General features: G+C 38.8%; 5 protein-coding genes across 5 annotated transcripts; 1 reads left to right on the top strand and 4 right to left on the bottom strand.

The window, feature by feature from the left end:
- Positions 1-7,035: 7,035 nt before the first annotated feature.
- Positions 7,036-8,181, top strand: LOC121528790 (neurexophilin-1-like). Its single transcript, XM_041816387.1, has 2 exons — positions 7,036-7,095; positions 7,480-8,181. Exons 1-2 carry the CDS (start codon positions 7,036-7,038, stop codon positions 8,179-8,181), a joined length of 762 nt encoding a protein of 253 aa, XP_041672321.1.
- A 5,164-nt stretch (positions 8,182-13,345) lies between these two features.
- LOC121528504 (speckle type BTB/POZ protein) lies at positions 13,346-38,213 on the bottom strand. The gene is made up of 10 exons (XM_041815992.1): positions 38,135-38,213; positions 24,562-24,768; positions 24,354-24,475; positions 20,799-20,950; positions 20,584-20,711; positions 20,319-20,496; positions 20,098-20,153; positions 19,338-19,460; positions 18,694-18,836; positions 13,346-15,001 (listed from the first exon to the last, which is right to left on the bottom strand). Exons 2-10 carry the CDS (start codon positions 24,637-24,639, stop codon positions 14,857-14,859), a joined length of 1,125 nt encoding a protein of 374 aa, XP_041671926.1. The 5' UTR covers positions 24,640-24,768; positions 38,135-38,213; the 3' UTR covers positions 13,346-14,856.
- Positions 38,214-40,615: 2,402 nt separating this feature from the next.
- Positions 40,616-51,349, bottom strand: cenpt (centromere protein T). The gene is made up of 13 exons (XM_041814880.1): positions 51,019-51,349; positions 50,415-50,541; positions 50,184-50,328; positions 50,000-50,099; positions 49,700-49,836; positions 49,468-49,525; positions 49,189-49,325; positions 44,333-45,730; positions 43,639-43,923; positions 43,460-43,559; positions 43,094-43,261; positions 42,837-42,941; positions 40,616-41,094 (listed from the first exon to the last, which is right to left on the bottom strand). The coding sequence occupies exons 1-13, from the start codon at positions 51,102-51,104 to the stop codon at positions 40,965-40,967; spliced, it is 2,976 nt and encodes a 991-aa protein (XP_041670814.1). The 5' UTR covers positions 51,105-51,349; the 3' UTR covers positions 40,616-40,964.
- Positions 51,350-55,695: 4,346 nt separating this feature from the next.
- On the bottom strand, positions 55,696-58,805 carry LOC121528721 (cytochrome c oxidase subunit NDUFA4). Its single transcript, XM_041816285.1, has 4 exons — positions 58,612-58,805; positions 56,405-56,493; positions 56,213-56,273; positions 55,696-56,020 (listed from the first exon to the last, which is right to left on the bottom strand). The coding sequence occupies exons 1-4, from the start codon at positions 58,660-58,662 to the stop codon at positions 55,964-55,966; spliced, it is 258 nt and encodes an 85-aa protein (XP_041672219.1). The 5' UTR covers positions 58,663-58,805; the 3' UTR covers positions 55,696-55,963.
- A 1,444-nt stretch (positions 58,806-60,249) lies between these two features.
- LOC121528854 (protein FAM117A-like) lies at positions 60,250-70,931 on the bottom strand. Its single transcript, XM_041816485.1, has 8 exons — positions 70,289-70,931; positions 69,212-69,357; positions 68,504-68,599; positions 68,015-68,134; positions 66,228-66,356; positions 65,904-66,090; positions 63,594-63,765; positions 60,250-61,941 (listed from the first exon to the last, which is right to left on the bottom strand). Exons 1-8 carry the CDS (start codon positions 70,410-70,412, stop codon positions 61,629-61,631), a joined length of 1,287 nt encoding a protein of 428 aa, XP_041672419.1. The 5' UTR covers positions 70,413-70,931; the 3' UTR covers positions 60,250-61,628.
- Between the last annotated feature and the right edge of the window lie 374 nt (positions 70,932-71,305).

Below are 71,305 nucleotides of genomic sequence, written 5' to 3'. Positions count from 1 at the left end.
AGGCTTGATTCTGGGGTCTCTGCTTTCCTCTTCTATTTTCTGCCTTTATAACAGGTCATTACCGGTTTATATCATTTCCTCTCAGTGCTGAGGACATTCATCTCTACTTAGCTTAAATCTAGTGGAACTGAGGGTGATTGGACTTTTCAGTTTGATCCAAATGCAAAAGGTATGAAACCTCCCCTGGACCATGGTCTGAACCAAACAGCCAGATCTTGATCAGACCAAAAGTGGTGGTCTCGGCCCAGACCAAGCTAAATCATGATCCGGTTCATGCCAAGTGTGAAAGCGTTATTTTGAAAGTTTCATATCTTCGAATTGATGACAGGAATCCAACAAAAATGTCTGTTTTCATTTGTAATGACAGTAAAGATTTTGGAACTATTTTAGTGTGTACCAGGCTTTAGTTTAATTTTTGATCACAAAGTGTACTCAGGTTTACAACAGTAAAGGTTAACCACATTATCTCATTAACTGACATGCCTGATGTAAACATAATCGATTAGCCGGTCTTTCAAAACTGAATTACACTTAATAGCTTTATGACATGTTGTCACCACCTTTAACGCACGCTCATCACAACTTTCCTTTGAGCTCCCTTTCAGAAGAGCCAAATCAAACAGGTGTGGCCCACACTTTGTAATGGTAGCTAATGCCTACTAACTCCCTGTAATCAGCATTATTGTGGCAGATTAAGACTTTATAATAACCATCTTAGCATGAACCTCTTTGAACTGAATAATCCATTGAACTTGAAGGCATTACTTTCTCTAAGTGTCGGCATGTCACTTTGAACCTGACTACATCATCTATTTTACAGTCTATGCAAGGTCTCACACTGTGGATAAGTAGAGTATTTCCTTAAGCAATGGCGTGTTTAATTATGAATAATCTATAGTTTCAGATCAGGTTTCACGTATATAGAAGAACCTCAAAATCATGAAAAGCTCTCCACACACTGGTTTCAGTCACTGTGGGTCCTCACTGTTTGGTGATTACTCTCAGGTTAGAAGAAAGAAACCACCAGTGTACTCAGTAACAGACATCAAACAGGTAGACCAAGGTAAAGCAGTTGATGACAGAAACATTGTGAGAGCTGTAAAGAAAGACCCTAAAACAAATGTTAGTTACATCAGCAACAACATCATCAACAAAAGAACTGAAGCTACACCAGAAGATGCTAACCACTCAGTAGCAAGAAGAATAGGAAGGCCAGGCTGGAATTCGTTGAAAACAAAGTTCAATGGACTGCTGAGCCAAAGATGAACCTTTATCAAAGTGATGGAAAGGCTGAGGTTGGAGAAAGAAAGGATCTGCTCATGATCCAAACATACAAGCTCATCTGTGAAACACAGTGGAGGTAGTTATGGCTTGGGCTTTTTCTGGGACGGGCTCATTAATCTTCATTGATGATGTGACACGTGATGGCAAAATGAATTAAGAAGTCTACAGAAACATTTTGTCTGCCAATTTAAAGAAAGATGAAACCAAACTGATTCGGAGATCCTTCATTCTGCAGCAAGAAAATGAGCCAAAACACACTGCTAAAACAACAAAGGAGTTCATCCAGGGCAAGAAGTGAAAGGTTTTAGATCCCATGGACACGAGTTCAAGAGGATACGCAAAAAGTTTTTTGTTGTATTGGTGTTTTATCCTCATGAAAAATGCGTTTTGGGAGGCCATAAATACTACTTTTTGAAACCAGGTCCCAGAGTGAACAAATCTGTATACGCCGACCGTTTCGTTTCGTTGGACAGCCAACCGCATCTTTCTTGAAACGATTTTGTCATACATAGCATAGTCCACTTAACCTGCATGCCCGGGTCAAGCCAAAACAACAATGGCCAATTACAGGGCTGTGTTCGTGCTTTATACACATGCTCCATAATCTTCTTTTCTCTTTTGGTGCATTTCCGTGGCAGCATTACAGTGCCACTTACAAGGCTTGGCGTTTTTTAGGTGGTTACGTGCTTGTGTAGAAATTTCCTGAAACTAACTCGTGTTTACGGAAAACTTTTTCAAAATGAAATGGAAATATATATCGAATCCATTTCTGTGTGAACAAGACCTTAAGTCCAGCTCAGACTACACAAAATCAGCCAGATATTAACCTGACTGCAACTCCGTAGCTCATCTTCAAAACTCGGGCCCAATTTAGAGCATCGGGAACAACAAATTGTCTTGTAGTGTGACATAATTAACAAAGTGTCCATGATGCCCCACGACCATGATTTGAACAAGACTAGCATATCAGAATTTTTCTTACATTGTCATCTAGTTTGACACCCTGACTCGACGATAACGACTTGAATCCTGATATCTAACAACAGGAGAGCATTTGCTCCTTATCTTTGCATCATCATTTACAATAATCCCTTTTTTAGTGTTTAGTTAGAGCAACCAAACACAAAAGCACAAGTTCAGTAGGGGTTCTGTTTAGCCCTACGTTGTTAAAATATAATTTATTGGTGTCTCTAATTACAAAATGAAACCACACAAAAAAGACATGATGGCCATTAGTGTTAACAGTAGCAGTGGGTTCAGCACTCATCCCTGGTGGCTGCCAGAGTAGAGAGGTTGGAAGCCAGTAGGACCTACCCTCTCCTGAGTTTTCCTCCATCTTCAATTTCATTTAATCTCAGGACCCTTGAGGGGCCCGGAGCTATAAGGGGGAGCCCTGAAGGAAATCAGTGCTCACAGGGTGAATTTAATACATATTTATGATCCAATACTTTTGGAGGGGGGGGGGGTTATTAGTTGAATTAAGAGCATGCACAGGGTAATTATTGCTGGTTGAGAGAGTCAGTCACAATTTCAAGCCCTTTATCTATTCTAAACCAAAATGTATCAAAAATATTTCCAGGGCAGTGCCTTGTGAATTATTAATGTTGTTTAACATTTGTATTTATTTATAATAATAATTCTAATACCAACACTTGATGTGATATTCTATTTTATGAGATGCACTGGTATGTTCAGTGAGCAAACAATGCTACTGCCATCACAGATACACCGAAATGACACTGTAGGTAGATGCCCAGTTACGTAGGAGAGGTGGGTGTTAAGTCAGTGTATTTCCTCTGTCTGCTGCACCTGTGCTTGATAATGCTGTGGCACACATATGACCAATATATGTCACTGACATGCCAATGATAGTTTATGTGACAGCTGAGACTCACAGCAGCTCAAAAAGGTAAGGGAAATTTATTTATAGAGCATCGTTCACACATACATCAATTCAAAGTGATTTGCCAAGGTACAAGTAGAACATTTCAATATTAAAAGTATTAAAAGACTTAATAAATGAACTCATCATTTAAAAACTGCACTTTGTATTTTCTCAGGTTATATTTGTCCAATTTTAACATTTGTTTGATCATAAACATTTATGTGTGACAAGTAAGTAAATAAATAGGAAGGGGGCAAATACTATTTCACAGCACAGCAGTAGTATCAGTATTTTAGCTGCTTCCTCTATTTAAGCAGAGTGTTAGTTTTTCAAACACACTGAAGTTGCTAGTTTTTGTACCTGGTGCAGGAAATATTTGTACACAAAGGGCCTGATTGATAGTGTGTTTGGTGTGTATTAACACATGTTTATGTGTTAATGTGTGAAGATGGGTTGGTGGGGTGCCAGTAAAATTTCATAAGCCAGAGGGGGGCTTGCAGAATAAGTCTGTCTGAACTCTTGCACTAAAGGTAGCATACATACTTTTTAATAGAAAGTGTAAACATGGCTGCCCATAAGGGGGGATAAAGGGGAGAGCTTTCTGGGGCCCAGCCAAATTGACAGCTCATGGGGTCAGAAAAATCATGGTTCATTGTAAAGTTAAGCTGTGACAACCATGTTTTATTTCTAACCTGAAAAATCACCACTCTTATCAAAGCAAGAAAAAATGAACTGTATTTATTTATTCTTGCACAACCTCACCAACTTCCAGGGTGCATGGAGGATGAAGAAAATCTTGAGGGAAACACAAATCTCCTGCAACATTTGTAGTTTAGAGAACAACTTTATTACACCGGCTTATAGCCTTCATCAGGGTCATTGTGCTGGAGATCTCCGTTTCCTTCAACAATGTGGAGGGCATATTGACGAAACCATTTGGAACGTATTGTCAGACTTAAAAAAGTAAAGTAGAGAAAACTGAGACAACTTTGATGGAAAATATTTAGATAATTGTGAAACAGAGGCAAAAAAGTGGCGCAAATGGGTTAAAAGTGGCAAAAAGGTGAAACGCAGTACAAATGGGATAAAAGTATGAAAAAAGTGGCAAAAATGGGCGAAAGGCCCATAAGTGGACCAAAGGTAGAAAAATGAGGGTGGGAAATTCAAGTGGCAAAAAAGTGTTAATTGGTGGAAATGGGTTAAAAAGTGGCACAAATAAATAATTTCATCAGAACCCAATAATAGTTTTATACACTTTTCATCTCCAAAATGAGGTAACTGTTAGCATTAACACACATGTTACTGATCCAACACACATGCATTGACATCAGCAACAACTTACAACTGTGGAGGGGGCCCTTTCCCTGGGGTTTTCAGGGTCACAGCCAACTCTGTGGGCAGGCCTGAGTGCAGATATTACCAGACAGCCAAAATGTGCTGTTATTACATTGAAGGTAAGCTTTGTTCTACTGCAGGCAGTCTGGAGAAAAATGAACACAACACACCTGCTGAAAAATTTCAAACATTTCAAACACAAAAGCTTGCTGCATGAGGGGAATTTCATAAAGTTTTATTCTTCTTCCTTCTTGGCAGTGCGGGAAATGATTAAAGCAAAAACCCTTATACAACCTAGAAAAGCACTCGGAGAGTGCAGACCTCCGCCATTAGCCCTATCTCCCAATAGTAAAGAATCCTTTAAAAAATTCCTGGATCCAGAAGGTGATCTGGATCACTCCCAAAATCAAATCAGTTCTTACTTATGCCATTTCTGACATTTCCTAAAAATTTCATTAAAATCTGTCCAAAATTTTTTGAGTTATGTTGCTACCTACCTACCTTACAAACCCTGCCGATTAAATAACCTCCTTGGCAGAGGTAATAAATGAGCGTGACAGGGCAGACTGCAGGTGCATATGGGTCATGTGCATGAAGCCTCTCAGTGTTTCCTTGTCGTGTTTATGCATGCTTTTAACATTTGTTTTGTCTGCTGTTGGCAGAGAGATTATGGGCAGTCCTACTCCAACAAAAGGATTTATGAGTGTTTAATTACATACAGGAAACCACACAAAACAAAAGTCTGAGGTTGGACCATCTGATCTTGCTCCACCCTCTCTACCTTACCTTGAATCAACACTAATCTTAATGTGAGCTGCAAACCACAGATGATTCTTTGTTGATGATTCTTGTTTTGCAGAGTGGTTGATGGTCATTAGTGTAACAGCAGCAGTGGGATAAGCACACAATCCCTGGTGGACACCAGTGCAGTAGATGTGACAACCCTATCCTAGATGAAACAGCTCCCCCTACTTTTAAACAGGAAGTCGACATAACATTCCAATCACAGGTTGGCCCCATTCTTGAGCACACCTTTTCTCCATCTTACTGGTTTTATAAAAACCAACTGTTTTGAGCTCAAGAGATCCTGTTTGAAGATGGGACAAAGTTCCAGAAAGACAACCGCCACTGCAGCCTTCTGAAGGTCCGGGCTTTACAGCAGAGTGACTAGACAGAAACCTCTCCTCAGTGCAATACACATAAAACTCCACTTAGCTTTCACTTGGGGTTTTTTTGCATACTACCAGTGGGCTTCCATGTGTTTTATGCTGAGGAGAGGAGTAGAGTGGTAGATTACCTCAAATATTTATAAGAATATTATATTCCAAAGAAATCCTTCATTTTTTGATGTGTGCTGGTTTAAAAATTTATTTTTTATTTTATTTTTTATTTGACTTTATTTAACCAGAAAAACCTCATTGAGATTAAAAATCTAATTTACAAATGTGATTTTAGGCATATGTTTTTAATCTTTATGCATGCATGTATCAATGGTTGCAGGAATTTGTATGAAATAACTGTTGCGATTATTCTGAACACTGAGATCCCTAACCTAAATCATAATTATTTATTAATTTAACAAGCCTTTTTTTTTTTTAATCGTTTATGGTTCATTTAGAAAAAATGTATGCTGCTCATTCAAAAAAGGGGAAAAAAATCACTCCAAACATAAAATATTGAATTAATTAAGGATATGCTAAGAAAGCATTTGTTGTAATTGTCACCTTGTGTATTTTAATTTTTTGATTTTTAATTTTTTTTTATTTTTTAAATTTAAAATGTAATTTTAGAATATTTTGGATTATTTTATTTTCTGTAATCTTTTATTTTCTCATTTCTTTTTTTTCTCAGTTATAATTTTCTTAAATGCACATTTTCATTTCAGTGTAATAGAGTGACAAAGAGATACTACTAGTGGTCTTCAAACGAGGTAATAGTGTTACCTCCCTCATACATCTCATTTTCATTTATCAGTTAATCTAGTACCTTAATATGGGAATCTTAGAAGCAAAACCTTTTGTAATTAGGCTTGCTGATCATACAACTAAGAAGTGTGTTGTTAATTAATTTTTGCTGCTCTGAGAGCTCAGCTGACAGTCTGCTATGTGGCCACAAGATGGCATCATCCCATTATTTAAAAACCAGCCAGCCTCATAAACAGTAAAAGGAAGCACTTTCTAATTCATAAAAGTGTAAACTAAATAATTTAATATCACAGAAAATAATGTAAGATGTTTCAACTGAGGGGGTAGAAGCCTGCAGTGTGTTAATGGTCACACTGTGTAACTTTAATAAGGGGGTGTGCTTGATTGGGTGGACTGTTGAGGGGAGGGTGAAAGGGAGAGTGAACAGCTCAACTGTTAAAAATCTGGAGTTCTGAGAAAAGCTCACAGTGAGTGTGCTGTGTGAGGAGGTTGCAGAAGGTCTCCTGCAGCAGGGAAACGTGGACACAGAGACTGATAAAGTTAACTCAGCCATAATGAACATCAGGAGGTGAGAGTGGATGGGTCTTCCTCAGGAGTTTATGCACAATGGAGACATTCAGCAGGAAGACTTTGGTTTGGATACTTCTGAGAGGAACATTTTGTTTGGTAAGTTTAAGAAAACTGGACTCACTATTTAAGGATGCATGCCACATTTCATACCACATTTGTAGATTCAGTTACCAGATTTAAGGTGCTGACACTTTGTGCCTTTTATTTATCAGACAGAGAAAAATCCCACTTTTTTATCTTCACATTTTTATTTTTATATATTTTTGTCAGTGCTCTGCAATTTAATACAGGCAGTTTAAATGCCATTCTTTCACCATGTAACTGGAGATTTGTTAAAGAATACACCACAAGGTTTTGCCTGTGAAACATATTAAATATACACTGTAAATCTCAGCCATTATATATTGCTTGCATGGATCTTCACTTACAGCATTTTGGCTGAACTGAATATTTATATTTCCATCCCATGTTTTTCATCAGTTGGTTCTTGGTGAACGTCGTGGCAGCTTCAGCAGAGAAGAACACCTGTCTTCACAGGAAAACTGGGCACCCCAAACAAGGAGTTTGGGTGAGAACCAAAAACTACCCATAATGCCCTTTTCAAAGCAGGGACTTCTGGAAATCTTAGGAGGAAACCCTCGGTCTCCCTCCAACCCATCCTCAAAGTTCAAGCTCCGTCCTGTTATGAAAGTCCACGGATCTACTAAGTTCTCCAGGACGTTCAGTTGGGGCGACTTTTACTCCAACATCAAAACTGTCAAACTGAATTTGCTGATCATGGGGAAAATCGTGGACCACGGGAATGGCTCTCTAGGAGTCTACTTCCGCCACAACTCCACAGGTGTTGGCAACGTGTCAGTCAGTCTCGTCCCGCCCATGAAAGAGCTGGAGTTTGATTTGGAGCGCCAAAGCGTGGTCAACCCAAAAGACTCCAAGACGTTCAACTGCAGGGTGGAGTATGAGAAAACTGAACGCAGCAAAAAGGTGATGCTGTGCAACTACGACCCATCAAAAACGTGTGCTCAGGAGCAGACGCAGAGCCATGTCACCTGGATGTGCTCCAAACCTTTCCAAGTCATCTGCATCTACGTGTCTTTCTACAGCACGGACTACAGGCTGGTTCAGAAAGTCTGTCCGGACTACAGCTACCAGAATCCAGAAGCATACCTGCCCAAAGGTTAACCTGAGGTCAAGACAAGCAGGGTAGTGGAGGGTAATGTTTAAATAAATCCAGCAACATCAGCTGAAATGACATCTAATAGACTGATGGAAGCTTTTAAAGGGATTAAATGTTTAGCTTTTGTCAAGAAGAAAAGGTTCATTCAAGTCTCAGAACCTAGTCAAAAATTAAAAAGAATATGTGAAAGTGACATTCCTTTCTGGTTGTAGTCACTGAGAGTTTACAACCCTGAAAAAATGAAGGCTTAAGATTACAATAAACTCATTGCCAAATGCTCTGAGGAAGGATTCTGATGATGTTAACAGACTAAATAAGGCTTTTATGAAAAGAAAAATTGGCATCACAACACAAAACTTTTTTTGTTCTTTTCTGCAACTCTTGAGCAGCTTGTCGGCTGCTGAAAGGTAATGTTAACTTTTTGTTTCAGCAGTTAAAACATGAAGTGAGTCATTTTCATCTGCTTTATCTAGATTGTAGCTCATATGTTTGCTCGCAATGGCTTCTGAAACATGCTGAGATGTTTTTTTGGGTTGTAATATTAAAGATATATGTTCACTTTCATTTTTCTCGTATGTTACTCTCCCGCTTTTTTCCCAGTAAAAAGGAACTCTTTAATGCATCTTAAGTTTTTAAAGTCTCACTTTACCGTTGAGCCCTAGTTCCACATTTGTCCATTAGGTCCATTTGTGTTAAAATAACCAATCTGGCTCTGCAGCAGTATAACTACCAGAGTCTCATCACTGGTGATTCCCTGACCTTCAGGCTTCAAGTCCTGAGACTCTGCATGTTCATGAGAACTTTACATTCTGTAATCATTTCTGCCACTAGAATCTTTGAGATAAATGTCTGTTGAAGTTTCAAGTACTTTCATGGAAATTTAGGGTATATGTTTGTATATTTTGCAGAGTTTCATCAAAAATCCAGGGAAATTTGCTTTTAATTCTTTTGGCATTGTCCTAGGAATTTGTTTTGATGTTTGGGGAAACTGGAACTTTTCTGGCATTTTTGTGGGAATCTGGGAAATTTTGATGTTTGGGGAAATTGTAAATTTTCAGGCATTTTCATTAAATTTGGTAAATTTATTTGTCAATTTTGGAGGATTGGGAATTTTTAAGTATTACATTGAAATTTGGAGACTTTTATTGGAAGTTTTATGGGGAAAATTTGCTTTGAATTTTAAAGAATTGTCATGGTATTTAAAGGAATTTGTTTGGATGTTTCCATCATTTTATTGGAATTTTGGGGCATGCATTAATAGATTTTAGGGAATTTGCTAAGACATTTTAGGGAGAATTTTCTTTGAAATTTGGGAAATGTTCTTGACAAGTTTAAGGAATTTAAATGGAATTTTGGGGTTTTTTTTATTGTAATGTTTAGGATTATAATATGTCATCTTATGGGGTGAAATTTGCTCAGTAGGTGGAGTTGGTTGTCCCACGATTGGAGTGTTGTCAGATCAATTTCAGCTCCTGTATTTGTGTGTCGACGTGTCCCTGGACCAAGTTGCTCCCACTGCCTCACTGGTGGTGTATACATGGGTAAGGATTTGTGCGCATAGGATTAGCTAATATTGATGGCCAATTCTCCATAGCAGCCAATGCCATCAGTGAGCGAAGGGTGTGAATGGGTAGGCTTAACAGTGCTTTGAGTAGTCAGCTGACAAGAAGAGTGCTTTATAAGCTCAAGTCCATTTACTACAAGAAAGCTTCACTGTAATATTTGGAAAATATTTAAAGAAATGTTGGGGTACTTTAAGAGGTACTTCAGAAATATGATCAAGAATTTTTAATTTTTCACAACTTTAGGGTAATTTCTTTTTAAATTTTGAGGAATTTTTCTTCTTTGGAAAGGAAAATTTACAAGAAATTCTGACTGATCCCAAATAAGAGGTGGAAAATAAAATGATTTCCAAACAAACTTTCAGGTCTCAGGGGTAATTAACATACTCTAGCCTGTTGTCCTTCATCTTTTGGTATGGGTCACCCAGCATTAGGAGTTGCAAACATTTGCAGTGATTTAGGACACAAATACAAAGCAGGTAAAATAAAAAAAAAAACCCGACTGATTGCAGTCCTGCTTTGATTTCAGAGGAAAAAGTTGCTTCAGTCTGACAACTGATTCATCCTGCCATTTGAGTAACTCGTTTTATGTCATTTTTGTTGAATGTATCATCAGCTGAATTATTGTGTTTTACTGTCGACTGCAATAAACCGTCTCCCCAAAGGGATGAGCTCTGAACTCGGCTGAAGGCTGAGCATGACAAAGAGACTTTATATTAAGCCCTATAAAGTACCTGTTATTTAAAAGGTTTCAAGAGATAATAAACACAAGGATTATCAGAGAAATCAGTTATTTTTACTTGATGTTAAGTTTGTGTCTTATGTGTTTTGAGTTTGGCTTTCAGTACAATAAAAACAGCTTTACAGGCAAACTTTCTCAACGCAAAAGTGACAAGTGACACTCAGTAAATACGATTTTCCATTCACTATTCACACAAAGCCTTTTTGAAATTCAGAAGTCATCCTCAGTCAGGATGGAGGCTTAATGCTGTTACGATGTGTAACCCAGGATGTGAGATCTCTGAGCAGGTGGAGGTAAGCAGAAGAGCATCTCTGAATGCACAACACGTTAAACCTTGAAGCAGATGGGCTGCAGCAGCAGAAGAACACACTGGGTACCACTTTTGTCAGCTAAGGACAGGAAACTAAGGCTACAATTTACAACAGCTCACCAAAAGTGGACAATAAAAGAATGGAAAGTTGTTGCATGAGCAGATCAGTCTTTATTTCTGTATTTGAGTCAGAATTTAGCACAAACATTGTGAAAGGCTGCCAGACCACTAACAGCCTTGTTCAATAACCTTTACTCCCTATCTGATGCTCGCTTTGAACTTCAATCTTGAGCATGTCTACATGCTTAAATGCATTAGTGGCTGACATGATTGGCTTATTAGGTATGTGCATTAATTAAGAGTTGAGTAGGTGTCCCTAATAAAGTGATTGGTGATTGGATATCAGAAAGAGAAAAACTAGAGTGGCACCGGGCCATGTTTCAGCATAAAGCAAGATAATGATAAATAAATGAGCTAGAGTCAGCGGCTAATGTAGCCTGTAACCATTTCTTTGCTCAGACAGATAGATTCATGTTGTAAAGTTACATGTAAGCTTGTGGAATGCAAATTTATAATTTTCATTCCAAATTTTCCTGAAAGCTCAAAGAAATTTTCTAGGGTTTGGTTGCAGTTTGCCTGTCAGGCAAAGGGGGGGTAGGGAAAGGGATAAATATTTGGGGTCAGCACGGGGGGGGGGGGGATTGTCTGTTTGCATTCACACATGCAGCTTACCCAGAAAAATTCAGGAACATTTTGAGAGAGGTCTGGCTGTAGACAGCAGATCCCCTCTTGCAAACCACTACAGCAGCCACCTCTGTCAGAATGGTAGGGAAGTAATTTCCAGTACAAAGTCTTAATTAAAAAAAATATTCAACTTCATTCATAAATAAATACTACCAGTTAAACATTTCATAAATGAAAACAGATAAAGGTCTGATGTTTGATTATGCATAGACCCCTTCAAGAAGTAGTTAGGCGAACAGTGACTTTTTTTAAGCTTCAGCTACATAGTTAATGTTACTTCGAGTGAGACGTAGATGCAGGTCAATTTAGGTACAACACATTGTGCTCAAGCTAACGTTGCTAAAGTGAACCCCCACTTGCTTTACCACTTCTAAAAAAGCTCTTACTTAAGCAACCGTAGCATGCTCAAAGCTAACACAGCTTCATCTGTTTTAGCTTTAGCTATGTTAGTTTTGCTACGTCACCTACATAGCTAACATAACTTCATTAACTCTAGATTTAGCTACATAAACTAGATCGCTAACATAGCTTCATGAACTTTAGATGTAGCTATGTAGCTACATTACCTGCATAGCTAACATGGCAGAAAGCATCATAAAGAGTAGATGTTTGCGGAACAACTTTATTAAACAAACGCATTTTAGCTTGTGGTCTTCTTCTGGTTCATCAAGAAATGGATTTCAAACATATTCTGCAGATGTGGACATAAATATTTGCTACAAGAATGTAAATATGGCTCTGTATTTATCATTTTCCTGTCTAGATGGACAGATAACCGCTTATGGTACAAATAAAAAATATGAGACCTCAAATTTTAAAATTCTTCGTGCTTGACACGTGCAGCCTCTCTGAGATGCAGCCCTAACACTGGCTGCCAGTCTGAAACAGCGGTTACTGCACAGGAACTGTGATGTCACACTGTCAGCGCGGACCAAAACATGGCGACATCCTAATGAGTTTATAAACTAAAAATTTATTCAAAATGCAGATATCTTGTGAGTTTTTTTAGTTCAATATAAATACAAGAGATACAAAAACCTATCCAATAAGATGAACTAGTCTGATCATGCAGGTTTCCTTTTTAAGAAGTTCTATGATGTCAATAGGACTAGCTATAATAGTAATATAGTCATTTTTAACTTCTGAATAAATCCTCTGTAGCTTTATGTCAGGGTGTCAAAATTACTGCTGTGAGCCAAATGCAGTCAGTGATCCATTTTTAATAACCCCACAGTGAATTAAACAACTCAGATTAAATACATCCCGTATTTGAAGATACATTTTGTGCCTGCCTGAATGTTTCTTTGATAGTTGGCATTGCTGCTGTGCAAACAAACATTTCGACATTTTGAGAATTTGATGTGCTTTTTTCCAAGACTAAGTTGAGATGACAATGCAAACAGTGAACTTATTAACCAAAATGAAATATTTAGATTTCTAATGCCCCAATGAATAAAAATAAAGGATTATAGCAGCAAATAGCAGCAGGAATCGCGTTGTTCTCATCCCCACCAGGGCCCCTTGAATTGACCACCCTAAACATCGTTCTCAATGACTGTTTGCCTCATCAGCCATTAAAAGAAAATAGTGATGTAGGTGGTTTATTCTTTCAGCATATTCAATTACTAAGAATATCTTAACCCACATAGGATTGCTTTTTCTTACTTTAATAAACTAAAGGTAAGGTCTTTCAAAGTGGCTCAGTCATTCTTGTAGTTTTCAGTATGTTGCCCTCAGTGTAAGATGTTCAGACACTCCTGCTTTATGTGGCAGCTTGAAATAAAACACAAACTTCACACAAAAATACCCAGACAAACTTTGCATTGCATTCAATACAAAATAGTTGTGGTTTATTCTTTTGGGAACAAAAAATGGCAACAACTAAGTGTCACTTCTCATAACCAGCGATATCTACAGGAAAGAAACGACGACGGTTCCTTCTATGGATTACCATTTTCCACCAAATGATAACTTCAAATGTTTGTCGTGTGGTTTTGCCTCGGTGAGCCTTTTATTCACATTCTGTCTATTCTGAACATTAAAACGTGTTCATTTCAATTTCATTTCCCCTCAGTCTTCATGTCTGCAAAGAAAACATCTGTTCACTTTTTTTCAATGTTACAGTTGAAAATGCTTTTGTTTACTTACACAGCTTCAAAAACATTTGTGTCTGTACAAATTTCTATGAAAAAAATAGAAATGACACTTCTGAGGAAAAAAACAAATAAGAAATCCATCATAAAAGAACATTATCATGCCTGATTGGATCTGAATGCTATTTGGACTCTTGTTTCCCTCTGTTTATTGTCTCCTGGTTGGTTTGTCCGATGCTTTGGATTTTAGTTTTCTCTCAAGGGGGCTACAAAGACAGATCCACACACAAATTACTAATTCCCCAAGAATGACATCCAGTTGTGCGTAGCTATTTTCTGAATCCTCTCTACACGGTTCTTCCCCCTCAAGTGTCTGAAAAATAAAAAACGGATGCAGATGAAGCAGAGCTATGTGAGTACATGTCATTTTCGGATCAATCATGTTAAAGGGTTCTTGTTCTTGGTGGTCCAGCTGCGTCTTCAGTCCTTGTGTGCTTGCCTACAGTATTTCTACTTACTGCTGGTACGGCTTGAAGAGGGGAGACTTTAGTGCAATGTTTCCCAACTTTCTTTGGGAGAATTATTTTGAAGATTTTGTCCCACATCTGCTTTTTTTTTTTTTTAAACTAGCCCTTGGTTGTCTCTCTCGGGGGGGCTTCTAGTTTGTCACTAACAGGCCCGTGTCATCGTCTTTTTCAGTCCTATGAGTCCATTAGTTTGAGGGCCTTGTGATAAAATAGCCAGTTAAAGGCTTTATTTTATCTGTACTTGTCCTTTAAGCCTCCATGTTGGCTCTCGTTGGGTTGTTGCATCCAGTTCTTCCTCCCGAACGGATCCCAAAGAGGGAACTAGCAGGATGTCGAAGGATTTAACGTCACGCGGGAAAAGAGCACGATGTCAGACCTCACTAAGCCAGAGCCGAGGAGAAAAAGGGAGGGTTTATTTCTGTAAACGATAAACATCCACTTCACGAGCCCACCTGCCCCTTCTCTCCTTCATCTCCTCCTCCTCCTCCTTTTTCCCTCCGTCTTCAGAAGAGACTAATACAGCAGGTTGGATGGGGCAGAAGGGGGGAGATTTGGGGGAGGCTGTAGGTAGTGTGGTAGGTAACAGCAAAGGGGGTAAGGTTGTCCCTGTGTGTTTGAAGGGGGAGGGGGTTTCTGTGTGTTTTCTGTGTGTTTGCATGTGTTGTGTGTACGCAGAGGTGTAGGCGCCTTGCTGTGAGGCTGTTAGGATTGTTTGAGGCGCTTGCGTGGGGGTCCGAGGAAGGGGCACTGGGCTGAGGCCAGCGAGCGGTAAGCTTCGGCCACCAGGTGAGGGTGAGACGCCACCATCGACTTCCAGCCGGCTGTCTCCATCACCTCTGCAGCGTGACTGGAAGGATGGAAGAGAAAAACACATTTTAATTTAGGTAAAAACAAGGAAAAACATACGTATGGCAGTACATCACTGGTATTGCATGAATCAGTTGATCTGATAGTTATCAAATACGGTACTAACCAGAATATAAAATCATTGCAACACTGAAATCTTTATGCACAAGACAAGACTTACCTCAAACAATGAATAATCTTTCATGTGAAGCACACTTTGAACAAACAAAAGTACCAGAAAAGAACAGAAAATACATTGAACTTCAGTGTTAAAGCTACTCTGATGAGCTTTTTGTGCCCTGTGGACAATGTAGAACACTGATCATCACCTGGAGGCCCGGGGGCCACATTAGATCCCGCACGGGCTCCTATTCGGCTTCCATAAGATTAATCTAGTCTGCTGAAGAAAAATATACACCGCCGTATTTAAGGTATCATGTCTTTCTTTTCTTTTCTTATCCTTAATTATATTAAAGTAACCCCAACACAGTTGAGATTGAAACAGTTGTTTTCAAGCTTGGCTAACTCTTTGATCAGTTTTACAAAAAATCCACCTATCAGCCATTGTAAGTCTTACAGTGACACATAGGACCATCGTTTTAGAGTCATGACCAAAGATATCGCCACGATTGGTCATCATCTTCTGGGACAGCCCAACAATGCACAGTGTATACTAGGCTTTAGAATCAGGACCTGTTTCCCTCAGGTGTTCTTCACCAATCAGGATGCAGCATATTCACATTAAACCAAGCAGCAACCTCAGGTCCTGAAAAATGAAGCCAATGCGGAAGTACAAAAAATTGCAATACCGCAAGTGTCTACTTGTGGCTGGCTGCAGAAACACTGGAAGGCTTGTACACAACACATTAAAAAGCTTTTTTTTTTACGCTAGAAATAAACTGTTCTACAGCCTGCTTCAAAAAACCAAACGTGTCTCATTAGCTAATGTGTTCACTGTACGGGGGTGATTATTTTGTTCCACAATCATTTCGCTTATATTGAGTAAAAACCTCACTGTGCACTGGTTGGCGCCTCTCATTTGATTGACAGATAGCTCGACAAGCAGAAGCTACGTTTCTGTCAACCAGAATGCTAGCTAGCTAGCTGACAGGAAGTCGAGTTAGTGGGCCGGCTGTTAGAAAAGAAACTTGTCATGTGTTGAAAATGCAGTAAGTGCACATTAAAAAGGTTCACATGACTTTGGCTTGTTCATTGAGCTGTCTGTCAATTTTTAAAGTGAAAAGAGACCCTAAGGAGCAGTGATGGACTTATTGCCATCACTGTGGCTGCAGGGAGACGCTGACATGCCTTAACCAAAGTGTAATATTAGTGCACTAATTGTGGACACTGATTAATCGTGGTTAACTGGATTAATCTTAACAGCCTTAAAAGTATTCAAACAATAGTATGTTAATTAGAAAAACATATCTATTTAATTTAGTTTATTTAACAGTCTGCTCCTGTCAGTGCCTGCAAACATAAGCTGTCCCTCGTAAAAAAGTAGTTGATGACCCCTGATGCAGAGCCTCTTATCTCTCCTTCACATGGGTATGTTTTGTTATCTGAAGATAAAAATTGATCTTGCTCAGCCAAATGTATACTGCGTTGTGATTCTTTATCGTGAAAACTGTAACCAAAGGCTGCTTTGATAGCATTTTTTTCCTTAGCCACATATGACACCAACCGTACAGACAGAAAAAATACTAAATGGAAATAATCAGTTTTTTCCCAGAGGATCTCTTTGGCTGTCAATGTCATAAAGCATCCTTAGTATTATTCTTTCAGTCAGATTCATAACAACATAAAAAATCCTCAGAGAAGTCTCAAGTGTTAAATGTATCAGGAGTGTGAGTCACAGGTTTTGACCTACAAAAGTTGCTGATCAATTCAAACACATTTCAAGGCCTTGAGAAGTAACATCTTTTCAGTGTTTAACAAAAAAACAACACTGAGATTAAATGTTGACACGTTCAGCATAACTTTGTTTCTTTTACTCTAGAACTGTCTGATTTCAGGAAAAACACATACATGGGATTAGAAAGAATTGCGGTACAAAATATTCTAGTTTCAGTAAAAAATAAGTTGATTTTTACTGGTTGGTGCCAATTCAGTTAAATCTTATAATTCCCCATGACAAATTATTACAAAAGTTCTTTCAGGCTCATTCTGTTTTTTTTTTTTTTTTTACATTTCCCCTGAGAGCACAACAAAGCAGGAGCTATGGCTTTTAGGAGAGTGAGAACAGAAAAGGATGCTTTTATATTATGTTGTCAGTGGGATTTCAGTAGATCTCTGTATTGGCTACTATGATGGTATTGTTAATTTTGCCGCAGTGAAAGAGGCGTCTCTTTACCGTTGTGGACATGTGACGGTTTCAAACAATAAGTCTTCAATAAAAAAGTTTAGTGTTTTGTCGAGCAGAGTGAAGGGAAGTGGGATCTACAGCTACCATGGGCCCTCAAACAGCATGAAAATGGGGGATGCTACGAGTGGTGATGGAGAACTGAGTGACAGTTTTAGATCGTGGAGGCTCCAGCAACTTTTAAATCTGACGTGTGGAAGCATTACTGACCTCTGGTGAATCACTGAATGCATTTTTATATTATTCTATTTATGTTATCACATGAATTCCTTAAGTTATATCTTTAAGAAGTGCGAGATAATTATCCTCCTCTTGATATAGCCATAATTGTACTTCTGTTGTGGAGTGAGTGACACTCTTTTACCTTAAAAAATGGTGGTTTAGTGTTTTGTAAATCTCCCTATGGAGTGCAGCTTTTGATGAAAAGAATTCTTACTCCAGAAAAGTAATCTGTGGAGGTGAGCGTTGCTGATGCGTAGAGACGCGTCTCTACACTTCTATGTCCACACAGTAATGAGGGTTGGAGCGGGGAGTGGACTTGCACGTTATGAGGGGAGTTTGGGCAACGTAAAAAACAGCTGATGGTACAGAATAACCATAGCGGATCACAAGTAAGCTGCAAAAATCATGAATAAGATACAGCAATAGAATAGCGGCTTCCCAGTTCATGCTTTCTCACGTAATAGTGTTAGATTTCTAAGCAGGACAAAACAAATGCAGTGAACTTCAACGAGGCATGTCCACTGTATCCCCATGATCTTGTTTCTAGATTGCTTCAAGGCCAAAACTTGTTACAATTTGAAAATAAAATTTGAAAAACTGACCCGCCTTCACTTGACTTAATGGTGACTGGTCTTGCTGAAACTCTGATTTATTCTGGTGCAGTCCAGAAAGAAGTTATTAGCAAATGAAGAGTCAAGTTTCTGTTAGATTTTTAAAGACAATAATTCCATGTTGTGCATATATATGGCAAATAAAAAAAACTGAACATGTAAGCTAGTTGAACACCCATGCAGACAGTTGTTCAGAGTAATCATCACACAATCACCCCAGTCAGCAGGAGCTGACGCACACACAGTGAAAAGTCAGGTCACCCCGATCCCTCTGAAAGCCTCGATGTGTTTCAGTCAGACCACCCGACGAGGGGACACACAAATCTAAATGATTAATTTCAACACCGAGAGAAGACGTGAGAGAGTGACTGAGCCCTGCTACCCTCAGACACAACAACACAGACAAAACGTTCTGAGGAAGTGTGAGTCTGTTAGAAGAAGCCTCAGAGCTCATTAAAGGTGACGAGAAGCGCCTTTCTTTTCGGAGTGTGAACTCACTAGTTGATGAAGTCGACAGCCTGCGTTTTGAGCTGGTCGGCGCTGTGGAGGTCGGCCAGGATCAGGATCTCTGCTGCATTTTCCACCGACAGGCTGGTGCACAGTGCGTCCTCACACATGACCTTCAGTCTCTCCAGAGCGTACTGAAAGAGACGACATATTGTTAGAAGAATATTAGAACATTCTCACTGTGACAGATCAGTGGACTTTTGCAAAGAGGATACTAGTGTTGAAAATGACACAAAAATGTTATTTTACACCTTCAACAAAATATGGCTAAAATAAACAAATGGATGCCTAACCTCAGAACTTTTTTCACATTTTGCGTGGTAAACGGTCAAAAGTAAAAGGCAAATTTCTTAGCACACCAAACTAGGGCTGAATTATCAGATTAATACACTGTTTATGAAATGAAAGTTTTTGGACATAAACCCTAGAATTCAATGACATCTGGCACATTTAATGCCTTTCTTCTACCAATATACTGCATGGTAATATTTACTGTTACACCAATACCCATTGATATATTTCAAAAGTCCAATTTAAGACCTTTTTTGAGACTTTTCAAGGATCTGATGTTACCCTGCTTTCAACTTTTAACTGACCTGTCATTACACCTGACTGATATCTAGTCGTGTATTTACCTTGTCCGCTGCTGCCAGCAGGTCGTCGGCCATCTTGTCCAGATTTGGGGCTTTGTCTGTGTAGATGAAGCACATCATCTCTTTGAAAACCTCCGGCTCCACGTCGTTTATCTCAACACGGTTCTGACAGAAACAGAAGAGACACAATGGCCATTTGTTAATATTTTCATGTGACCTTACTATGCTATTTTGTTTGTCTTTACAGGTATTTCCCATCAACTGAAGATGAAGTTAGTTGTTGATGTTTATGATAATCAGAGTCTTAAACTTACTGAATGTTAAAACCACATTGTCTTGTAACCTATTATCAGTTAAAAACAGATATTAAAATCTCCCTGGAATGGAAGATTTTAACACTACACAGTTAAAATTCTGGGTAAAACAAGGTAATTTTCCAAAAGCTTCTGACATTAAATCTAAAATGTCCTTGGTATTGGAGAAAAAACATCTGGGCAGCTTCTCTTGCAATTTCATTTCTTACAGTCACATGTGCACAAATGAGAAAAAGCAATTCTGTGCTTCCACAGCTTTGTCAGTGAAGGATGAGTCCTGACCCTCAAGTAAGGCACGACAATTTCATTTCAGGTGCGCTATCATTCAGTTTCACCAAACAGCTCTGTGCTGCAGCCATCTGACAGCCCACAATCCTTCACTCACTTTAAAGCCTCCACACAGCGGGGAAAACCACCCAGGAACAAAATGAATTTATTTCTCAGATTTAAAAAAAAAAAAAAAAAAGCTTTGGGGAGCTTGGGCTCACCTTTTTGCTCTCCTCCATCTCATGTTCGAACATGGCACTGAATACAGGGGAGCGAGCTGAAAGCAGAGATACAGATAGATGATCAGAACAACAGCAGAACCATAAAGGTGAGCAATCATAAATCACATCAGGGGAAAAACTCCTTACATTCACAATTATACCTAGCATTTAAAATAGAAGAAAAACATGACAGAACAAAACAAAAATAATCTTAGCTGTACCTGCTAGGATGGCTTTGTGGGCCTGAAACTCCTGACCAGCCACACACAGGGAACAGTCTGTGAAGCGCGAGTTCTCCCAAAGACCCCCCAGCTCGTCTGCTAGCCGACAGTCAGGAACCTTCACCATGTTCATGGTGTTTTGACCAGATATGTTGACCGAGTCCTGAACCACACTCACCTGAGGAAAAGAGGAGATATTTAATGAAATACATACTCAATAGTACCCTAACTGCATAGACAAAACCAAGAAGAGTGGGTGGCTAACCTCACAGAACAGCGTAAGCTTGTCGTCAGGTAGAAGACCGTTGGCCTCATCTAGGAGGAAGTCTCTCCGGATGAACTTTTTAAAACCCCAGTCTTTCCCTTGGACAAAACGATATGCCCTCTGGCTCTCTGTGGGACACATACATCCACAAAAGCTTTAAAAACCCTTCAATTTTAAATCACAGAGAATATGACTCTGATTCTCACATGACGCACCCATGGCTTTGGTCTCCTCTCCCTTGGCGTTCAGGATGGAGAACTTGAACTTGGCGCGGACCTCGGCCTTCGGACAACTGACCAGCAGCAGGTAGAGAGACAGGTAGTCTTTGCTCTCCTCATCCAGGCCTTTAGGATTGACACGCAAACACCTGGAGGTGGAGGTTATAATATATTTACTCTTTGTTAGTAAAGCAAACACACCTGTCTAACTGTTTATTGATTTTGGTGCACTTTAAATTGACTTTATGTAGCAGCTTCAATACCAGAGCAGGTAGAGATACCTGTATCTTTGTTCATAATGATATACATATGCCTGTAATAATAAGAAAATACAGTAGTTATCAGTCTAACGGTTTCTCCAAAATGTTGCTGAAGTGACAATTCTTTTTAATCCATAGTTGTGATTAAGAATAATATTAATCTGGAATGCAACCATACCTCCAGACATCTCAATGCAAATGAAAACTGATACAAATATAGACAATTTAAATTGATTTTTTTTTTTTTAATTGCAATAATAAAGTTATTTGGCACCTGTTGTTCCGTTAAAAGCTGGAGAAAAGAGACAGAACAAGAAGATTTAAAGGCTGAGACTGGGTCTTGCTTCAAAAGTGGTGTAGATACAAGATAAGCTTAAGTTAGCACAGAAACAGTTTCCAAATATTGTAAGATACAGATAAACAAAACAAATAGAAAAAAAACAACACGATGCAGCAAATGAAATGGCGTTATGCTGGAGGACACTATGAACGTCATTATCATACTCTGGGAGTTTGATTTGAAACACTGTTAATATGCAAGATTTTTTTTCCCATTTTATTGCATTATATTATTAATGTACTCAAAATAAATAACATGAAGGGAACTTTTCTCTCTCTATATATATATAGATCTCCTTTAAATTAAATTTCGCTTTAGTTTGCATTTTTTACTGCTGTTTAAAGCTTGGTTCATATTTGTGCATTGAATATATGCCATGGTGGATGCTGTAAGTCTACATAGCCCTGAGCCTAACGCAGAGGTCTACACATGTAGCTGATGTGCACCTCCTGAAAGGCAAAATTACAAATGATGCAGACACACTGGATAACTCTGGATTACTGCCAATCACTGAGTAATGCCTACAGGCATAAAGTGTACACTCCAGAGCACAGTTTACATTACTTTTAGTCAGTTTCACTGGCAAATGTCCAGCAGATAAAAATATTCATGGCCCAAATCTTTGGCTGAAAAACATGCCAATTACCAAATAAGTAAAAAATTTAATAATTACATATTATATACTATTGTGTTAGCTAATATATGTTAAAACGTATGTGGCAAGAATTATTTAATCTAAACTAAGTTATAAACTAAAATTAAATTTCTTTGTACCTACTTCAGATTCAGTGCAGCGGTTTTGTTTATGCACGGCAGCACATGGCTAATTTATGCGGCTAATTTAGGTAATGAAGCTGAAACATAACTGAGCAGCATAAACACCAATGCAGCAGCTAGGATAAGGACAAGCCTGGGCAGAGCAGAAAGTTGTAGTTGACTTCAATGAGTAGGTAAATCTACCAATGACTAGTGAAGTTGAACAGTATTAAACACAGAATCATGCCATGCAGAAAGCCATGGTTCATTATGGCCTATGGCAAGAGCACCAGCTCAATTACCTGAGCCTAGGAGTATCAGCTCAGGGCTTTCTGGCTAATCAGCAGAAGCAGCTGTGGCAAGAGCCATCCACAAATAAAGTAGCACCTATCCACATTGGACACTTTTCTCTTCTACACCACTATTTCAAAGAAACCATGATGGTTGGATTTTAACATTTTAGTGGAGGTTACAGTTGAGATCATCAGTTTATTAGGACCAATATGAGACAACTGACAGTAAGAATCAATTTCATTTGCAATGTGGAGTTTTAGCATGGTGTCTAGTTAACAGGGCACTGGTTAGTTATTTGTTGGGACAATTTGTTAGTGTAGGATGGTATATGGCTGTTATTAGCTGCTAAGTTATAGTAGCAGCTATTGTGCTAATATGCCAACTTAGAGGTAATGGTGCTAATGTAAAGCTAGGTGCTGTTGATGTGTTCAACGTAGACGTATATTGTCATACTGACTTCATGTGTGTAAGGAACAGATCACAACTTTCATTACGTTTGTTCAAACAACTTACACAAAGACTTTCTCAGTCATTACCAGGGTCTTCTCATTAGTAATATGAGTCACGTAGGCTGTAATAACAGGGTAACGACAACCCAGGTTCAATGTGGGGCTTAGGTTCTACTGTCTTGGACTCAGATTGCTCTAGTTTTAGTGCAGACAGAAAGCTGTATCCCAGTGTCTTGGTTTTTGTATGTTTTACTGCTGTTAAATGCAGGTTATCAGTCTCACATGGCTATCTAGATTATATGTCTGGTAGTTGTTTTAAACGGCAGGAATTCTGGGGGGCTGCCAGCCACTTTGGCCAGAGAAAAAAGGTGTCGCGTAAACTCTGCTCTAGTGTGAGATAAATGGCTGCAGATGACACAACTAATCACAACTAGTTTGTCAGCATACGATAAAAATTTAAATGATCCATTACATCAAAAAAAAAAGAAAAAAGAAAAAAAAATCAGGGGCAAGGCAGGTTCGTTCACTGATAACCAGTCTATGCTCAAAAAACTCCACATATTGTGTGGTCAAATGCAACTTTAGAGTCAAGGAACTACATGTGGCTAGCTTTTAATACCTGTTACATCTGTTGTCATCCTCCTTGTCATTTTGAATGTAATACGTTTTATAGTCCCCGTCATAAAAAAACACTTGCGTTGTTCCCACAAATCAAGAAGTTGGTCCTCCATTTCTGACGTCCATCTAACTTTATGCCTCATGTTTATTATCACTGCCATAGTGGTTTTTGTTGTGCGTTCTCCTTACTCAGCTTGTTTCCTAACTGGCTAATGTCCCGTTCTATGAAACCATAATGTTCATGCCTGTTCAAATGTCCTCAGTGTTTATACCCACACAACAGGATTTATGATCATAAATACCGAACAAGTATAATATTTACGATCATGAGTTAGAGTGGGTACAATCATTTTATTGGCAGATCAGGTAGGAGAAGATCTCGTAACACACTGCAGAAAAACCTGTGAAGACAATCTTTAGGTCCAACGGGCATTTGCTAAAATTGTTTGGCAGGGATAATCTGACCCAAAATCAGCATGATTTTCTTGTGGTTGGTGTCAGGTTGATTCAGGGGCCAATTTTTCAGCTGCGATGGTTTCATAAACAGGCAGGAAACAAGGGAGGGGGACCAAAGTTGGCATAAAAGTTGATGGCCGAGAAGCATTTAGGTGGAGTACTAAACGACACGGACAAGGCTCAACTGAGACTGACATTCATAGGAATAACTGCCAGACATAATAGTTCATGTTAGAATTTGTGCAATAAATCCAAACATGATGGAATATGTAAAACTTATCTAGTTGTATTGGAATATGTCAGATCAATCAAACTCACCTATGTTTCTGTATACTGCCACGCTACCAAAGCTAAATAATAATAAGGTGATTAAACTCACCATTTCAGCTTGTCATTGGCCCCAGAAGAGAAGGTGGAGCTCTTGATGACCTCACCCATCTCCTCACGACAGAAGCTGAAGTTGTTGATGGTCCACATGTACGAGAACTTTACCACTTTGATCTGATGATACAGAGAAATATGTATGAATGTTAATTTCATTCACAATTTTAGCTGAATTTGGGAGTGATTTGTTCTGGTCATCATACCTGAGTGTAACACCAGCTCTCGGCCACAGGCCCGCTGGACATTTCCGCAGGGGGAGGGGGACTCGGGACTCTTGACATTGCCAGCGTGACAGAAGGTGTCAGGGGCAAGCGGGTGAGGAGGCAGAGGAATCTGTCGCTTCCACTCGTCAGTGCTTGGTCCTGACGTCCATCTGCATCAGTGCAGGCCAGATGGAAGCAGTTTGCCCCCTAGAAAGAGACAAAGTGAGAGTGATAATTGATCAGGCTGGAAATTAAATCCCATCTTTTTGAACTTCAAGCAGAGAGGCGGACAATCTGACACGTTCAGCTCATTAGGATGCAACAGAGGACACAGAATCTTTTACTGATCCAGTTAAGATTGAAATGATTTAATACATGTGACCACACTGCCTCTGCTCAGCTCTGTGGTGTTGTTGAGGCTGGATGAATTGTCCCTGACCTGCTGGGGGACAGCGGGAGATCGATGGCCCGAGCCTGTTCTGAGATCAATACCCGCCACAATCGCAATTAAGTCTCAAAAATGAACTGTAAATAAACAAGCCGCCTCTCAGGACTGCGATGGGGGTCAGAGCTCCTGAGCAGCCAAGTCCAAGTTTCCACAATTAGCTTCAAATTACTCTGTAGTTTGTGAAACTGTGTGCATGTTTCTCACCTCCAAATACACAAACCCTGAACAGACTTCACCAACATGATCACACACTGTACATATAATAATACACACTGATGCCAGGCACTCTGCACGATCACAAACACATCCTTTTAGTGCTAGTAAATACATGATCTGGACTGACTGGATTTGTTCCATATATTTAAGGACACACAATATAATTGTCATGATATTAGTATAGGGAGGTAATGAACATTTGTCAAGATATTCACAGCTCATTTTAGCTGTAATTATTGACTGTATGCAGAAATATGTTTGTGGAGGTGTAGGTTGGAACAACAGACCAACGTCAGGAGTCTTTTTCTTTGTTCATCCTTAAAGTTAAATGGGCTATAAAGACTGAAGTTTGTTTTTTTTATTCTTCTTTAAAATTAAAAGCATGCTTTAAGGACTAGAGTTGTAGGTCTGTACTACATTATACAGAAGAATCAATATTGGCATCAACTAAAATTAACCTGTAAATATCTGTATCTGTGAATAAAAACCCAATACCATGCTTACAAAATAATTTATCTATAATGTTTACAGTGTGCAAATTGTTTTGAGGATGATTGTCACAGACTGGACCATCTGGACAGTTTTTGACCTCACATTAAGATTAAATATTACATGAAAGAGAGTTCATAACTGTACCAGACTATAGTCTGGTAGTAAAATGTCTATATTCATTTTATATCTCTGCTACCGTCACTGGATCCCATAAAGTTTTAGGGACAAACATCAGTACTGGCTAATGTTTGTCCTGTTGACAAACTGGCAAAACACGACATTATTAGGGCTACTTCATTATGAAAAAAAAAAAAAAATCATAATCATGACTAGGCTAATTTCATTGGTAATGATTTTAAACCTCTGTATCACGTGCATTTCTCAAACTCAGACACTCAAAAATAAGTGATTAAATACATAAATACATTATATGTGTGATGAGACACTTTGCTCAAGAGACGAACTGAGATGAATGAGTTTTAGGGTCATGAGAATGAGATGAGACAAGAGTTTGTTTTGTTTTTTTACTTTAATGACAGAATATATGACCAAAAAAATAGTTTTTTTTAAATTAGAGTAAAAGGCATAAAATGCAAAGACTGCAGGTGTATTTTGAATATTTTTACTTATTAATCCTCATTTACTAAATATCACTGCTTACTTAAAGTTTGTCTTGTCTGTTCATGACTCAAACATACATTTAACAGCACTTCATATTAAATATTCATGAATTTCAATAGTGCAACAATCTCATTAGTTCAGTTTCTATCACACTCTGCCAATGAAAATAAAGATCACAGAAGCAATCCAATAAGTCTGAACTGTCTTTATATTTTGTAAAACATGCTAAAAATGTGAGAAAAACTGACTGAAATGTAAAAAGCTGCTAGGAATGCAAAATATTTGATATTTGCAAATAATACACACATATTTACAAATTAGTTTAGGCCGATACCGATAACAATATTTAAATGTATTTCAGACCTAAAACTTCAGTTCGTAAATCTCACTCTCTTTCATTCAGCGGTGAGTGTATGTCAGACATCAAACAGTGGGTTTATTAGCAACTCTCTGTTTCTTTGCGTAAACAAAGCAATTTATGGCAGAGTTTGTTCTATTAAGTTGCAGTGTATAACGGCACATCATAACTTTGCAAGTGTCTACGTGCATATATGCACTAACTGAACATTACAGGTTTCTCACTGTGACTAAGCACAGGTATTCTGTATTTATTTCACTGTTGATTTGTTTTCCTTAGTTTGCTGGTAATGTGCGGCTTGAACGAGCGCACACGTGCACAAGTAGAATGGTGGCAGTGATTCAGACAGGTGAGAGAGTATCAGCTGCACTCCATCGTCAGGAGCAAAAGCAAAGTGCTTTCTACTTCATAGACTAGCTGACAGTGAGAGTCAAGTAGTCCAGCCTGCCAATCTCACGAGACATTTTTCACTACGACGAGAAATCTTGTGACGTCTTAGTCCAGTGAGATCTGGTGCCACGAGATCTCGTCATATCCCAAAAAATTGTGATGTGTAACAACAATGGATAAACAAAAATGATCGGCTAAAACAAAAACCCTGAAACTTTGACCACATGCCAAACCTATAGATCAAACGAGTGTAACATGGATAGATTGTTTTAAACATATGGTATTGAGAAAGTATCAATTACTGAAAACTTTGAACACCTTACTGCTGTCAAAAACAATTATCTGAGCTCTTCACTGTATTTATCCACCACAGAAAACAGCCAGACAACACATGCCACACTTCTTCTGTTCAAGTCAACATTTGTAAAATACTTGTTTCTAGCTCTTTCGGCTGTATTTTGTCTAGAAAAATTAAAACTTACTGTTACTCTTACTTACTACCACAGGAACATTTAAGGTTTCAGATATGCTGGTATCACAAATAACTGTTTTTTAATAATCTTGGTTGTTGTTTTTTTTCTAAAACAATGGTTTTAACACCACATTTTGACTAAAACCACATCAGAAACCCATAAATAAGATAATTAATTCAAAGACAGGGAGGAATTTCAACTGAGTGAACTTTAAGTGCAATGACTGAGAAATGATGAAAGCATCAACAGTGCATATGATTGGCTGAAAAATTAAATCATTTACCCTGCATTAGCTACAAGAACAGACTTTCTTTCCCTTTCCTTAGACAGGACAAAAATCGCCGCCCAGTGAAGGAGAACAAATGGGAGAAAAAAAGCAAACCACAGCAAAATGGCCATCATCACAGGAGACGGGGGTTTAATGTTGGTGAGGACAACAAGGACAAAAGTAGAAGTCCTTCGCAGATTAAAAAGGCACACAGGTCAGAGTCTCTGCTTCATTATGTGATAAAGGTGTGCAGGTATTGTACTGCTCTCATTTCTTCACATAATGAAGAAGATAAGGACAAATTACCCGACCAGCACTCGACCCAATCTTGACTCAGTGCCAGAAACATTCCCCTTTCTTTGTCCATCTTGCTGCAAGGTCAGACGTGAACACTGCACTGTTTTCTGCTGTTTCTCACTCTTCTAATTCACTCCTACACTACCCGGCTTCCTGACCAGGACCCACAAACTGTTAATCTTTGGCCATTTTTTCCCTCCACAGTTCAATATCTTTTTTTTCTATTTCACCTTTCCTCTAACCCTTCATCCATCTCAGCTGTTCACCCACAGCCTTCAATGTCATTGTAAATTCAGTTTGGGTTCAAATGCAGAGTGACAAACAGTGACGGCAGTGAGAGGAGCTCTGTGCTCCTGCAAATAACGCTGACTGAAGGAGCCCGCACCTTTGTCCTGCTCTGATGCAGCTTAAAGGCTGTGAAGCTAACTATACAGCAGACTCAAACACATTTTTATATTCAGTTTACTGCTAAAAAACTTTTTCTGAACAACCCGAGAAGCCTCTTTGAATCAGCTGAACTTCTGTAAAAACTTTACAGCAGCCCCAAGTCTAAAACACCAAATTTTATGTGATTATCAGAAATCTAAGGACATTTTCCCATTTGGTTAAAAAGTAAAAGATGCAAGCATGTGCTCTGGTGTTAACTATCCCAATATCTTAAACATTGTAGATGCAGAAATGTTTTGTCACCTTAATAGAACAAATTTAGATCACTTACAGCTGTTCAAAATCTAAATTTGTGTAAACTACTATAGTGGTTCAAGCTTGATCATCAGAAGAAAACAAAAGCAATGCAATTTTTTTCCTGTTTTCCACTCTTTCTGATTGTCTTTAGGCATTGTTTGTTTTTAGTAGGCCTGTAAAAAAATATTCTCACACACTGTATTTTTGCATTGGTAACAGATGTCATAGACTTAAAGGGATACTTCAACATTTTGGCAAATTCTTCCATTGCCATAATTCCTATAGTCTTAGCAATAGGTTCGTTACCTTCAGTTGTCAGTGCAAGCTGTGAAATAATAAAGTATAATTATGTAACATTACGATGCATGAAGCAAATACTTGGAACTATTTCTTGAGTAAACCACTAGGCGGAGTGACACAGTGCAGCAGCCATGCCTGGAGTGTAGTTCCGGCTTTGCATTTAGCTTTAAAACATCTCCATCTCCTAATGTTCCATGATTATTTTATAACGTGGTGAATGTACAGGTCACAACTTGTCCACGAGAGCGTTTTGGAGTAGTTGGACTGTGTATTTGATGAGTTTGATGAGGGAAAGCCGGAATACCGTCTGCTTACATTGAGTTGGCACAGCAGGTCCGAACTCGGCAGCGACCGATCCAAAAATAGCTTGCACCGACAACTGAAGGTGACGAACCTATTACTAAGACTATAGGAATTATGGCAATGGACAAATTTGCCAAAATGTTGAATTATCCCTTTAAGATGGTTGCTAATACTGCAGATACTAAACTACATGACGTAGTGCATGTTTCAAATTAGAACAAATAAGTATGGATGAGAAAGTCTATCCATCTAGAAAGCAAAGACACTTGATTAGTTTGAGTTTCTTCAAACACCAGAAAGTTGGGAGTTGGACATGTGTCTAAAAAGTTAAGAATATCTTCAGCTTATTTCAGCATCAAACTGAAACCTTGTTTAGATATCCCACAGACTACAAGCTGATAGAACAAGAAGTGCTAAAATGCTAATTCATTTCATGAGTTCTCCTGACTGCATACTGTTGTCTGCCAGTATAAATATGAATGCAGCAGTCAGGCTTAAACAGAAGTACAAAGGTAAAGGATTCACTCTAATTGTTACAGAGGACAAATAAGAGGGTCATTGCAAAACAGAGTTAGGCACAATAATCATCTTATCTCTGTTATCCTACTCTCAAAAGCATTTAAGACCCACATCATGACTGAATAAAAAAATAATCCTGGACCCCTCAAAAATAGTTTGAATTTAAATCCAGCAGAAAACATCTCCTCTGATATCTCCTTCACAGCAACAGGATAGTACGATTGTCTGCAAAGCTTCGACTCAATAAAACACCTTTCTGGACTGGACAAGATGTTCATAGCACGAATAATACCATGTTAAAAAAACTCTGCTGGAACTGAGAGATACTGCTAAGACACATTCAAAGTAGACAACATGTTATGTAGAAAAAGAATATTCCCAAGAGAATAACGGGTCTTAATAAGAAAATCTGAGAGTTACTAGGGGAATATTAGAGGCAGGTTTATCTCTTCAAGTATCTAGTTTTAATGAAAGCTCAAATATTTTGTCTGAAGGTGATCTAAATATTAACCATGCCGTTGTAGTTATCTTTGCTGAAAACTACACCAGCAGAGCCAACACAAACAGTCCTCACTCAGAGCTCGGTTCACCCAGAGTTTAAGACTCTTAAAAAAAATCCAATGAATAAAGACCCAACCAATCTTCTTGATTCTTAAACAACATCAAGTGGAGAGATGGAGTGAGACAAAGATAAAGGAATGTGGTACAGGGGAGAAAATGAAAAGTAAAGTGATAGAGAAACCAAATGGAAAAACAGGTGGCGAATGAAAGATAGGCCACCGTCTGTGGGAGCAGTCAGAGAGATAAATTGCCACAAAAAGTGGTTAGATGGAGACAAAGGAAAATCAAACAGAGCTATGAGACAGAAATCGAGTACAGCTTCTAAGACAGGTGGACAAAGATGGAAAACACACTCTACACTCAAACTTTTCCAGCACCTTTTCTAAAGTTTAGGTGCTCTTATCCCACGTTATTAAAGACCTTCCAGCCAACCACCTAAAACTACTTTTCCACGTTTTTCTAAAACAGTTGAAAGATAAAGATAGATGCTAGATGTTAGCATTAAATTAGCTGCTGACATCAATTCTGCCAGATTATTTGTCAACAGATCTGATAATAGATGATACTATGGATGTTATAGGTGAATAAATTCCCATCTGATTAAATACTAATTATAACTGTGTTAAGCTGACTAGTCTAAAGTCAAGTAAATACATTCTGTAAATAGGGCTGGACAATTGATTGAATTTTGATTGTGATTTCAATTTTGGCTTCTCATGATCATAAAAACATTATAATCAAAGAAAAACGATCAATGTGTACCTCAGAGAGTATTTTTGGGTTGTGTTTATGGCTGTGTTATTAGTGTTTTTTGCATGTTGCAAATTTTGCAAGTTTTACAGGAGTTCATGTAGATTGGATATTTATTTTCACTTATTGTTTTTGATTGCTATTATTTAATATATAATATTATTTTACTTGTTACTAATTTTTTTTATTGTTCTTTTAATTTGTGGTTTAATAAATACTCAAATTCTGAAATCAATGAATAATCGTGTTTATTAATCGTGATTTCAATATCAATCAAAATAATCATGATTATTATTTTTGCCATAATCGTCCAGCCCTATCTGTAAATCAACTTCACACAGTAATGGTGCAAAGTTAGTTCACAGAATGTGGCTAGAGTTAGGACTGCTAACTTTGCCAGCCTTAAATTCTTTTTGCATTCTTTTTGCGCATTCCTCTGTTGAACACTGTCTCACAATACTACAGTCATATTCAATAGTAACCTGTACAACTTTAGCCAAATTTCCAGGAGATGCTGTTGGTGTTTTGTGGTTGTTTACATCAAATTAAAGAGCACTTTGGCAGCAAAGCAGTATTCATTAAGAACAACACAGTGGCTACGAGTGGCTGCATTACAGTTCAGATGTGGTGTATGATTGGGATTGTGGGATGGTTTTTAAAATTTAACTTCCTTTAATGGACTCATAATTCTGGTGTCGACTACAAAGGGGTCCATCTTTAACCATTTAGCTGACTAATCATGCACATCCCTAGATTTTACAGATGTTAAACCAATGCATCCCTATCCTTACAATTCACCCGATAACAAACTGTGCGTAGGGTGAATAATTTTTATTAACACGTGTTTTGTTCAATTTCCAATGTGATGATCAATAGGGAGCATTTAACATGTCATTTATGAAATTTGAAGTGTCGATGTGACTTTCATCTCATCTTAATTTTTTCCTTCCAATTACTTTCACCATCTCCTGCTTGAAATGCAGTTCTACCACCAGACAGTGGCTGTGGCGCAACTGAACGCTGTTTTAACAACTACACAACAACAGAACAACAAAGCCTTAGTGTCAGTGGCACATCTGTAGTAGAACAGACAAAATACGCTGTAACTGAGCATCTCAGGAATAATAGATTTGACTTTACATTGTGGATAATGAGAAACAGCCTCTGTTGCTTCCCTGTAACATTTGGATGGTATTTTTTATGAGGAGTCAGACGAGTTAAACTGTGAGGGATTTATGTTTGTTTTAAGAATATCAAGGTTTTTGACCTGGTGCATATTTTTGTTTCATTGTTTTAAATAGTTTTGGACGTTATGTGGCGTAATAGATGTTTGTCACATTGATTTCTACTTTCTTCTGCAGGTCATGATAACTGTTCATCAAATTTTACTCAGTAAATCTGTAATGTATGGTCTTTGCTGAATCGTGAATGATTTTCACCAGAAAGTCTTGGTGTTCCAAATTTTCCTTCTGTCATCTTGATAACACCTCTCAAGTTATACCCAGTCACTGGGGCGTAAGTTGGCTAGCTGGAGATTCATCTGATTGGCCCCTGTAACCACGGCTACATCTGATTGGTCAAACCTTGCATACCAATGGAAGGGCATTACTTATTTTTGCCTCTCAAGCATCCTTCGAAATGAGTTTACTGTGCATTATCATATTGTGATGACACTGACCGTTCAGCCTTAGTACGGCATTGTTGTATTTTTTAAGGAAGGTTGTTCAAAAATCCATCAAACAGCTGACAAATCACTAAGAAATCTCAACCTTTGAGCCTTTCTATAATTCTAATCTTTGTGCAACGTAATCCTGCAAAGATAATTTTGACTGAAAATCAGACCAGACAAAGCCAAACTATTAAAAGAAGGGAACAAAGGATGTTTGTGTTGGGATATGACACATAAAGTGACGTTATGACCAGAGCATATTTCCCTGACATTTCACTCCCCAACAGCAAGGGGTGGAGAAATCAATCTCTGCGCTAAATTAAAGACTGAAGGAACGGAGGCATTTCAGACACCGGTATCCAAGGGGGATGAAAAAAAACTGCAACCATTGTCAAAGTGTCAGTGAACACAATGTCTATTTTTAAAGCTGTGGTCTTTGAGGACTGCAGTAAGCCACAGACAAACCTTAAATGTATAATTGGTACAGGGACCGGGGATCGATTGCACCGTGCGTGATGGGCCTCTGTGGCAGCGATTTCATATTCGGCCCTCGGTCGCGGGGCTCCTCCTTTCCTAAAAACTCAATCTCACAGAGGTATGAACTATTGATTTTGCCACAGCGATCAGCTCACCTCTCTCTCATCCCTGACTTTGTGCAGACCCACAATTACACTGAAAGGGATTTGACGGCGCAAAAAAGCATTAGCAGCTAGGCTTCACCTCTTGCCTGCACTTCCTCACTAAAGCCCTCCTCACATCTCCAGACATGGGAGGTTAAAGGGGAAGGGAGTTCAATGCATATCTAATGTCTCCTGTCACCTGGTTCATACCTTCAACAACAGTTACACTTGACATGTTGACCTCTGAGGGCAGACGCACCTGCAGGCTGCAGAGCACAGCAAAAGGCCACTTAGTGAAGGTTTGAAACAAGCTTTATGGTATCAGGTAGAATACACTAGAGATGTGCTATATCAGAATTTAAAGTTTGATACGATTTCTTGCAAAAAACAAATGATATCAGTGCCTGTTTTAATTTCATAACAACAAAAACATAGGTAATTGGTATCCAATATAGGGTCATTTCTTGTTTTCAATCACTTGCTGAATAAAATTAGATGTATTTTTGTCTTAAAATGTGGTATCAAAAAGCGTCATAGCATCTGAATTTTCCCAGCTTTAACCCTGTGACTATAAATAACCATTTGGACACTAACACTGACAGATCAGTCATTCAAGTGGACATCCTTTACCTCAACTTGAAAGATGTCTACGCTAATTAATTAGAAGTGGTGAGACTCAAAACACTCATAGGGTAAATGATGGTTCAATTCAAATCATTAATCAACAAGATGGGACTAAGTGTGTCAACATTTTCAATACTCTGATTCTATTACATTACCACATACTTTAAACAACACAATATATTTTACTTTAAAATTCAAAAGTACCCATATTTTTGACATTTCAAGAGAAACAACAGAAATAACAATTGTCTTTTGAGTCCAAAAAGTTGGGTTTTAGAATCAGAAAAAAGCTATTTAGAAACACACCAACACCTCTGCACAGATGTGAAAGAAAGTTCAAGATCTAAGATACCAGATAGCATGGCTGAGGGATCTGACGTATATTCTGTTTAAAGGACATCATTTATCTATTTGAGGAAGAGAAATCAGAGTTTCCCTTCTGTTGTTATAATACTGTCCAAACCCCAAATGAAAGTTTCATGATGTGAAATCGTGAGAACACTGTTGGGTGAAACTTCAATCGTAATTCACCACTCTTTGGAAAAGCAGAACTATTTCAACAGCAGAGAGAGTGCTCACAGTGAGTCATCGCATAAAGGAAACACTTCTGTTGGAGATTTTCCCCCACATCTGTGGTGTGGTATCATCTACACTTTTGCCATGATCAAAGCTGCTACTGTGTGTTTCCAGACTGATCTATAAGGGTAACACGACAAGCGTCATGACAACTGACTGTTTCTATGAAGTAGTTTTTAATGCTTGTAATCACTGTCTTGAGGGAATGTGCCTGACAAACCGAATGGCAGCACCTTGCAAAAACACCCTCTTTATTCATTTTTCATTGCACAGATGCTTATAAATGATGCACTTCACTAACACCACAAAAAAGTTGTTAAAACACTAGTTACACATGTGTAAGACAAAGTCAACAAAAGAATAAGAAATACAACTTTGTAACTGGGGGCCTTCAATTAGCTCAAACAGCAAGTTCCTCACAGGATCTTTATCATCATGTATTTATAATATTTCCTTATACATTTGATTAGAAATTCTTTAAATTCAGCACACTGACCTTCTGATTGCAGTGTATTTTTCAAAATGTTTTAGCATCCCGAATGATTTGATAAGACTTATATTGACACCAATAAAACAGAAATACGCTATACCACAGGCAGTGACTGAGACAGAGACTAAAAAGGTTAAAGTTCAACATCATACAGTCAGGATTCAACAGGTCAGAGAAGAAGCTTTATTGCTTAGATGTGTCCTCCATGTCAGTGGATGGTTTTAAAATGTCATATTTATTTTATGGTGAATGAACTCACAAACAAAAATGTGCAAAAATTAAAAGTGAATACCCTTCAAAAAATAGACCATATTCCTGTAATCTAAAGGTTCACCTTTCAGACATCATCAGACCGCTGTGTGAATGATGGAGCTTTGTTCTTGCTAGAAGGTGAAATATTACATTCATGCATAAAGTAGAGGATGTTAAAAGTATTAAGTGTCCCTTTACTTTAATGGAAAATTGGATTGGATTTGGCACATTTTTCATGGGCGTAACCCACCTACTCAGCTCTGCTGCTCATCCCACAAATGCATGTTCCTTACAAATGTGGCATCATTTAAAAGGGTAATAAACAGGCTTTCCAACGGTATAAAATTTATTGCCAAGAAGCATTGTTACAACAAAGAAATAATGTACCAAACACAGATTGCCTTACTTTTTGTTTTAAGTTTATAAACTACAATGAAAGAAGTCTTGGCACCAAACATTTCCTGGGAGAGGATCCCTAAAACCCCAAATATGGCATAATCTAATGTCATTATTTAACTTTCTTTCCTTGTAACTTTAAGAAATGTAAATTGTCATCAGAACTTCATTACACTTTGTAAAATATAGATTTTCTTTCGAGAAGCTGTATTACCAATTTTTAATAAAGAAGTAGTTATTTAAGGGAACAATCTTCTTTTCTCATTTGTCTAGTACTATTTCTGTTGAAAAAAGCAAAAGTGACTGATTTTTAAAAAATGCACTACTTCTTATTAGAGTACTCAATTAATCCCCAGAAGAATCAATAATACTCGAGTACTTGACTACAAAAATAATTGATTACTGCAGCCCTACATCAGATATTTTGCCTGTGTAGTTCAGCATATATTGAGTTTTAGGCTGAACCAAAAGCCCTTTCTTAGTTGAGGTCTTTTTCGTTATTTATCCTCATTCTTTAAACTTAAGGACAAAAGTTTGTTGCCTTGGTCCTCCTCAAACCTTACAGTGTGTCCAAAAGCACTGAAATTTCTTGTCTGAAAAGCACATTTAAATATCGGTATCGATACTGGCTAAAATGAATATGTAAATATCAGCATATTGGCGAAAATGCAATATTGTGCATCCCTTGTATGTGCAGATGTTAGGTGCTTAAATCCTTTTCTTTATTCATCATCATTCCTTACACTTTAAAGTGTGTTTTAAGGACTGAAAATTATTAGTTTTGTTCATCCTCAAGCTTAAAATTGTGTGTAAGTTTTAAGGCCTGAAGTTCAAGGTCTGAACTAAATTCAAATATCAGTATAGATATCAGCTAAAAAAGAAGTTTTTAAATGCTGGCATATCGGCAAAAACAAATATGCATCCCTACAAAGAACCCAGAGCAACAATTAAAGACCTGCAGGCCTCACTTAACTCAGTTAAGTTCAGTGTTCATGATTCAACAATAAGAAAGAGACTGGGCAAAAATGCCCTAAGGCCAAAACCATTGCTGACCAAAAAAACACAAAGGCCCATCTCACACTTGCTAAAAAGTAATATGATGATCCCCAAGACGTTTGGGAAAATATTCTGCGGACTGACAAGACAAAATTGAACTTTTTTGGTAGGTTTGTCCTGTTATATCTGGTGTGACACTAACACAGCATTTCATAAAAACATCATAATACTATCAGGACAATGAATTCTGCTCTCTAACAGAAAATTCTGAAGAAAAATGTCCGTACTTCAATTCTTGACCTCGAGCTCAAGCGCACTTGGATTATGCAGCAGGACAATGATCTGAAACACTGGCTGAAAGTGTTACTTTTTTCCATTAATAAATCAATTCAGATTTAATTGACAATCTTAAACATCTGAGTGTGACAAATAGGCATAAAAAGAGGACCCAGTAGAAGATTGATACTTTTTCACAGCAGTGCACTGTGCAGATCTATAGAAAATAAAACTGTTCTCTTCATCAGGGCCACATTCAGTTACACTACACTACTGCTTATAAACCTCGAAAATCATTGTGAGAATAATCATTACCAGCAGGACTGGCTGGGTTCAATTCTGAATACTGAAGTAGTCCATACAGTACATCAAAAAGTCCTGAGAAAACAGAGAAAATATTTTTAAAGTAGAGTATGACAGAGGCCCAGGACATGATTTAACACCTGATTTATGTATTAACCGCAGATATATCACTTACCTAAAACCTCAGGCTTGACCGGAGCTTTGTTAACCGTTTTACTATGGAGCTGTCCCTCTATCTAAGCTTTAATTAAAGTAATTCATAGTGGGAACTGAAACTCGGACTTTGCAGTTCATGTAGGCGGTGACAGTAGCAGGTAGTTAACCTGCTAACAATACACATAGACGGGAACTGTATTTTATTTTCAGTAAGCTTGTTACTCTAGCCTCGAGTAAATGCTGGCGTCTGCTTTTAGCCAAAAATACTACAAACCCCTAACAAAGTCTGAAACAGATAAAGAGTATGAAATACCACAATAATCCAGACCTTCTGACGTTAGCATCCGAGCTAACTCGAACAAGCTAGCTGACTGGCTAGCCCTATCAATGTAGCAGCTAACCTAAGCCAAACAAAAAGGTCGGGGTAACAGGCGGAAAGCTCGGACTTCAAATACAAAACAACAAACATCATAAAGTAATTTTATGATTTTTAGCTATAAGTCAGTTCTCTTTTTTTATTAAGCGACTTGCTTACCTTTGTCTTGGGTGTAATTATAACGCTAGTAGTCCGGGATCTTCTGTTGTTGTTTGCTATCAGGTTAGCTGTCTGTAGAGCTGGCAGACCTGGAGAGTCTAGTAAGAGCTCCTACTGCTGCCACGGAGGAATATCACAGCTTACGATTTTTACAAAATCAACCTTACAGATTATATAAATCTACATATATTGTTTTCAAACATTTGTCTGCTTCAGTCAGTCTGATTTTAAGAGAGAATCTCTTAATATAGCCCTGATGTTTTCTGTAGCTCAGTCTAGAGGACAGTTGAAATATTAAATGAGTCTGGGTCCTGGAGAAATGAAAGCCCCAAACTGTTGTGGTTCCTGTTTGTGCATGTGTGTATGTATTGTGTTTGGGAAAACTGTAAAAAAAAATCCCTTAAATAATTGAAAGGGTGTCTTCTTCTTCAAATTAATTATTTTTTATTCAAATATATTTTAACCAGGAAAGTCTTATTGAGATTAAGAATCTCATTTACAAGAGTGCCCTGGCCAAAACTGACAGACAGCAGCACAATTAACAAAAACACAGACATAAAAACAGGGCCGTTAAAATCAGACAAAAAAAGCAAATCCTGACTCCCAGGGAAGAAAGTTATTAGTCACATCTACAACCCAATGTATTTTCTCTAATGCCTTCAACCTACTTTAAAAAGACACCAACTCCTTAACGCAGGAGCAGCATACCTAAAGCTCCTTTTGCCAATTTCAAGATAGACTTTCAGAGCAGATTGCTGATTAAGTATAGCTTTATAAATAAGGATATGCCAATGATTTAGCCTATGTGTAGTCAATGATGGCAAACCAACTCAGTCCTACAGAATACAATGATGAGGTCAGGACTTAAAATTCATTTTAAACCAGAGTGCCCCATGGCATGCAGTATCCAAAGATTTAGGGCATTTACAAGATGCATGCATGCACAGAACATCACTGTAGTCAGAGGCATACAAATGGCAGAAACAATTCTTTTCTTTGCATCAAATGAAAACCAGGACTGATTCCTGAAATAAAAACCCTTTTTCAGCTTTAATTTCTTTACAAGATGCTCAATATGAAGCTTATACAACGATTCTTCAATCGAGAATCCAAGATATCTAAGTTTAGATGATACAGACTCAATCACTTCATCCTAAGACTGGGTGACAGAAGGGCGGTTCAGCTTTTTCTTTGAGATGGAAATGCCATGAGTTTGGTTGTCAGGATTCAAAAAGAATTTGAACTCACACAGTGTCCTGTGCGATATCAAAGTCTTCTTGAATATGACAGAGAGCCTGATGCTGTGTAGGAGGAGAGCAGTAAATGACAGTGTCATCTACATTTAAAGGAACATTTGCATCGGGAACATTATGACCAGTATTGTCGATATAAAACGTTACTAAAAGTGGTCCCAAGACTGAGCCCAAAGGCACTCCAAGATATTCAGAGGTAAATCCCTTTGCCTGCTCAGAGCATTCTGTTTGATATATAATTGACCATGTGCATTGCATAGTGTTTGATTTTAATACAACTGAAAACTAATGTAGCACAATTGAATCAACAGACTGAATTGGTTTTGTGCCAAGATGATCAATTATAAGAAAATATAGATGGATTCTGCCTTTAAAATCTACATATAACTTTTGTAGTGGGTGTTCTCTCAAGATTAAATTAACTGATTTCCGTTGGACTGTCAGTAATAATGTATAAATGTAATCACAGTCAATTAATAAAACGTGATTAATCAAGGACCATAATTTGTGTATTCATTTTTTTCAACCTTGATTGCAGTTTAAAGCCACAGCAACGCCTCCCTGCAGCCTCACTGATGAAAATGTACACCACTTCTCCTCATTGTCTGTTTTCTTAAAAAACAGCTCAATGAATAAGTCAAATAATCGACATTTTGTATTTATCAAACATTTACTTTTTTTAACCTTGCTTAACTACAAAAATTCTGAAAAACCCTGATTAAAAATTGTTATTTTATTTTATTGACAGCCCTGATTTCAATAAACATATGTTGTTTGTGGGATTAAAATAACATTTTCCCTTAATCCCTTAAGAAGAGAAACTGTTTCACTTATTCAAATAACTCCATGTATGAATTACTCAAGCTTAGTATTTGCAGCTCTTTCTTTTATGTGCAAATGCAAGACAAAACCAAACAGAACAAGTCTAAAATCATTTTTAAAACATTGTCTGTACTTGTAAAGGCATTTTCCCTGTAGAGTGTTATTTTTATGACAGCTTTTGTCTAATCTCAATAAGACTGCTTTTATAAATGAAAATAAATCCAAATGCTTTCCTTTGAAAGTAATTGTAGGATAGTGGCCTCTTAGTCAAAGAAATATCAGGATAAAGGACAAAGCACTGATAAGAATTATGACCACTTTTATTACAGGTGAGAACTTTGCTGCGCTGAGCAGTTTAAACCTGACACTGAGAAATATGCAAGTAAAAAAGATGTTGAGACAGACATGAAACTGGGAACTTTATTTTTAAATTTGCAGCTCTTTGATGGGTCTTAATGACAGAAAAGCAAGTTTTCATAGAAAAACAAAAGGAGAAAGTTTGCGCATGTGTAATCTGAGCTGATAATAGTAGACCAAAAAGCCAAAGTTGGAGTTGTGTAGAGATAAAGACCTTTGATTTAACTACAGATAATAAGACAAGAATTCCCCCCCAAAAAAACAACAGATAATACATAACAGATTTTAGGCTTAGTTCAAAATATTTACAAATTTACAGAAATAAAATGAAGACCAACTAAATAATGAGGCTTTCTGAGATGAAAGAAGTCCATAAAAGTAGCTGTCTAATCAGACACTCATCTCCTATTTTTAGGGATAACAACATTTCCACTGGTTGCTATGGGGATGAGGAGCCTGCGCTGATCCATACGTAGATATTTTTCAATCAGCACTTCCACCGGCACCCTGTCGTTGACATGACCCTGCCTGTAACACACAAGTTAAATCAAATATGAGAAGCACAATTAAAAAACCTCAGGAATGTTTAAAAGGTCTATCTATTTTCTCTGCCATTGTCACACTCATACAAACATGGAGCTTAAGCCTGCCATCTAGGGGTCAGGATTGGAATATGTTTTTTGTCCTAATCAGACAGCATCACAGCCAGCCACAAGCAGGGGCTCTTGTTCTAAATCCATGTGACCTTTCTTTGAAATCTTAGGTTTGTGATGACATTTTCACAAGCAGTTAAGTGCAAACTTATTGACTGCTGAACTTCTTTGCTGTAATTTATTTTCTCGAGTGACAGCTGGTCTGATCAATAGGTCATATGGCTGCTCATTGGCTTGAACATTACCTAGTGCACTAAAGCAACAGTGAGAGAGCCAATGGTGATGAAATGCTTGGGACTAAGGCCCCTCCAACTATGCCCTTGTACAGATGTATAAGAGGGAAATATCTGTGAGGAAAACTACATAATCAGTACAAAAATACAGAAGCCTAGGTCTGTGCAGGCAAGTGTTTAAACCAGGTAGGTCTAAAAACATACTGTTTAATACCTTTCCAATCTGGAAAACACAGACAAAAAGATAGCAAATACTATTAAGTGAACATAATGCAATTTATAAACAGCTACATTGAATGCTACAATAAGGCTTGCTTTCTGTCTTCTGGTTTTGAACATATATAACTAACTACAGATCATTCAGAAAGCACTCAGAACCCTTGGGCCCTTCTCCCCCAATTGCTCAGTTTGACCAGGCCACCAGCTCTTGGAGGAGTCCTGGATGTGCGAAAACTTCTTATTTTAGAGAATTATGGAGGCCACTGAGCTCTTGGGAATCTTTAGCGTAGCAGAACTTTTTTGTAGCTTTCCCCAGATCTGTGCCTTTCTACAATCCTGTCCCTGAGCTCTGCAGGGGCCATGCTGACCTCATGGCTTGGTTTTCTCTCTGATATGCATTGTCAGCTGTAAGGCCTTCTATGGAGGTGTGTGCCGTTCAAAATCATGTCCAATCAATTCAATTTACCACAGGTGGACTCCAATCAAGGTGTAGAAACATCTCAGCACTGTCTGTTGTTTGCCAATGTCTGTCTTTATCGAAAATATGCAGCCAGCCAAATGCTGTGTTTAGTTCAGTGTCAGGTATAATAGCACAACCTACCAGCTCTGATGGCCTTCAGATTACTAAAAGTAACAGAGTAATTTGTGACAGATAAAAACATTTAATCCCAGACTTCTGCCCCCCTTGCTTTGGCACAGAGACGGGCAGTTGCACTCTGATCAAAGTGTACTGTAATGTAAAGGGGTGGGCTAATTGCTCGAGTGCTTGTCTGTCATTTGAACTAGGCGTAACATGAGCCCAAATTTTTACCTACTGATGATGTATCTCGCTTGTCTTTTGTCCTGGATAATTAAAAGAAGTAGGCTGTTGCTTTGTCTCTCTCAAAGCAGTGGCCTGCTTTTTGCAATTTTAAAGTTTGGTAAGGTATCTCAGGATAGGTGCATTGTATTTCCACTAAGTTTTTCACAAGAAAAGCCTCTGCCCCTTATTATTATTGAAGACTTACATTTTGAATACCAACATCAATAAATGGAGTGTATTTAGCAGCAACTCAACAACACGAGAGAAACAAAACTTGACTCATAGAAAATGGAACTTTAGGATCGCATGAAGTCTTTAAATGCAGGATGAGAAAATGACACCTACAAATGTCAGCACACTCACCTTTTCAACAGGAGTTCAACATCTTCAACTTCAATGGTTTTCCTCTTTGCATGAATTGCGTATGTCTGCAAGTCCTCTGCCAGCCGCTCAAAGAATTTATCCATTCTGTTAAAGGGGAAAAATGAAACAAGTGTTGGTACAGCACGTTAGGTCACCCATGGTGTACTCTACATATTAAAGTGTAGAGCAGAAACAGCTATTTTATTTTGGAGTTTAATTTATCCAAAGAGTTGGATAGTGATATCACGGTTCCTTACATTTCCTGTAGGACGGGGTAAACATCTGCAGACACTTTTGTCTTGGCAAAGTGTTTGAAGATTCCCATCAGGTAGCCTTTTGGAAGACCTTGTCTTCTTGTTGGCTCAGTCCTCCTCTTCCTTACCTGCTTTGGTTTAGGTGCAGATGAACCTTCCCCATCACTGGTACTGTTGGTGAAATAACAGATAGGAGAACTTGAATATTCAAGGTTAAAAACATTTGCTCTGAGTCATTTGACGTACTTCATTCTGCAGCAGTTAGTTAACGTCTTATCAGCTCCAAAACATTTAACCTTATGTTTAAACAATCATATGCATGTTACACAGCTAAAGGACAAGATGTACAAGTGTAGCAGGAATAGATACCTGGCTTGAATATTCTTGAGAACAGAAGGTGAGGCCTGAGGATCTGGGTGAAAAAGGCTTCTTTTCTGTCTAACGAATGCTGGAGTCTTGCTTGGGATGTCTGGAGAGTTTAGTAGAGAAGTTTAGTATCAGTCTACTTATTAAACATAAAAAAAAAATACAAAAAGCAACTACAAGACCTTCAGTTTCTTCATCATCATCCTCTTCATCCTCCCACTCTTCCTCTTGAGCAGCAGCTTCTTCAGGTGACTTGTCTTCAATATCATGCGTCACCTCAGGATGGAAGGAGTTTTCTTTATCAGCATCAGGCTCTGCTCCATCTAAAGAAGTACTTGTCTGTCCATGTGTTGAAGAATCAGGTACATTAGTGTTCCCAACATGCAAACCACTCTCATGGCTTCCCATCTCAAGGCTGTTGTGAACATCAAAAGTAGTCTGTGCTTTGCTTTTGCTGTCAGACAGTCCTAGGAAACAAAAACAACATTAAATTGAATTTCCATGGATGTGTGCCTTGAAAAAAAGAAACTGCAGTAGAAAATCTATGATGTAGGACAGCCCTAAGTGGACAAGCATTCACATGTTTTATTCTACTCCTTTTTGCTGGGAAATTTTGACTATTTATCTCCTTATCTTGGGATAAAAAGCTGGTATAGGTGATTTCACAAGATCTCCAGAAAACAACCAAAATGCCCATGTTATCATGGGATAAAGAGTGAAATAAAAAGCATGCTTACATGGGTATCCAAACTGCAAAAATTTTACAAAATGAAATTGAGAGGTTGAAAATATATGGGTTTTGACATCAACTCTGAACAATAGCTGTCATTTATATTCCTAATGCTACAGTAAAATAGTATATTTGAATGTCCTTACTTGCTTCTGGCACATCTGCCAAATGTCCCTCTGCTTCTGTTATCGGCACAGGTCCTCCCTCAGAGTGATGAGCCCTTCTACTGATATGTTCAACATCACCTTCCAAATGTGCTGAAGCCTGTTCAACATCGTCTTCCTCCTCCTCTCCATTATGTTCATCTTTGGAATCAGACAAACCAGTCTCTGCCAAACCATTCTCTTCACCAATTTCCTGATCTGCACCTTCCTCCTCCTCAGGGAGAGAATCAGCAGCATCTTCTTCTTTATCTTCTTCAGCTTGAGATTCAACAGCACTCTCGCCTTCTTCCTCTTGTTGGCTTTGGGAGTCTGGCTGAATCTCCTCTTCCTCAGCCTGAGAATCAACAACATCTTCTTCAGTTTGAGATTCAATAGCACACTCTTCTTTTTCCTCTTCTTCCTGGATTTGGGAGCCTGATTGAATCTCCTCTTCCTCAGCCTGAGAATCAACATCTTCTTGTTCTTCATCTTCAGTTTGAGATCCAACAGCACTCTTTTCTTTTTCCTCTTCTTCCAGTTGTTCTTCATCTTCCTCCTCCTCTTCTTGGCTTTGGGAATCTGGTTGAATCTCCTCTTCCTCAGCCTGAGAATCAAGATCTTCTTGTTCTTCGTCTTCAGTTTGAGATTTAACAACGCTCTCTTCTTTTTCCTCTTCTTCTACTTGTTCTTCTTCCTCCTCTTCTTGGCTTTGGGAATCTGGTTGAATCTCCTCTTCCTCAGCCTGAGAATCAACAGCATCTTCCTCTTCAGCCTGGGAGTCAGCGACACCTTCTTCTTCCAGGCTTTGAGAGTCTGTTTGATCCTGCTCTTCCTCAATCTGAGATCCATTTGCAACATCCTCCTCAGGCTCATTATTAATTTCACCTCCCTCTTCTTCAGTTTGCAAATCAGCTGCTTCTTCCTCTTTTATCTGAACTTCCACTACATTCAGCTCTTCCATAGACTCAGCTGTGTCACCTTTGACATCGACCTGAGATTCAGCTGTAACTTTCTCTTTCACAGATTTGCCTACAGCATCATTGTCAGGTTCCCTGCCTTCCTCCTTTTCAGACCCAGACAAACATTTTTCATCGTGATGTTCTGCCACAGCCTCCTCTTCAGCTGGAAATGTGTACAAGGATTTCTCCTTCCTCAGCTCACCCTGTTCCAGCTCTAACATCTGTCTCTGCAGCTGAGACGCCATCAAGGTGGGTTTGTCCTGGGTAGCAACCATGGAGTAGTTGGTGGTAGTTGAATCAGGCTTGGCGTACAGAGCCGTGTTACAGTGGACGATATCTGTAGTGATGTCAGGTTCACTAAGTTTACTCAGACCCAAAGTGAAGCCCTCAGAATAGGCGGTCTCACTGAGACCATGCTCTGCCTGCATGAAGCTGCTTGCTCCTAGGTGATGAGAAGGGGTGGGAGAAAAATTTGAGGAGAAAAGCAATTAGTGGTGAAATTACTTGTAGCTGCTGGGTGATTTAAGAGAATTCTTTAAAAATATATGTTCATCCTACATCATGCCTCAATATAAATATAGCTAAGCATGATTATATATATCTTTCTTGCTCTATACAGTTATCACCGATTCCCAAAGTCTAGAAAAACACAAACCAAGGCTCTACCAGCCACTGGATGGCAAGAAAGCTACAGTCACAGTCATGGATGTTAAGCTATTAAAAACGTTGTTCCAAACCAGACAGCTACTGAGGGTCTACACATGCGAAGCAAGCCTATGTGACTGAGGTGAAGCCACCCCTTCCAGATTGTAAAACAGAAAATGCCAGATCAAAACTAGAGTAAGGCTGGGATTACAGTTAGCAAAGCTAGAAGTGGCAGCTGGTCAATAGGGGGCGCTAGGGGAGCACAGAAGGCAGGCTTGATCAGCAACAATGTGCAGACATTAATCTGTGACACGTTTGTCAAACATATAAGTCAAATTAGCTGGTTATAAAGACGACTGTAGAAATGGTATCAAAATAGTAAAAGAAAATAAAACACACAGTGCTTAACAAATTGATTAAACCACCAAAAGTAAGGTTTATGCCACCGCTGCCCTAAATTAACAGCATTGGTAATTACCAAAATCATTTTTTAGGTTCCTGCAACAGTTAATAAACCAGTATGTACAACCTCTTTAACCGAAATGATATTTTTAATGCTAAAATATAATTATTATTGTTATCAATTACTTTTCAAATTCATTGATTAACAAAAAAACTGAAAAAACAGTAAAGCGCATCAATATTTCTTGATTAATATGTCAAATTATAGTTATTTACTTGCATTCCTGAACAGAAAAATTAGTTTTAGTGGTTGAATGTTATGCTTGATTAATTTCTGACTTCTCAGAGAAGCCCAGTGAGCCAGCTCAAATTTGGGTATAAAAAGGTGAATTCAGTTTGAAATCCCTCATTCCTGTTCAAAATGCTAAAACGTGGAGAGCTCACTGAAAATGAAAGAGTCCGCATTAAAGCACTTCATGATGCTGGATGGTCTCTGAGACGAATAGGGAAAGACATAAAGTGTTCTCACAGTGTGGTCAAGTATGCTTTGGAGTCAATTGTCAAGACTGGTACTTACAAAATGCGCCAAGGAGAAGACAGGAAAGGAAAGTTAACTGAAGCAGATGTCAGACACCTCAAGATTTGAAGTACTAGAGACAGAAGGAAGACCACTGCTGATCTTCAGGCAGAGATGAATGCTTCTAGATCAGAGTCTGAGAAAGTCTCCAGAATGATCAAAAGCAGACAACTGACGGAACAAGACTTAAAGGGAAGAATAGCTGCTAAGAAGCCATTATTGAGGCCTGCAAACATCCAGAAATGCCTCAGATTTGCCAGGGAGCACAAAGACTGGACTGTTGATGACTGGAAGAAGGTACTCTGGACGGACGAGTCCAAGTTTAAACTCTTCAGTCAGCATCGTCGTGTTTATGTCTATAGAAAAGCTGGAGAACATTTTGATGCCAGATGCATTGCACCCACAGTGAAACAAGGTGGAGATTCCATTATGGTATGAGGTTCCATTTGTGGATACGGTGTGGGCAAATGAGTGAAAATCAATGGTATCATGAACAAGAACGTCTACCTCAACATCTTAGTGCATCATGGAATCCCTTCTGGGCTGAATCTGATTGGTTGTGGGTTCATATACCAACAAGACAATGACCCCAAGCATACTTCAAAGCTGTGCAGAGACTATTTGACCAGGAAAAAGGAATCTGGAGTACTGGAACTGATGGACTGGCCAAGTCAAAGTCTGGATTTGAATCCTATTGAACAACTTTGGGATTTAGTAGATTCAAAGATTGATCGCACAAAAGTTTCATCTAAAGCAAGTCTGTGGGAACAGCTAGAAACTATTTGGAACTCAATAACAAAAGAGATTCTGGAAAAGTACATAAAAACAATGTCAGCAAGTAGGCTTGGGCGGTATCCACTTTTTAACCATCATACCCTCCCCAGATTTTACCAGGGGATAAGGTATTACCGTCACCTCCCTGAAATAATCCTGAAATATCCCTTTAACTAGAGAACAATCGCCCCCAGCTCTTCAATGATGCATTAAACTCGCTTAAGTCTCCTTTGCTTATCTGCAGCTGATCAGACAGCGGAAGAGAAAGTTGAGCATTCCTTCCATTAATGTCTGAGAAAGGGAAACATCTAATGTTAAATATGAACATCTCCTGCTACTTTTAACAGTTTTTTTTTGCAGTTGATTTTGTTGTTATTCTGCTCTCTATGTATTTGGGATCATTATGCATCCACACAGCCCTCCTTGCACGGATCAGCCCAACCACTAAATTTTGAGCGACACAGTTGAAGTTGTAAATTGTGTTATGCATAAAATGTCTATGGCTAAATAATACTGAGATAAGATTAGGCGCTTGAAAAGAGAAACTGTAGGAAGCACAGCAGAAGTGCTGCACGTATGAAAAGAGCAGCGGTGGGCACATTTGGACGGCAGAGTTTAAACAAATGAGTAAAATAAAACCATTTTTACACATAAGTTGAAATATACTGAAAGAGAAGCACTATTTGTAACCTATGTTAAAAGTTTTTAACAGTCATCTACACAGTTGCTATTATTTTTCGACCAGTTAAAAGCACACAAAAAGCCGAACAGATCATTTAAAAAACAAACAAACAAAAAAAAAAAAACAGCAGAATTATTACCCTAAATTACAGAGATGCAAATTCAAACAGGATTTGAATAACTTGTGGACCTCTGTGTGTGCTGAAATACAGTAGATAATTTGCTCTGGAATTTTTACTCCGCAAATTAGTCATGGTTGATTCACACAAGATTAAAAACACAGACATCCTGTGTGATTAGAGGACCCTATGGAATACTTATCCTGTGCAAATAGGACATAAAACCACTTAAAACAGGTCTTACACCCGAGGAAAAATCAGTTTAGTTTTCATCAAGGAGACTTAAACGAGTACAAAATGTTTGTGCTGGACTGTTGGCTGTTCAAAACCCACAATATTTCTCCAATGTCAGTATTTTCAGTGTATTTTAAAACAGTTAAAGCACTGATGGTGCATTAATATGAGCGCTATACATTTATATTAAATTTACATTTTGGCTGATTAAATTAGTTTAAAGACAATTGCTATGATGAAAGGAAAAATGAAAATGGAAAGATGTTTTATTGACTCTAACTGGACACAATTTGTTATGATTTTGAATCTAGTTTACAATTATAAAAGTTAAAATGACAAGGGCTTTTCATCTAAAGATTGAGACTAATACCAAGTTAAAAATACCTAAAAAATGAACACAAATATACACAACACATGGAAGCAGAATAGCACATGTTCACAAAAGTGTATATGATCAATAGTGATTACCTCCCATGTGCCATTTATCCACAGCGGCCTCAAATTCTTCTTCTGTGATTTTCCGGCGGTTAACAACTCTTCTCTGCAGACCTCTTTTCTCCGTGTGAACACCCACATACGGTGTTTTTAGGGACAGAGAAGTGGAACTACATAACAGACCAGACAATCTATAAGTTATCTATGCACCACAATGTTTAGTTAAGTGGTTTTAAGAAAGAAAAGAAATTCCCTAATAGGGTCACTGATTCAGTTCATTGTAAAGAAACAGTTTTTTAAAACCAAATTTACCTTGTTGATGAAAGTGATGAATCATCACGCAGTGATTCCTCATTCTGCTCCTCAACACCTGAAAGTACAAACATAGATTAGCTACTCAGTAAAGCATACAAATAGTCACTGATATGTCTTACATTTATATTTCTACCTCATTCTGTTGGTTTAGCCGCAGGAGAAAACTGATAAAACATTTCTAATGCCTGAATTTACAGAAGAATATAAAGAAAAGAGGCTTTAACTTTACCGCCTTCTTCTCGAAGACGTTTTTCGAAAGCTGTTACATTCAGGCTCCGGCGGGGTCTCTTTCTGCTCAGTCCATCTGCAGTACTTATGACGTTGCTTATAGTTAAATCAGGCAAGTCAAACCCTGACAGCTCAGTGCTGCAAAAAGTGTAAAAACAAAACATTCATTAGTCACTTGTGTTCATAGAGATAAGCTACTGCAAATAAGAAGGGATGTTGTTATGGTTCAGAAATTTCAAATACAGTACAACTCTGCAGAGGATAAAATACATCCCAAATGTATGATAAAACACCTGCTCACCTTTGACGCTTGCTGGCAATGCTGGAGTTAGCTGAAGGTGGCTGCAGCTCTTGTGGCTCTGAAGCTGCTTTGTCATGAACCACAGGGGTTCTCACAGGCTCTGAAATATAACAAAAATGTCCATTTAAACGTGAATAAATGGCTGCAGAATAATGGCATGCACAGTCTGGTACATTTACTGTACCTGTCTGCAGGATGTTCATGAGTATGTGCCTCGGCGTGTCTCCATCATCAAGCAGCATAGAGGCTGGAGCAGGTGTGTCAACCATCTTGAGCACGACTGAAGCAGTCCTCCTTTTAAGGGGCGGCATAGACTTTCTTGTGATACTCTGAAAAAAGGAGAGACAGTTGAGCATTAAGAGATATAACAACATGACCACATGCTCCATGATCAGAATGAATTATGTCCTCTCACCTCACGCATTTTATGCCTCAGACTGCGCCTCAGGATGTCCTGAGGGGTATGGGCTCCAGCATCTTTGTTGGCCTGCCGATTGCTGCGTCTGGTCGCAGAGGTACTCGCTAATGATGCTTTTGAGGCACTAAAGAAAACACATCACACAAGGTAAGAAGTAAATCACCCCTAAACACAAGGTGATGAAAACTGCAAAATTAGCAAATCAGGCTGTCATCATAAAATAATTCTAAACTTTGATGCCATGCCAGCAAATATAAAAAGATAGTGACACCGTTTTTATGGCTACACAAACTGAGGCACCAAATAATGAGTAAATTATTGTGCCCAACAAGGAATTCCTGGAAAAATCCTGCACACAGTCTAATGTATCGAGATTTTTCACAAAGATATTGTTCATATAAAGTAGACTTTGCAAGCTTGCCCTTTCTTCTGTGTTAATTTTGGCTTAAACATAAAGGTTTAAAACGAACAAGAGAGGAAGCGTCAATAAAGCCTTCTGTTTACCGTTTACTTCTGTTTACATTTTAACACAAAGGTCTACTCTCTTTAAGCCAGCCCTTTACAGAAGAGCTTAATAAAGGTAAAAGTGCAGCTAAGATACCTGCGGGTGATGGGTGTCCTCGGTGGCTCGGTTGTGAGAATGTGTTTGAGAAGCACCCGAGCAGACAAGTCTTCCGTATGATCCATGTAGACACCGAGCTCAGCTGGTTAGCTGATGTTAGCTAGTCGAGAAACCTTTCTGTAGACGAAGAGGTCTTTGAATCCTGTTCAGCAGAGGCTCTTTCAGAACAGGCGGTTTAAATAGATGACATCGACTCCGAAGCACAATTAAACACGACACAGTGACATTTTTTTAAAAGGTTTCTCTACGTTAAACATTGTCGGTCATCTGTTGTGAGACTGTTTTTAACATAGACTGGGCTTCAACGGAACCGTTCCTCTCACTGTCCCGCGTTATTTTCAAGTAAATCTCGCGAGAACAAATTTTTTTTTCTTCTCTTGTGATATTTCCCGCCAGCAAAATGTTACTGCCACCAACTGGTGAATCAAGGAATAACAGAGGTTCACAAAAGTGACTGAAATACTGATTTTGATTTTATGCTCTGATTTGTATGAGAACAGTGGTATTGTCATGAATTCATGCAGTGTTTTGATACCGTGAAAATATGTGCCTCACATAAACTGAATAATCTGTGTAATATTCACATAATTTACTATCATGTGTATTTCAGCATCTTTTGCATTTGTCCCTTCTGCACTATTGTTTTATGTTGCTTGGAAAAGCTTTATCAAATGAAGTTTAATATTTAAATGCAAGTTCATTAAGGGTATAGTCAACCAAAGTCAACTCTATTTTATTTTGTCACGACCCTTACTGTAGTTAATTCAACCTTAATGTAATCTTGAGAATTCACTGAGGGCATGCCCTCATTTTCAGTGAGTACAATTAAAACAAATAGACAAAAGGTAGAAGGAGAAAAATGAAATTAATTTGTAAGCAACACAAAATGAATGCATAATAGTCAGAAATAGTTGCATTTATGAGTACAATAAATAAATACATTATTAAATTACTAACATGTCTTGTTTCTTCAGACTTCAATAATCCAATCCACCAAACAACACCACACAAGAGTCCATTGACTCTCAACTCATTGTGCCATTACTGGCAGAATAAGTTGTTTGGAATTGGCAGAGAAATTTGGCATTTTTTTCATGGGCACAACACACATACTCAGCTCTGCTGCTCATCCCACAAATGCAGGTTCCTTACAAATATAGCACCTCTTCAAAGGGACATATACAGGCTTTCCATTGGTATACAATTTATTGCCAAAAAGCATAGTTACAACAAAGAAAGAATCTACCAAACAAAAATGTCCTTACTTTTTGTGCCACGTTATACAGTAAAAAGTATAGGACCCAGAACAGAGCTATGTGGAACCCCTTTTGGCGAAAGTAAGTAAATTGACTTATCATTTTCGGAAATTACAAACTGTTGCCTTTTAGACAGCTAATAATCAAACTACTTACCACTATCCATATTTTGACCATTTCACTACGAGCCTGCTGTAAAGTTTGAGCAGCAGCTGGTCTTTTTCTGCAGTCTACACAGCCAGTCAGAAAACTGTTTGTATCAGAGTTCAGTATCCATGTTATCTTATGGAAAGCCAAAGGACCCATCCAGCTCCCCTGAAGTCTGTCTGATGTCTCTCTGAGCTTCATCAGTGAGAGGAAATCCTTTAACCTGCTGAAGGTATTTATTTTACCTTTCTTTAGCCAGGGTAGTCCCATTGAGACCTGTCCCAAGGGAGACCTGCCCAAAATGCCAGAAATACATTTCCATCAATTAATACACTTGAATACTGTCCATGTTGTCCACTTACTTCAACCCACATTACATTTGGTTAAATTGTTGCCTCAGCCCAGACCCGTAGTGACAAATGGACTCTTTTAGTTTTTTTTAAAACATAAACATAGCTATTTATAATTCATACATATTTTTAATTGATTATGGGGACATAATCATAGTGCCTGACCGTATTTCAGGCACTTGCTGAAACAGATATTAGAGATCACAAGAAATTCTTATATTGTTCTCAGTAATGCAAGTTAATAAATAGATATACTGTTTGGAATCCTGATACCTTTAATTGATACTACTCTTTGTTTTAAACGGCATTTTAGTGGACTAACTCCAATCAGATAGCTTTCTCAGAGATCTGAATATGGTTTCTTTGGCAATATTTCACTGTTTGTTGGATATTTTACAGCAAAAAACTCAAGACTGCTGACACAAAGGGGTTAGCACCTCGCCTTAATGACAGGACAGTGCTCTCAGCTGTGACATTACTCAACTATACATGTGCTATAGGCGGTGCTGACAGTAAACAACCCTCTTTACCCTCTCAAAGGTGGGTGTTGACCTTTCCTACTCTCACCCTGTTCTTTCCCTACATGCACTAAATTTGATCTCTGAACCTTCCCACCGCTCTGCTGCTTTCTTGCTTATGTAACTTTGTCCTTTCAAATACCTTAAAGTCTAGAGAGATTTAGACTTTTGCTCCCTCTTGAGAAAGCCAGATGTCTCCAGTTCCTAACAGGCAGATCTCTATCCAGGATTTGAACCCTCATCCTCCCATTTTTAAGGCAGCACCCTGAACAAATACACCATTGCATTACCTGTCAGTACTTCAAGTTTTAGGGTTTGTGTCCTTTCCAGTAAATTAGGGTAGTTCATTTTGTGTCCTCACCAAGTGGTTTAGGAATTCAATAGAGGTTTGCTTGCAGCCTACGTGGACTTCTGGAAGGGTTTCGACTTGGTGAGAGATGCCCACTGGAGGATTCTGGAGCTCTGCGGGATCCCACATGCACTCATCCAGCTAAGGTCTGCCCTGTATTCTGCCATTAAATCAGTGCCTGTGAACAGTGAAAGTGCAGAAGTTGTAGCAGTTCACCTACCTTGGCAGCGTAATCCATCGATCCGCTGACTGTGAGGCTGAGATCAACCACAGACTTGGACTCGTACAAGGGACCATGAGTTCACTGAGCAGGACAGTGTGGTGTCTCAGTGTATGAGCATGCAGACAAAAGTCAGAGTCTTATGGTCCTTCTGGTTTCATTACACTCTTGTTAGGCCTGGACGTTTACTGATGGCTAGAGGCGCCAGCTGGACTCCTTTGTGACAACTTCTCTTCGGCACATTTTTGGGTATCGTTGGCAAAACCGTGTGACTAGTGCTGATGTACTCAGGGTGATGGGAAGAGTCAGCTCCTTGATATGGGAATGGCAGCTGCACTTTTACAGGCACCTGGCACCCTTTCCCAGGTCTGATCCAGCTCACTGCACCCAGGACCTGGTGGGCTGGACCAGACGCAAGGGGTGACCACAAGCATCATGGGGGGGTCAGCTGGGATGATACTTGTGGAGATGGGGTATGGGCTTGGGGCAGGCCTGGACAATGGCTATCAGTGGGCAAGAACAGTACAGGACCAAACCTGACGCTGCAAAGTGCAGAACCGGCATTTGCTCCCATTACTGACCCGACCTCAGGGTAGTTCAAAAAATGGTCCACAATTCTCCTCTACATGCTTTTGTTGGTTTGATGTCAGGTTTCTTCTCTGGACAAACACAGAGTACACCTGCAGGATAGAAGTGATCACTGCCTGGCATCTGAAGTTGAACAAGTTTATTCTTCTTCTTTGTTATTTTTGTTTTTTGAGCATGAGAATATGTGTTCTTCTCATCTAGTATATGACTTCAGATGGATGTTTTGGATTTTAATTTCTTTTTTAAACTCAGTAGTGGATGCTATGTTGAATGTAGCAAAATGCAATTACTCCCACAGAAATTACCTAAGAAAAAGCAGGCTACTTAAAAAAGACACTCCAATAATATATTATGAGTAAATGTGACCCATTTACATCCCTGATTAAAGCTTGATGTGATTCTGAAATCAGTTCTGCACCCACCCTTATGTGACCAGGACATGGGTATAGGTCACTTTTTAAAATCACTTGAAATGCAGATAAAACCTTTAAACTTCTAGATTTTAACTGGGAATTCCACATAACACATTTTTGTGTTTTCATCTGCTTTCTTACATTTTTGTCCACCAAGAAAACAGAAAATCCCTGCAGAATAATTGTATTTCTCAGCAGAATAGCCATCTGTTGTTGTAACAGTGCACCCTGCTGGTCAAACAAGGAATAACAGCTGCTGGAAACTAAGGTCTAGTGAGTCAATCTTTTTCTCTCTCTGGGTTATCGAAATAAATCAAATTTCATCTTCTGTCCTTAAAGACATATAACAACTACTCAATATAAGGAAGCTGTTAAGTCTTTGTAACTTATACGGATGACAGCTTGCTCCACAAAATGATATTATCATATGTTCAAAGTGGCAGATACAGATCTGGAAAGTGGTTCTGAAGATGTTTGTTTGCAACCCGGGTGGGGAGGGGAGTGCCCTCTATCATGCACGTGCTCACTACTGACTTCTTGAAAACAGGAAATGACAAAGTTCCTCCCTGACTTCAGGGCTTATTTGCTAAAGTTCTGTCTCAAAACCGTCTGACCCACATGTTTTTAATTGTACTGTAATTGATGTACTGTCCTTTATTGCTCGCTGTTTGTTTATCTGCCCTACTCTTATCAGTCTTAAGGGTTATTTACACTGACTCACTGGTGGCATTGGAAGGATTTCAAGAAGAAATCAGTCTAGTCGTTTGATAATCATAATGACTAAAACTGTGGAGGAGAAAAGACACACAAGAAGGTCCGATTGAAATGGTTTTAATAATTTACAGCATAGACTAAAATAAATTAATCATTTAGTAAAACAGGTGGTTGCCTGTTTTATTTCTTACAGTCATAGATAAGTGTATGATCCCTTTCCCCTTACATTGGAAATAAACTGGCTAAATGAGTGCAGTACAGTGTGTGATGCCACCTTCATTCAGCAGTCTGGGCTTGTTTGTGTTTGGCAAAAAGTGCAAAGGCTTCTTACACTGACGATACGTCATAGAGGCATAAAGACATGATGACTTAGAAGTCAGGCCTGTCCTTCTTCATCTTGGAGTAGTCCATGTTAACTGTGAAAAGCTGGAAACAGACAAATGTACACAATCAGTAGGAAGAAGGCAGCTTGGACTTTGAGGCAAGATAACAGGACAGATATGGCTTGTCCACAGAAATAGGCTTTCAGTTTAAATCTAACAAGGCAAATGAGTAAAACGAAAGAAAGTCAGAACACATCAGAGCTTCAGAAGTTATTTGTGCTATTAATGTTCGTACTTTGTACTGCTGATCAGGTGCCATATTGTTCCAGGGCTCAGGGTTGTTCTTGCGATCCCATCTGAGGACATGAAAGGACCAAAATAAGAGAGATTGTTTGTGTTAATGGATGGAATAATTGACTTTTCTCATAAATTTTTAAAAAAGTTGTTATGAAGGCAACACAAATATAAATCTTTAGATGGGACTTACGAGACATCAGGGTTTTTCAGAGCCAGGCGACCCAGGTACATCATGCTCATTGTTGCGCCTCCACCAATAAAGATGAAGAGCGGGATGAGCTAGATGTTAAAAAAAAACACATCATGATGCACCAAATGTACAATAATTAGAAACACACAGATGAGATGAAGGTTGTTTATAAACTTGGCACAAAAAGTAAGGACATTTGTGTTTGGTAGATTATTTCTTTAAGCAACATGCATTTGTGGGATGAGCAGCAGAGCTGAGTATGTGGGTTGCGCCCGTGAAAAATTTGCCAAATCTCTGCCAACAGCATATTCTGCCATTGCCTCTGTTTGGTGGATTGGATGATTGAAGTCTGAAGAAGCACGACATATTGGCATTTTAACAGTGTATTCATTTAACAAACAGGAGCCTCAGTAGTGTGTGGAAAACCATCCACAGCCACAACAGCCTGGCACCTCCTCCTCATGCTGGTCTCCAGCCTAGCATCCCATTCCTCAACTAGCATTTGTTGCAGGTCAGCCAATGTGGTTGTGTTAGTCACTCTGGCACAAACAGCACGCCCAAGCTGATCCCACAAGTGTTCAATGGGGTTGAGGTCAGGACTGCTGGCAGGCCATTTCATCCTCTCCACTCCCAAATTTTGGAGGTAGTCTGATAAACCCCGCTCTGTGGGGGCGTGCGTTGTCATCTTGGAGGATAGAGTTCGGTCCCAGACTGTAGAGATATGGGATAACCACTGGTTGCAGAATCTCATCTTGATATCTTTCTGCACTCTGATTGCCTCCAATGACAAACCTCCTTTTTTTCTAGTGATGGAGATGCCACCAGACACCATCACACTGCCTCCACCAAACAGTGATTCTCTATCAGTGCAGAAAACAGCGTACTGTTCCCCATGTCTTCACCACGTTGACGCTACAATCCAATCCGGCACCTAACTGTCGCAACCTAGTAGTACAAAACAATAGCAGCAGAAAACGAAACTGTTTGGCCTTGGCAGAGAAGATTTGGCACATTTTTCATGGGTGCAACCCACATACTCAGCTCTGCTGCTCATCCCACAAATGCATGTTGCTTACAAATGTGGTACCATTTAAAAGGGAGACAAATATCCTTACTTTTTGTGCTAAGTTTTATAAATCTACACCAAGTATCATCATTGAAGTTAAATTAGGGTTAAAATAACATGTTTTAATTGTTTTATATTACTTGGGATATCAAAGGGAGATGTTCCTTTGTATAAACGTGTGCCCAATCTGTGTCTTCCTTTCTATTTTTTTCAAACTGGTTATGTCTGAATCAAACAACCAATCAGGGTAAACCAATGACAACGTCTCAGTGAGAATGTTTGGGGTGCTTGGCAGTGGGGTGCTTATTGCGGAGGTGATTAATATTTCAGTCCAGCAGCAGCACAGTCAGTGTAAAGTGCTAATGTATGGCTTCTGAAATGAGGCATTAAATACATAATATTCACTGGGACAAAAACATTTGTGCTCAGTGGTCTATTAATATGGACTCTGCCGTAAAGCAGCCTGTCTCACCCCCTTGCCCTTGATACATACTGTCTATATGCTATGCACAGGCCCTACCAGTCCATACAGTAGTGTAAGCTACGTGCAGCACACCGCTGCATACATGGCTGTGAACATAGGAGGACACACTGTACCGCTACTTTCCGCTAACATGTCCGAGACATCGCACTCTAATGAAGCTAATTAGAAAATGTACCCTTGCTGTCAGGTATCGATCGCAGGTGGCTTCATTAGGCGTATTAAAGCTGCCTGAGGAGAGAAATAGCCTGTTATGGAGCTTACAGGGGGTCTAGTAAGAAAGAGAAAAGCCGCTACAGGAAGCAGGAATGAAAGCATTACATACGTACACACTGACGGAGAAAACGGAAGAAATATAAAGAGAAATGTGGGCTTTGTTAAGGATGAATTGACGTTGAAATGCCGTTATCGCCCCTCTGTCGAAGACTGTAGAGGAATTAAATTGTGTAGTCATTTTAATTTAATTACTCATTAATGGTCAAAATATCTTTGTAGAGAGAAAGCTACAAGGAGATACTAAAACAAATACGAGAGCTAGTACATAATTAGGGTGTCATTTTTTGGGGAACGTGCGCGCGTTTGCTCACGCGCGTCCTCTTCATCAGCGCTTTCAATGTCACCTTTACCATGGTAAAACAAAACACAGAGTACGTGACTTACAGCTGGATGGCTTTTGACTTGTTTGACGACCGTTCCCAGTATGGATGACATGGTGGACAGTCTTCCCGCTGACGGAGTCCGATAAAGATGAAAATGTGAGGGTGGGAAAAATGCGCGCTTCTTCTTCTGGAGGAGCTCGTGCGGGTTTCCTACAGGCCTGCACGTACAGTGAAGTGTTCACCACCTCCTCTGCCGCCAGCCAATCCCACAATGCAACGACAACAGCTGTACATTTGTACCCTGTATGTACTGTGCGTCATGTGCGCGAGACACTGAAGGTCTTAAAGAAAACTGCTCTTTAAATTTTTTCAGACCCCTAAAAAAATAGCAAAAGAAATATAATGTTCAAAAATCTGGAAAGATGTATTATAGTTGAAATCCTCATCAATAAGTTTTTGTGCACTCTCATTAACTCACTTTGTAAACACCTGCTTTTAAGGTGCTATATGAATTAAAGTTATATTGTGATTACAATTAAATAATTCATATGTATCATATAGTTTTGATTAAACTGTCAAACTAATCCCACCATTATCACTTGTCTATGCCTCTCATCTTTTCATGTGCTTCAGATTTAAACACAGCTTCAGCAGAAGAAAAGTGTCCAAGTTTTAATGGAGCTGTTGGTGTTTCCGTTTTTGAGGACTTCATCCTCCTTAAAATTGTCTTAAAATTGTCAAATCATGATCAAGATTTCATGATGAATTTACATTATACAATAGTATATATTTACAAGAAATGAAACTGAAAATGGTGTTTTGACAGCCCCAGCTTACAGAAAGGTCTCTTTCTAGTCTAGAGGATAAGGAAAATGTGATGATTCTGGGCTAAAATCCCAATTATTTCCTAACTGATTAGGCCCAGTGAGAAGTATCATTTGATTAGGCTCTCAACTGCTGTCCTAGAGCAAGGAAACTTTTTCATCTGGTATGATTTTCCTCCACACAAATTGCTATTTTTTTATTTACTTCATAAGCTAAAAAACCCCAAGTTTTGGTGAACATAAATATACAACTTTTAAAGTCGTTTTTCCTTGTAAATGTACAACTTGAAAATATTGGAATGACTTTTTCCCTTAAAAACTGACAGATCCTCTGTCATTCTGTCTTTTAAAATGGCCCCAACACCATTGTAGTTATGGATAGTTCATCTTTTGGCAAGAACCTGTTGATTGACATTAAGTTTTTCCAAGCAGTCCTGGAGGTCTCAGCTTTTCTTAGATTCAAGTAAGGAGGGGTAAGGGAAAAAGGGTTAGGAACCACTGCCTTCAACTATGAATTCAAAGACAAGTAGATTGGCAGACTCTCTTGAACTTAAGTTAAAATAAAACCTTAGGGTTAATTTAGGAAAACTCTATATCAAAATATCTTGACACATCTCAATTAAAGAAAACAGCCCTGATTTGCATCTGAAAGTGAGTCAGTTTTAGTAGATTTAAGAAATTAACAAAAAAAACTTTTTATGCCCAGATCTTGCGATAAAAACATCTCAATCCCAACATTAAAAAAGGTATTTATCAAGGTAAACAAAAACAGAATGTTTGCATTTTGCCGTCTTAAGGCTTTTGTATTGAGTACACTCAACGTCACACTGAAGCGCCAATGCCTTTCAGTAAGCATTTAAATTCAGACTAAAGCACAAGATTCAAGACTGGTTTAATAAAGCACAAAGACATCTTATTATTCATCATATTTATGTGGACAGAACACAGAACCTGAGAGAAACAGCACGTCCCCAGCATCCACACTGATACAGTAAACACTGATACAGACTTATCTGAAAAATACAATGTTTCAACTCATCAGTATTTTCACCAGGATACTAAAACTAGTAGAAGTCAAGAAAAATCAGACTAGTTAACTTTTCATCCATTCACACAAACAAAACTTCTGTCAGTGACAATAAACCAGGACTAACGTATTAAAGAAACCTTCTCCTGGAAGTGCATAAAAATCCACCAATACAGTATCTCGTGTAACACCTGCCTCGGTTACACCGACAGAACAAAACTACAAGTAACAGGTTCTTTTTTTTTTTAGCTTATGTTGCAGGTAATTGAAAAGAGATGTAAAAAAAATACACATCACTACTCTTAAAGTACAAAAAGTGAATATAAAAATAAGAAATGCGACTCAAAAGTAGCAGTTCAATTTGTGCAAACATATCTACGAGAAATAAAACTATCTGAATGTCATAAACTTGTCAGCTCTGCAGTAGAAAAAGAAATCTACACCACTAAAATGGGTTAGGTAGTCAACTAGGCTGTGAAATTTTCAAACTTTACACATAGCTTCAAATGCACAACAAGGCAGAACAGGTTTGTATCCATTACACATGCAAAAGATACTTTTTTAACAAGTAAACAGGATGACAACAAAAATATCACAGCTATACAACTTTTTAAAGCAGGAATGCATGAGCTGAAGCCTTTAGGTATCGATGCTACCAAAGTTCAACATGTGGAAAATTCCTGTCTACAATTATCTAATTCATTGTGTCTTTTTTTCTAATCATGTAAACTAAGAAGTACCCAAGTGATTTGTCATGCTTTGTACACCAGAGATGGGTGTGAGGTCAGGTTAGATAAAAAAAAAAAATACAAAGAGTGAATTCCAGATATCTTAGATTTTCTTGAAAGTAAAAAAAGAAGCAGTTTACTTTCATTTTGGTAGGAGTAAATAAAATAGGGTTAAGAATCAAGTGTTTGTCATGGCTTCTTTGGGGAAAATTGTGCAGCAATTGATAAAGAAGCAAATATGAGAGGATTTTCACTGTTGTTTGGCCTAAAAACATCTTTGGATAATGAAATAAAAACCAACAGTTTAATTTGAAATGTCACTATACCAAAAATTCTTAACAAGCAGCTCAAGCACAAAGACGTATTCTTTTTCAGTATTTTGTTTCATTTGAGATTTCAGACATGTATAGCAAAGGAATAAGCCTTCCTTAAAATAAAGCAACAAAAATAGACAAATTCGTTCCAGACAACTAAAGTATTTGCTTCACTGTTTTCAAGATCAGAAAGCGAGCCCCTCTCCCGAGCTTTCTCCCAGCACAGGAGCAGCAGTAGAGTTGTTGGTGGTGGATGAAGGAGGACCAGGAGGAGTGACCCGGTTGCTGGAGGATGCCACCTGGCAGGAGCTGGTTCCTTGGCTCGAGCAGCTCCCCACTGGAGAGACGGCGAGGCTGCGGAACAGAAGGTCCATGGAGGGGAGCAGGGGCTTGAGGAGGCTGACGGGGCAGAAGGCAGAGCCTCCATGGGGGGTGAAGTTTACCTTGTTGGGGTCAGGGCAGGAGGGGATGAGGGCTGGCTTTAGCTGATGTGAAGGGCTGAAGAATAAACAGACAAACGCTTTAAGATACTGGTAACAAAACTTATTGGTTACACAAACACAGGACACTGTTTAGTATTTCCCAACTCTAGAGATTTACTGATGATAGTGACCCTAAAGGGTGGACCACCAACCCTTTATATGCCCGTATAAGGTCATGAGACTGCAGGGCATTCTGCAAACACAGGAGGCACACAGGAGTAAGAAGAACAATAAATTGGATGAAGTCACTGGTTCAGATAGTGATCACCGTATTTTCCGGACTATAAGTCGCTCCGGAGTATAAGTCGCATCAGTCAAAAAATGCCTCATGAAGAGGAAAAAAAAAAAACATAAGTCGCACCGGACTATAAGTCGCATCTATTTAGAAAATGACACACCGCTCTGATAGAGAGGCGGTTGCGTTGCATGAAGCGGTAATGCCAAGAAGGCCCACCTGCAAAGTCATTTATATTCATCTCCTTGGCAACTACCAGGGCGTGGAGACGCAGCTGCACCGTTGACAAGCCTCTCCTGGCAGCACGTTGTTCAAGCACCCATCTGCGTACTCGTTCCTCCAGCTCTGGACATCTTGCTTTCAGCCTGCGATTAGCTTTCTTTGTTTTCTTCATTGCAGTAAGAGTAACCTCTGCTTTTCGCCAGTCCCTCACAAGTTTCTCACTCACTCCAAACTTTCTTTCTGCTGCCCGATTACAGTTTTCGTTAACTTTTTCAGTGGTACAGGAGCAGCATATAGTTGTCACAAGCCTAGAGCGCCCTCTCACGGCTGTAGATGGTAATGTTTACTCCTTGTGCATGTCAGTCAGTATGGATAAACATTTAATAACATGTTAAATTAAATATATTTTGATATATAAGTCGCACCTGACTCTAAGTCGCAGGACCAGCCAAACTATGAAAAAAGTGCGACTTATAGTCTGGAAAATATGGTACATCAGGAATGACATGCATTATGCTGTAATCAGAAAAGGATGAATTCGAAAGTAGTTATAAAAGAAGTCAGTGATTAGGGAGTTGGGCTGGGGTACCTTTATAACTAGCTCTGTGTGTTAATGGTGTTCCATTAATTTGGAGATACTTTAACATTCAGTGAAGGCTTTAAATAAGCTCACTGGGTATTCTGCCCTCTGCACTGCACTTATGGATTCTCAAATTTGGTTCTCAGTGAGGATGTTTTAATTTCTTGGCCAAGTTATTTCAAGCATATTTATAATACAGATTAAGAGACATTTAAGGTATAAATCATGGGGTGAATATTTTGGTAGTGTAGTTCCCAAAAGCACCACTAAAGGGCAGTAACAACCAACATAGTCCAACATTAATTCAGACGTGTCTGATACAAGAGCTTTGGATCAGACAAAGATGTTTATGCAACAAGTGAGGCATAAATCAGTGTAGAGGTTTCAAAGACATCTCACTAAAAATGTGTTTTACGTTTTCTGTTTATTCTGACCCTATTATTAAGTTTCAGATAGCTCATAAGAAAATCCTCACATATTTCTGTGACTGTCCATGATGAGTCCTGACAATATTATTGCTGGGAAATATTACATCAAGGAGGCTTAGGTAGGCTTTACCTACTAAAGGTTTGATTTAAGACAAACATATGAAATTAAATGTGTAAATGCTGTCTACATACAACCTACAAACCTGGTTTCCTCCCAGACTCTGACTTTTTCACAGCCCTCTGGTGGTTCCCTTTGAAAACAGCAGCTCTTGTTTGGTCCCGGTGAAGACGACATCAGCAGTGGCAGTGTGGGGTCAGCATCATTCTGGGACGAGAACGGGGACAGGAGACACATCTCTGCGCTGTCGGTCAATCCTGAACCAGAAGAAATAAAAATGGTCATTACAATCTAAGATTTATTTGAAGCAGTTTTAAAACAACAGCTGAATGCATATTTGATAACAATTGCTGCACTCAGTTCTTAATATACGAGATATCTTTGCTCATTTAAAGAAACAATATGTGGACTTTGTGTGACATGTCTGGAAATTTAAAAAAGACTACATCTTTTAGTTGAGCACTTACATTAACAGAAATAGAGTTTTCAAAGCTTAAAAATTGGATTATTATATCTATAACATCTTTTCATGGTGGCCACCATGACAGATATGATGTGCTGTTTCTCATTCATGTTTGGTGTTGCATAATGCTAATAGACCACGCTGATTCTCAGCCATCTGCTGTGCATTTTGTTAACAATGCAACTTCAGTAATGTGCAAATCCCACTCTTAAATTCTGCAACAGTGTTGCCCCACAAGACATTTCCAACAGCTGAGCTGCTGAGCTCAGCCTAGCTCTGCTTCGTTTTTAAATTAAAGTTAAGATATGTTTTAAACAAAAACACATCCTCTTGTGCATTAATTTAACAGTAAGCAACCACTCTTTGTTTTGTAGGCTAATTTCACATGACTATGGAGAAAAAAAATTTAAATATGGACTTCCTGGTTTTTGCTGTGAGCAATCCCAGATAGCTTTGTGTGAAGCTGTCAGTGTGAACCACGGAGGCCTCTTTATTATTTCGCCCTCACTATGAGAAACTCTGCTATAAAACAAAAATGGTGGTTGACCATTTAGTTAACACACCTCATGGAGTGCAGTTTATGTTGAACAGTGTCCTCAGTTCTACAGAACTAGAATCACAGAGTTTAGTTCAGTTCACACACAAAGTGAACTGTGGTTTCTAAGCTTTGTGATTTTGAATCACTAATATCAAGGATTAATCACTGTGGTGTCAAACCACTATAGATATATACTACAAAGTTTGATAAACACAGATCAACTACAATCAACATTAAATCATTTCTGTATCAGAATGAAGTAGTCCTTTTATTTTAATCCCATTCTTTTGGTGTTGAAATTTGCAGACAGTCCCTTTCAGTTTATGGCTGTTGCTTTTTTCCTCTAATGACTGATAGTCAAGCTATATTCAGCACGATATGTTTACTTTCTGTCAACAAAGTGTCAGCTGTTGAAGTGGAAAACTGAGCTGAACTAACAAGTTTGAGCTTAAAGTTAGCATTTTTTTTCTCTGATGAAGCCCGCAGAGGCAACCATCTGAGGCACTAGAGCATGTGGCCTATAAGTGAAGCTTGCATTGCACAATAGTACCAAGCACAGCCGCTTTCTGGGTGAAAAATTAATCGCTTAAATTTTTGATATAGTGTGCAATCGAGCCAATAAAATTTTTTGGCCTATTTTTGCCTAAAACCTGCCAAGTTACACAGAGCTACCGCACCCATCTGTGGCACTAGATAGGCCTTGCTTCTCTAAGCACATCTTGTTTACAGGGGCAATGCACACTGAAATACAGAATATCCCTTTAAGTATCTGGTAAAAATGAAGAGTAAATTGTGCAAAAGAGAAGGATGAAGTACTCATACAAAGAGGAAATTTGCTTTAGGTTTTTTAGGAGCTGGGAAGGGGAATTCAAACATGATAGCTTTATGCCTGAATGTAGAGTGTGCTAAGTAAATTAACCTGAGAAAATGTTTTTCTAAGTGGTGTATGAGTGGTGAACAAAGGAAAAACAGTTAAATACTCTGTGTGTCAGGTAGTATCAGTTTAGAACTTCTATGGTCTATCAGGTTCAATTTCAGATATTAAAATAGCAAAGCAGGACTTTAACTGTTAACCATCCAAGCATGCTGAGCTGGTGCACATTTCATAAAGTTGCCTGTGGTTTTAGGGTTTTAGGACATTGCTTGAGTGGCTGCAAAAGGTGTTAATGCCACAAAGCAGCTCACCTTCTATTTTATTTACAGTAATTCTATACCTAACCAATAGTGTGACAGAAAACTTTACAATTGGGAGTTGTGGAAATGTGGCTTCAAACTGTGAAGTTCCAGTTATCAAAGGCGTATGATTCCCTTTAACCCAAATCAGAAAAGCACCCTTGATAAATACTACAGGTGTTTGCAAGATTATGCACAACATATAACACTTAGTGACCGACCTTGGTGCAGCTCTGGAGGAGCATCCTCAGAGACTGCTGGGGAAGAGGAGATGTAAACAGGAGGGGAGCTTGGTGAGGAGGAGGACGAAGATGAGGACAAAGGTGTGTTAGTGGGGTCACTCTGAGATCCACTGCTGCAGCTCTGAGGGGGGACCGGAGCTCGGTGACCGTCTGGAACTTCAAGGACCTGGAGAGACACAAAACTAAATCAGAACCAAAACCTAATCAGATAGTTTAGGCCTCTACCACACTGGACCTCTCCATTTTAAAAACTATTACTTTTATCATCATCTATACACAGTGTAAACAGTGTGATAATGTTACCATGGGCTGCGGATGAGGAGGCTGGCAGATGAACATGCCTTCCAGCTCCTGGTTGAGGCCCTCCACACTGCAGCGCAGTCGAGGGACAAGTGTCGACAAGGGAGAGAGGGGGATGGGAATCGGCTGAGTCTGAGGACAAGAAAACAATTTTTTCTCTCTTGTTTTTCACCCATCATAAAAAGCATTATATATTAATATATGGTCAGTCTGGCAGCAAGTTAAGAGTTTTGTCATATGAAAAGATGAATACACAAAAATCTAAACAAGGAAAAGGCATTTCAGAAGTTATACTGAGAAAGAAAGAGTTGTATTCCTTTCCTCTTGTCCAAGTTACCCTGTGCTTTTACCATATTCCATAATATTCTGATAATTACAAACACAGGGTTTAAAAACCTCTCAATTTTATTCAACAATTCCAATCATGGACCTTAACCAGGATAAATGCATCAATATGATCAGCCTAAATTGATACAACATATTTTTACATTGCCCCACATCCTTATCAAAAAAAAAAAAAAAAAAACAACGCTCCAAACTAATCTATCTTTTTATGACAACGTTTTAGATTGCATTCTTTGTTATAAGGACCAAATAATATTATGGGGAGGTTTGATTACAAGCCCTCCTCACCATCCTCACCTGCACAATCCTGTATTTTTCACTCTTTCCCTGTGAAAGATGTACCAACGTCTAGAAAACAATAATCTAAATCATACCTGTAAAAACATATTAATGAAAAATGCAACCAAAACTGTGTTCAGTAAAAGCAATTTTTTAATGTTAGACAAATGAAAGGAAAAAAAGCTCAGTTAATATTTTAAAAAAGGCCAAACAAATCACATTATTTTCAATGAAATTTTCAGGAAAAATAAATAATGACAGATTCTTCAAGTTTAAGTGGTAACGCATTTCTCTTAAAGCAAAAACTTAACCAGGTTTTTTTTTTTTTTTTTTATCATGAGAGGCATACAATTACAATCTCAAGCACTTTCTCTGAAATCCAACCATTTTTCAAACCTTAAAAACCCAACATTAATATTCAAGCATTTAGGGATTTCAAGCACCTATACAGACGCTGTCTCACATTTGGCCAAATTGTGTAGTGAAGTGTTATGTCATATCATAACGTGTTGAATCACATGTGGTCTAGTGTTCTCAAATCATACGCCGCACTATTTGTCACGCTATGACAGCTAGTGTATCTGATTTTATAAGCTCGTATTGTTATCCTAAGTTAAGACGTAATATGTAGTCATATACTGTTGTATTGTTTCTGGACTGCTCTTGTCAGTTTCTTTTTATCGTGAAGCACCTGTACTGTAAAGAGCTGAGTTCAATTTTGAAGCTTTCCTTTTTGCAAAGCACTTTTGTAAAACCCAGGGTCCACAATGATTATCTGAAGCAGATCGGGCTTTTCCTCTTAATATTTTTAACACCTGCAGGTCTCAATCAGCTTGTTTGTCCTCCGTTTACGCTTCAGCCTAGCAGAGTATGTCAAACGCACTGAGACAGCACAGACCAGCTGTGCTCAAAAGCAGAACTACGCTTTTTGCTCTGAAAAGCAGAAGCTGATGTGATGTAGTGGTCTTCCTGTTGCTTCAGTGCTTTAGTTTACCAACTTCCTGCATGGTTTAGTTCACTCTGGGGACTTTTAATCAGTCATACAGTCACATCACAGTCATCATCTGGTGTAAACTCTGCCTTTAAGTGTGCCAACACACAAACAAACATGCATGTATGAAGTAATCAGAGCAGCATGTTTATGTGTAGGAGTGATGCTAGGGTACCTGAGTGGTTCCTAGGCTACAGCTCCCCTGAGGGTAGCCCCGCTGGCGGTCTTTCTCATGCCCCCCTGAGACTACAGGTTTGCTGCGCTGCTGCTGCAGCTGTTGTTTGAGTTTAGCGATCTGCAACAAAAAGAGGTTATTGTCAGTCAATCAGCTCATACACAAACACACAGAGGAAGTGCTTTAAACATACGGATGCCTGACAGTTCACACCAACACAGAGGCTTAATGTAAGCACATTTAAGAGGTGATAATCTGATTCTGTGATGGACCAGAAACAAGATATGATGATGAGTAAAGTTACAATGAAAACTGGCAGAAAAGAGAAGTTCCTTTGGAGATTAGGTCATTTCGTCTCCGGTTGCTCAATGCAGTTACAATCATTGAGTCTGACCTTTTTTCCTAAAGCTTACTGATTTAAAAAAAATACAAAAGACATCAAGTTTCACAACCGGTTTGTTGCAAACAATCATGTTAGCTGAGATTCACCTCTCGCAGATGCTCGCTGCTGCCCCACGATGCTGATCGTTTGTGACTGCTGCTGCCTCTCCTGCTCTGAGATTCATCTGACCACGAGTCCGGGGTCTAGACAGAAAAGTAATCATCTTTAAATAAAACCACATTAGCCTAATATGCATACTTTATCATTAAAGCCAACAAGACCTCATGATGGTGCAAAAATCTAACACTGCAAAAATTTCAGTCACACATTACATCAGGCCCCCACACATGTATTGCCAAAAGCTGTACACTTCAGCAAAGTTTTTCAGCGCTCAAAGGCTGATGTGCAGCCACATCACACCAATTACACCCACAGATTCTCTCTTCACACTTGTAAGAGGAGCGAAAGAGCAGGAGAAACTGAAAAACAAAGCGAAAGAAAGAGGGGGGAGGATGTGGGCAACCGAAGAGCAGTGGCGAGTGCCTGCACACAGAGCACAGAGGATGGGTGCAGCCAAAACGGCTTCATCAGCTGACATCAGCGACTGTTCTCATGGCTGTGGTTCTCACTGTGCGACATGTGTGCAGGCTGCGGACACTCCCTCCCTCTCCTATTAACTCTTCTATCTGCAGAAACTAATCTCTCTTTTACATGACCCGACCCAATCTGTCTCACTGAGAAGTAAGAAATAATGCTCTTATTTTGAAATCAGAGGTAAACTTCTGGCTGTTGTGTTCACACATTAAGGGGCTGACCTGGGTGGATTTGTCCTTGCGACACACGCTGCTCTGGCCTTCAACTTCTTTCGGCCAATGTCCCTGCAGGTATGGGCCGATGATGGCATCAAGAGACACTGTCCGCCTCATGCCAGAGCTCAGCTGCTGCGGTTTGGACTTTCCAGCTGTCAGATGCAGAGAAACGTCATTTAAGATGCAGCAAAAAATTCAATCACACGATTATCTTCTAAATACTTGCATCATTTACTGGGAGAAATGCTGAATTATGAGCAGCACTTTGCTGCTATTTTTCATTATTGATTTTAACTTCCTTTCAGGAAAACACAATTTAAGAACTATGAAAAATAACCCTAAAGCTGAATGTTATTGGACTCGCACTACTTAAGTAAGCTTTAAATACATGTAGATTTGAAATGATAAGTCGATTTTACATGTAAAAGACTGATATAATTAGATAGCAATGTTTTCACTTATTACCAGTTAAAGGAAACCATCTTTAATAATAGCCTGATTGTGTAAAAGAAAAGCTAAGCATTTTTTGATTATAGCCTCTAAAATCTGAAGGATTCCTTTTACCTTTCTGATTTTCATGGAAAAAACTCTTCCCTTTGATTTAATTTGTACTGTGAGGACCTCATCTTGGTCTTTATCAACTTCTTGAATGTATTTTTCTTCTTAATCACATTTCCTTGTTTAATAGAGCCATAAAAAGATTAGGAAGTTGATTATTAAAAAAAGGTAAGAATTTGTGGCAGAAGCCATTTTTAATTTTTCATAGTTTTGTTTCGATATTTTAAGCTACTACATACTTTAATGTTTCAGTTTTTTATTCCAGTGAAGTAAAGATCCTAGCATTACAATAAGCCTATATCCAAGTTTTAAAGAAAACTACAGATAAATAAATGGACTACAAAGCCTAAACAGGCTAATTAATGTTGTAAATTTAACGTGTGACCGCATGCAGGGCCTTACATGGGTAACAGACAATACCAAAATACTACAAATGTTATCATGGCCTCAGATTTACATGCATACACATGTTTTCAGTGATGCGACTGTGTGAGTCATACAGACTGACAGGTGTTAGACTCATACCTGACTTTCCATCCCTGCGGTTTGCTCGAGTCTTGCTGGACAGCTGATAGGGAATAGTCGCTTTGAGGGGCTGTGGACCCAAAGAAGCTGCCCGGGTCTGTGTCACACCACTCCGACCTGACATCTCTCCAGACCTGGGACTACACGGCAGCAATGGATGTCCTGCCTGGTTGAGATTTGGGGGCGCTGTGTGGCCAAGTTACCAGCTGTAACCCTTCCTCCACTGGTGGTGGTGGTGGTGATGATAATGATGACCACTTCACAACCGTTACAAAATTTAAACTTCAGTAAAGCATTTCAGAGCGAATTCAGCTACCTGTAGGTTTAAGGTCGACAGATGAGACGTTACTCAAAGCTTGAGATCATTTCTTCAGCGGTGATCATACTTTTTGTCTGGCTCGTGTGCGAGTTAGCAGCCTAGCAGCCAAAGTTTCTTTGTGAGGATGTTGAGATATTTCACCCCGTTGTCGAACAAGGAAGCAGCTCCAGCTTGAAAAAGTCACTTCAACGCAGACTCCTGCTTCTCCTGGGAAAACTTTAAGCTGTGTTTCATTATAGTCTTTCGGGCTGCAGGGTATTTTGAAGTCCCAGAAACATTCGAGATGGTCAGAGTGATTTTCCACCTCCGCGTTCCTGTTACAAGGCAAACTCCAAACACTTAACCCAACACGCACGCTGGTGTGGATTTAATTATGTAGAAGGCGGGCCTAGCTCTGGAACTCACGTTTGATTGGTTGGAGGAGGCAGACACTTTTGTCTGATTGGACAATTCATCATCAATCCGTCAAACGTTGGACAATGAAGCTTGCCGTCACCGCCTCCAATTCATATCTTATATTAACTGAATTTCGCCACCAACTTGTGTTGAAAATTCAAATTTAGGCCTTTTTTCCCTCGAAAAACTGATAACCTTCAACATTTAACTCATGGAAAACCTTGTGAATTCAATTAACGGTTGTGGTTATAACTCGTGACAAATTCAGGTTTTATTAATGGGAAAATGCAGGCTCTTTTTAG

The sequence above is a fragment of the Cheilinus undulatus genome, linkage group 20 (assembly GCF_018320785.1).
Source record: "Cheilinus undulatus linkage group 20, ASM1832078v1, whole genome shotgun sequence".
NCBI lineage: Eukaryota > Metazoa > Chordata > Actinopteri > Labriformes > Labridae > Cheilinus > Cheilinus undulatus.
This window is presented reverse-complemented; position numbering and strand designations above follow the sequence as displayed.

Coding starts and splice junctions, on each gene's coding strand:
- LOC121528790 (XM_041816387.1), top strand. CDS start 7,036: ATGGAGACATTCAGCAGGAAGACTTTGGTTTGGATACTTCTGAGAGGA. Junction 7,096..7,479: donor TGAGAGGAACATTTTGTTTG/GTAAGTTTAAGA, acceptor GTTTTTCATCAG/TTGGTTCTTGGTGAACGTCG.
- LOC121528504 (XM_041815992.1), bottom strand. CDS start 24,639: ATGTCAAGAGTCCCGAGTCCCCCTCCCCCTGCGGAAATGTCCAGCGGG. Junction 24,476..24,561: donor AGAGCTGGTGTTACACTCAG/GTATGATGACCA, acceptor CTGTATCATCAG/ATCAAAGTGGTAAAGTTCTC. Junction 20,154..20,318: donor CCACAAAGCCATCCTAGCAG/GTACAGCTAAGA, acceptor CTCTGCTTTCAG/CTCGCTCCCCTGTATTCAGT.
- cenpt (XM_041814880.1), bottom strand. CDS start 51,104: ATGGATCATACGGAAGACTTGTCTGCTCGGGTGCTTCTCAAACACATT. Junction 49,326..49,467: donor TCATCACTTTCATCAACAAG/GTAAATTTGGTT, acceptor TCTGTTATGTAG/TTCCACTTCTCTGTCCCTAA. Junction 42,942..43,093: donor TACCCCGTCCTACAGGAAAT/GTAAGGAACCGT, acceptor CCCCTTTAACAG/AATGGATAAATTCTTTGAGC.
- LOC121528721 (XM_041816285.1), bottom strand. CDS start 58,662: ATGTCATCCATACTGGGAACGGTCGTCAAACAAGTCAAAAGCCATCCA. Junction 56,494..58,611: donor AAGTCAAAAGCCATCCAGCT/GTAAGTCACGTA, acceptor TTTAACATCTAG/CTCATCCCGCTCTTCATCTT. Junction 56,274..56,404: donor CTGAAAAACCCTGATGTCTC/GTAAGTCCCATC, acceptor TCATGTCCTCAG/ATGGGATCGCAAGAACAACC.
- LOC121528854 (XM_041816485.1), bottom strand. CDS start 70,412: ATGTCAGGTCGGAGTGGTGTGACACAGACCCGGGCAGCTTCTTTGGGT. Junction 68,135..68,503: donor GCAGCGAGCATCTGCGAGAG/GTGAATCTCAGC, acceptor TTTTTGTTGCAG/ATCGCTAAACTCAAACAACA. Junction 61,942..63,593: donor AGAGTCTGGGAGGAAACCAG/GTTTGTAGGTTG, acceptor TTTATTCTTCAG/CCCTTCACATCAGCTAAAGC.